This window comes from Callorhinus ursinus, unplaced genomic scaffold (genome assembly GCF_003265705.2).
Source record: "Callorhinus ursinus isolate GAN/ISIS: 27379988/994484 unplaced genomic scaffold, GSC_fseal_2.0 scaffold18, whole genome shotgun sequence".
Taxonomy (NCBI): Eukaryota; Metazoa; Chordata; class Mammalia; order Carnivora; family Otariidae; genus Callorhinus; species Callorhinus ursinus.
Genome location: NW_027397080.1, coordinates 12881325 through 12939281, shown reverse-complemented (window position 1 = coordinate 12939281; position 57957 = coordinate 12881325). Strand labels below are relative to the sequence as shown.

Below are 57957 nucleotides of genomic sequence, written 5' to 3'. Positions count from 1 at the left end.
CACGAATGGTCAAAGGGCAAGTAAAGACCCTGCCCTCACAGAGCCTCCAGTCTGTCATCCTCGATCCATGTTTGTCCAATAAAACAGTGTTTCGCAGTTTTCCATGTGAAGAATAAGAAAGGACTTCTGCCTCTGTCTCTCACTGGTTGTGTGACCTTGGACAGGTCACATATGCTCTCCGAGCCTCGATTTTCTCTTCTGTAAGATGGAAATAATCCCAACCTAGCAGAGCTGCTGGGAGTCACAAGAGATGATAAAAGATGAAGGCCTCCACACAGCACCAGACACAGGGAGGAGTCATCGGCAGGAATGTGGCCCCCTCTTGGGACTTACTGAGGGCTGCAGCTGTTCCAGGTTCTGGGGACATGGAGATGACTCAGAATGGGGCCCTGACCTTGAGGCCTTCCCAGCGCCCCCTCCCTCCCACCCAGGCAGAGAGGAGTTCTTATCTCCTGAGGTCACTGCTGTGAAGGAAACCACCGGAGCGACCAGGACAATGTGAGTGTGTGATCCACTCAGATCACAGAGAAACTGAGTCCGAATCCACTTCTCTGCAGCACCTCCTCTCCTTATTCTCTTCCTTTTCTGTCTTCCCTGTGTAAACACACATGCACACACACGTTGATGCATGTACCAATAAACCCATATCCACACACTTACACAGTCACTGGCCCACAGACATACACGTGCCTGGGAAACGCAGGTGTATAAATAACCACACACACACAAAACCCAGGACACACACCCCCCTCAATTTTTCTGGCCCAGTGGGGACCTGTCTGGCTCATCTATGAGTCCCATCACCTCCTGCTCCAGGCTATTAGACACGACCCCTCCAGGTTGCCAGGACAGCCTAGGCTTTCCTCCTTGGTAAATTCTCCTTAAGGCCTAATTCCACACTCCCCTGCTGCAGGCCTTAAGGACAAGGAGCCCTGGCGAGCACTCTGGACACCCAGAAATGATAGCACGATCCCCTGTACCCACACCCCCAGGCTGGTGGACAGGCAGAGGGTGGAAAGGTGCCTGAGAGGAGCTGCTCCCGGCTTCCTGCCCAGGTGGAAAGGCAAGGGGAATACCTCAAGGAGGGTCTGGGACACTTGGCAGGCATGGGGCACACCGGCAGTGGGGGGCCAGTGTGCTCCCACCAGCAGGGATGCCCCATGTTCTCTCCCTCAGGCTCTATGCCACCTGGATCCAGCTGGACTGGGCTTGTGCCAAGCAGGACACACTGAGCGTAACAGGCAAGGGCAGGGGCAACCCAGAGGTCTAGAGGGACCAGCCCGCCTTGTTGAGCCCCTCTGTGGGCCTGACGCCGTGCCAGCTACTTTTAACTTATTGTCACAACAAACCCTGACACCGGTATGGTCACCCCCATTTCCCAGATGAGGAACATGGCTTAGAGGGAGGCAGAGAGCCCAACCCCCCGTCATTCAGAAAGGCCCTGCCTTAGTTTTGCCTCTGCCTTGCCCCCCCCGCCCCCGTCACCCCCTCCCCGCCGGAGGACAGACCAAGCGCAGGCTGTGGAAAACAATTTATTTCAGGATTACAGCTGATCTTCCAGGGAGAACCAGCTCCCTCAGGATGAGAGATCTGAAGGGGTCTGACTCCCAGGGCCTGTCCCTGTGAGGAAAGGCTGAAGCAGGACTCCTGGATTTGGGGGAGGCAACCGGAGTTGCTGAGGGTGCTGGGAAGGACATCTCACAGGACCACTGACTCATACACACCTCCCTGGCGGGCACAGCCACACTCCTTGCTGACACACCCCAGGAGGACATCCCCTTTGCTAGAACATACATCACCTCAGGCTGGCAGCAAAACCATCACCACTGGATGAGAGGGTGGGCCTTCGATCTCAATGCCAAACCTGACACAACTCTGATCTCTGGGGGTCCCAGGCCTGGGGGCCAGGCCTGTGGATGGGGCAGGGGGTTGGGGGAGAAGGCTCCGAGTGTTGTGGTTGGAGGGGAGAGGCCCCGGGGTGCATCGCCAGCCGGTGTTCTGCATGTCAGAGTGGGAGTGAGTGGGGCTGAGCTCGGGTACACGTGTGGGTGGTTGTGTGCGTCAATGCGTGGGGAGAGTCTGTGTGTGTGTATATGGTGTGCCTGTGCGCAGGTTTTGTATGTGTCTGCCTAGGCCTTGTACGTCAGAAGCCTGGGCCTGGCTCTGGGATCTCTGCTCTGTGTGTGTTTGTGTGTCTTTGTCTTTGTACACAGGGTGTGTGGTGTTTCATGCATAATTTTTCTGTTTGTTTATGTGTATGGCATATAGTGCATACAGGCATGTGATGCCGGGGTCTGTGTATCCGCTCGGTGTCTGGGTGAACGTGGAGTGTGTTGACAGGGCTGGGATTAGTGTTGTTGGCGTTTGTGTGCAACCAGTATGTGGTATTTCTTTGTGTTCCATGCCTGAGCCGTGTGTGTGTGTGTATGTGTGGGGGAAGTGTTTTCAGGCCTGTGTCTGTGCCTTTTGGTGGGGTATGAGTCAGGGCATATGGCATTTTCAGGTCTCTGTGTGTCAGTGTTTGGAAGGCATCCGTGCCAGCCCCGCGGTGTGTCTCCCTGAATGTACTGGGGGGTGTCGGCAGGCCTTCCCGTGGTGTGGGGGGTAGGCATCGTGGATAATACTACTATTTGGTGTGTGACTATGGGTGGTTGTGACCCTGGGTTCCCTCCATATGTGCCTAGATGAGGGGTGTGGATTGGTGTGTACTGTGTGTCTGCAGATCTGTATGGATGACATTGTTATTCTCGTCTTCGGGCACTTTTTACGCGAATGCCTCCCAGGAAGCCTCCTCCTCCCCCAAGGCTGAGATCTCGGGCCATGCTCTCCACTCCCAACCACCTCGGCCAGCTCTGCACTTGCCTTGCGGGGCGAGAGGGGTTGGGCGGGGGGAGGGGGGGGTAAAGGAACCCAGAAACTGCCGGCCACGGGTCAAGGTCGCATGGCAGAAAGCGCAGGGGCTCTTTCTCCTAGGGCGCCCCGCACCCCTCCTCTCTCACAAAGGGCCCTACCGGCGAGGCCGCCCCCGCGCTCCCCTCGCCCTGCCCTGGTCTCCCCTGAAATGAATCTTAATTTCCGCTCGGGGTGGGCGGCCGTCATGAGGCTGGAGCCAGCAGGGCGGCGGCGAGGTGCGGGGCCGCGGGGTCGCCGAGCTGAGGAAGGGAGCGCGGATTTGAATTTCAAAGGCAGCTGGGGCCCAAGTGCGTCTGCGTTGTGCGGTTGTGTGTGCGGCGCTGGTGTGTCGGCCCGGGCGCGCCTGCGTGTGTGGCGTGTGTCTTGGTGAGCGTGTTTTGTGAGTGTGCCTCTGAAAGGCGCGTGCGAGCCCCCGCGTGGGCTGCGAGTGCGAGTGTCGGGGAGCCTGAGCAGCCGGGGGCTCTCTGTCACCGTGTGAACGTCCACAGCGGCGTGTCTGCGTGCTTGCGGGCCGGCGTTGCATCTGCGAGTGTGTATTTTTAGGACGAGTCTGCACCACCGTGTGTGTGTGTGTGTGTGTGTGTGTGTGTGCGCGCGCGCGCTCCAGGACCTGCGTGTGGCTGCGAGCGTGGCCGCGCGTTTGGGCGCTCGGGTCTGTGTCACGGAGTGGACGTCCGCAGGGCTGCGAGGGTGTGTCCGCGTGTCTGTGCCCGCGTGTGGAGGCGCGTTTGCCCCTGTGAGTCCGTGTGGGCGTCTGTCTGTAGGAACGCGTGTCCGTCTGAGCCCGCGTCCCAGCCCCTGCGTGAGGCCGCGAGTGTGTCCGTGCGTCCGCGTGCCGGGGGGTCTGTGTCTCCGTGTGTCTTCCAGCGCTGGCGCCGCCGAGAGCGGGTGTCTGCGCGAGTGTGCGGCGGCCGGGCGCCGGGCAGGGGTGGGGGAGCCGGGGAGTGGGGAGGAGGGTAGGGGAGTAGGGAGGGCGCCCCCCCTCGCCCGCCCCCCCCCCGCCCCTGCAGCGGCCCCGCTCGCCGACCCGCGGGCGCTCAATGGGCTCTCGGGAGGCAGTGGCCGGAGAGGATGGGCCGTTAGCCCGAGGGGCGGAGCGGCGCTCGGTTCAGGCTCTCCTTCCTCCGAGGGCCTGGGGGCAGCTCCTCCGTTGCGGGGCGACCGGCCTGCGCCGCTGAGAGATCGCTGCCGCCCTGTGGCCGCACTGGAGACTCAAGCTAGAGGCTGGGAAGGACCGCCGGGGGCCCCGGGCCGAGCCATCTAACAGGCACTGGCACACACGGACCCCAACTCAGACACACCGGGGCACATTCCCGGGCACACTCAACACACACAGGAGTGTGGGCTAGGCCACCGACACCAACTCAGGGGTCAGACCCACTGGTGCAGAGCCAGGAAGGCACGCATATGGGTGCCCACACACACACACACACACACACACACACACACACATCCAGAGACACAGGCAAGTTCGTGGGCACATCTCGCACTCACTGGAACAAACCCCCCTCCCTGGGTTTTGGACCCTGTTGGGGGTGAAGAAGGGGGAAGCTCAGAAGCCCCTAGGGAAAAGGGGCAGCCTGAGTCACTTCGTGTTCCCTTTACTCTGTCGGGCTCTGGGTTGGGCCCTGACGGGGGTGGCTCACCCAGCATCCTACCTCTCAGAAGCTTGGGGGAGGCACAGGCACAAAGACCCCAAATCCAGTTGTTCCCGGTCATTCCCATAGGGTGCCATCCCACAGCCGGAGGCAGGCAAGAGCCAGTGGCTGCCTTCTCACGGGAGGTCCTCCAGGGTGCTGGCTAGAACAGGCAGGTGCTGTCAGGATGCCCAGAGGACAACAAATTAGGAACTAGGGTTGGGATGATGGTTTCAGGTTCTCCTTCTCTGCAGGATTGGGAGCATTTTGAGAAGGGGTAGGGGCTGACTCCTCCCAGTAAGGCTCAGCAAGGGGCCTGGCACCAAGGGGCTGCTCCAAAAACACTATTAACTAAATTTAAAAAAGAAATAAATGAGTCAGAGAATGTGGAGGACCACTTAAGGGCTGAAAGAGCACCATACAGAGGCAGAAATAGTATATCCAGGCTCTCCTCACGGCTCTGTGTGCGTGTGTGTGAGCACGCACGTGTGTACTTATGTTTGGGGGGAGCACACAGGAAGCTGGAGGTGAGACTGGAAGCACAGCACCGGGGGCCTTGTAAGCTAAACCAGAAGTAGGTTTTATTCTGAAAGCAACAGAGTTCTATGGAGCGTTCTGGATAGGAAAGAATCATAGTCAAGTTTGTGTAAGGAGAAACAGCTGGGCAACTGGAAGGTGGATTTGAGGAATCCAGGATTGGAGAAGAGGAATGGTGAGAGGCTCACTCATTCTTTCAATCATTCATTTATTCATTCAACAAATATGAGAGCTTACTGAAAGTGTCTAGCACTGGGGCGCCTGGCTGGCTCAGTCGGTGAAGCATGTGACTCTTGATCTCTGGGTGGTGAGTTCAAGCCCCACGTTGGGCGTAGAGCTGTCCGGCACAGAAGGGGTAAAATGGATACACTCTAGGTCCTCAAGGAATTTCTAGAACCTGACCACTTAACTGCTGAGCTTATGTGGGGTTCACCTTCTAGTGGGGGAGGGGAGGCAGACACAAAAGCATAAATACATGGAACGTTAGTGTTGATAAGTGCAAAGAAGGGAAATAGCGTTAGATAAGGAGGCAGGGGTGTTAGAGGAGAACAGGGGGCGATTCTAGGCGAGGTGGTCAGGAAAGGTGTCTCTGAGAAGGTACCATCTGAGCAGAGACCTGAAGGAGGTGAGGGATACGTAGAGGAAGAGCAGTCCATACAGGGGCAGTTGTAAGTGCAAAGGTCTTGAGGAGGAGTGTGCCATTCACTCACATGGGGAAAGACTTCCGGGAAGTCGATGATTTCTATTTTGGACAAGCTGCATTGAGGTGCCTTCAGGACATCCAGGGACAGGGCCCAGGAAATAGGAGAGATGCGGGTAAAGATAGAGACGAGGGAGAATGGAAGCCCTGGCACGGCTGCCGCAGGAGAGATTAAGGATAGATGGCAGGCAGGGAGGAGAATGGAGAGCAGCCCACGGTGTGAGGAGTCCATTTTGGGGAGAGTGGCTGCTAGGGATGGGTAGCAGGGATGGGGACCATGTGACCAAAATGGCACCCCCCCCCAGCGGTCCTGGTACTAGCTTCCCCTCCTCCCCATGCCCCTGGGGCCACAGTCTCTCCTCACTTGCCAGTCTACCCTGCTGCGTGGGAGAGAGCCAAGGAAACAGGTGAGGGTGTTGACAGGAGCCCCTCTCCACAAGGAGGTCCCCTGGGCTCCCTCTGCCGCTGTCCTGGCCACCAGAGCCAACCTGTCCACCTTTAGAGCTTATTTCCTCTCACCTAAGGATGAGTCCTCAGGTAACTCAGTCCTGGGGAGCAGGGGAGCCTGGACTGAGAGTCTAGAGGGCCACAGACATCCTAGGTGGCTTCTGAGCCTCCGTTTCCGCCTGTGTTGGGATTTGAAGGGACAATGCCTTAGCAGGACCTTCAGGTCCTACCAGGATCAGAATTTCTGAGGCTCTTTCATCACATTTCAAATGGTTTCGTTGGTGTGTTTTAAATTTTTTTATAGATTTTATTTATTTATTTGAGAGAGAGAGAATGAGATAGAGAGAGAGCACGAGAGGGAAGAGGGTCAGAGGGAGAAGCAGACTCCCTGCTGAGCAGGGAGCCCGATGCGGGACTCGATCCCGGGACTCCAGGATCATGACCTGAGCCGAAGGCAGTCGCTTAACCAACTGAGCCAGCCAGGCGCCCTCGTTGGTGTGTTTTAACTGTTGAACAACTGGCTCTGGGGAGGGACTGGGGAGGCATAGCCTTGATCTGTAGCATTTGCCACTTTCCATGGTGTAAATCCTCCCATGATGGTCAATTTAAACAACTAACGTGAAGTCAACTGGCTGGCAAATTCCAAACCATTTAACAATGGGCTCTCATAAACTGGTATGAGCTGTTTCAGCACCTTTGCCAGACACTTTTCTGAGAGATGGAAGAGAGGCAAAAAGTCTGGGCGGGGCTTGGGGGTATGTGCTAGTGGCAGGAAAAAACTGGGCTTTCTAGCTACGCCCATCTTCCCTCTCAACTCCAGGAAGAGGCCAGAGCCTCTGGTCTGCCCCCATTGCTCCTCTGACTTTAACCATGTGACATCCTTCCTAGGCCTCTACCCATTGCATCTCCTACAAAAGCTGGACTGGTATCCACAGCCCCACCCACTTTCCAGCCTCCCTCTCAGAGGGACCCTCTTTTCTTTTGGAAACCGAGGCCAGACAGCCATGGGCTATGCCGCCCTGACCCACAGCCAGGCCGTGGCTGCGGTCATTATAGACAGGTCACGTGGGTATCTGGCCTGCTCTGACGCCAGCTCCCAGGGCTTGCCCCTCCTGACCTGTCTTCAGTATCTCCATCTGTGAGATAGGCAGCAACCGCAGGCTCTCCAAAGGCCCTTCGAGCTGTGAGATTCTGCCATTTCTATCATTCCTTATCTCAGCCCTGATGGCAACTTGGGGCCTCCTCTCTCAGAACATTTCCCCAGCCTCCTAGACCCTCCCTGCTCCAGCGGCCCCCCACCGCCTCTGGCTCCCCAGGCTCCCCGATAAGGGGCCCAACTAATTACATTAGGATTTCATGCCAATTAGCAAACAATTACACGGGCAAATTGGTGCCTAATTTGGAGCAATAACGACAGTTCCACTGGCCGAGGCAAGACAGCTGTAGACAAGACTGTTCACCCGGCCTGGCCCTGCTGGAGCCCCGGAGGTCAGGAGCTGCGGGCTCTCCGCCCCAGACCTGGGCCAAAGTCTGCAGTTCTCCTTTAAGGATTTTTTTTTTCCCCCTTTAAGGATCTTTAAGCACTGTTTATGTTGATGGCAGGGTCTGCCCAGGCCTTGGCTAAGAGAAGGGTAGAGAGGAGGGGGAGGAAGGGTGGTAGTAGGGAGAGAGGAGCTGAGGCAAACAGGGCCACCTACATTGAGGAGGTGGAGAGGAATGAGGGACGGGAATTCACGGGCTAAAGGCTTGGAAGCTTGAGCGGGTCATATGAGCTCAGGACCAATGGAGAAAGCAGTTAGACGAGAACACAGGCTCCTGCAGGGGGGTGGGAGGGCTGAGGCTGTAGAGGTGGGTAAGGCCAGCCAGGGAAAGCCATTACAGCCCATGAAGCATGCTCCTGGAGGCCTGGGAGCCCCTGGGTGCTCAGGGGAGGAGGAGGAGACTATGCTGAGACTCATGCTGGGTCCCGACCTTGGGCCACCAGCAACCACCCATCCCACCTACAGCCGCCATGGGGTCCCCTCGAGTCTCCACTCTTAACATCACTGGAACCCACTTTTCCTGCCCCTCATCCCCCGTCTGTTTTTGCCCCCAAATGATCACCCTAAGGAAAAAAGCAAATCAGATTCCTCATTTGCTTAAACCCTCAATGGCTCCCCAGGGCTCTCAGGGTAAGTTCAAGCACCCCACTTCACTATTCACTGCCTTTTACCATCCGACCCCTGTGGACCTCCCAGCCTCCCTCCCTTTCTGCCCCCACAGCCGCCTGGTGTCCTGGGAACAAGACCCCCATTTCCTGATTGTGCCAGCCTCTTTCCCACCTCCCAGCCTTTGACTCTGCTGTTCCCTCTGCCTGGATTACTGTCCCAACACCCCTTCTTTGTTACCAAATGCATCCTCCCAGGCCCCCGTCCTCTGCCTCCCAGATTCCTCCAGGAAGCACCAATTCTTCTCTCCTCCGGGCTCCCTTTGTCACCTTCTTCTGTGGCACTGTTCACTCTGCATTGAAGCTGTTGGTATCGGCATCTGCCTGTCAACCGGGCTCGGAGCTGCTCACAGGTAGGGCCTGGAGCTGATTTACTCTGTGTCTCCTTCATCCAGCACAGAAAACAAATGAACAGAGAAGACGAAGGGATGAGATAAAAAAATTTCCCCTGAGGATAGCGGGGAAACTGAGGCAGAGACCCACAGAAATATTCGTGAATCTGGTGGATGCTGCACTTAGAAAGGAAAGCTGAGGCAGCTTTCAGCCCCCTGTTCATTGGAACCAAGCCCTGATCACATCCCTCCAGGTTTTCTTCCTGAACACCCTCCCAAAGCTTGGAGTACCTCCCTTCAACCCATTCTTATCCAGCTGTTTTCACCTCTGCTTTCAACAAATCAGGTAAAGGAAACCCCTACTAAGCTAAGGATAACTCCCAAAATAAAGGCAGCTCTCATGAGCACAATGGCACAGTAAATTGAACTGCAACATGAAGGCCTAGGGGCAGACTCAAGGAGGAACCTACTGACCATCAGCACTCAGCCCCTAAAGTGATCTCTAAAGGAATGAGCAGTGGGGAAGGGGCGGGGCAGGGGGGGTGTCCTTTAAAGGAGACCCAGCAGAGGCCAGGGATGGAATGCAGACCTTCCTGGAGGCAGGGGGATGACCTAGCTGACTTTCCTGAGAAGCTTGGTTCTCACTTGGGGGGCTGCCACTCCATCTCCAGGCCCATCACTCACGTTAATTACCAAGAAAAAGCCGATTTCTCCTCATTTCCAGACTCTAAGTGACGGTATCATTAGGCTTGTAATGTGCAGAGAAATTGTGCGTGTCTGTCTTGGAACATGTCCTGAGGCAGAGTGGGTGAGGGCACCCCCAGCTAGGGTTTGTCTCAAGACGCTCCCTGTGGCAGAGGGCCAATCTCAGGAAGAGCTGCTGTGCCACCAGGGCAAAGGTACTCTCCCTCTCTGTTTAGTGGACATCTGCCAGATGTAAACAAAGCCAGCAGTTCCCTTCTCAGAATTATATAAGGGCACAAACCCCCTTGTCTCAGTCCAACTTGAACTTAGGCCTGTCTGCTATCATGGCCCATCCCAGTCTTGCCCAGACCCTTCGCTCTGAGCTCCCTGCCCACCTCTGGACCACCAGGCATCTGGGTACCATCTCATCTCTGGGAGTGGGGAGTTGACTCTTCCTGAACATTCCTTCCTCCCTCAGCAAAGCCAACATCCATGAGCAGACCTCAAACAACAGCCACTGCTCACAACCCTTTACACACCTTTTCACACTCTTCGTTGTGCTTAATCCTCACTGAAACCCACTTCCCGTAGGAGGAAAGTGAGACCCACCCACACAAGCAAAGTGATTCTCCTGAGTTCACATCTCAGAGCTAAGCTTGACCCCAGCTCTGCCCAATGTCAAAGCTCAGGCTGGAGACAGAGTCTTCAATTCAATCCATCCAGCATTCTGGCAATGCTTCCTCTGTCCCTGCTCCTGATACAGAGAATTGGACCCAAACAGGCTCTGCCCTCAAGAGCTGAAGTTGGTGAGAGAGAGGCAGGATGTAAAAATATAATTATAGCTCAGTGTGTTCTGTGCATGACACAAAAGAGAAAATACAAAAGATTTATCCTCACCAGTAATCAAAGACATGCAAATTAAAACAACAATACGATGCAGTTTTACCTCCTGAAATTAATACAGTTGTGTGTGCATGTGTGTGTTTTTAAAGACAGCACCAGTGTTGATGTGAATTGAAATCTGGGGCACTCTTACATTCTGCTGATGGAGGAGTAAATTAGAACAACTTTTCTTACATTTTTTTAAGTAGGCTCCATGCCCAATGTGGGGCTCAAACTCAAAACCCTGAGATCAAGAGTCACATGCTCTACCAAATGAACCAGCCAACCTCCCCCTAGAACAACTTTTCTGGAAGGCCATGCTGTCAAGAGTTTTAAAAACAGACCTCTTCGGGCACCTGGGTGGCTCAGTCGTTAAGCGTCTGTCTTCAGCTTGGGTCGTGATCCTACAGTCCTGGGATCGAGCCCCACATCAGGCTCTCTGTTCGGTGGGAAGCCTGCTTCTCCCTCTCCCACTCCCCCTGCTTGTATTCTCTCTCTAGCTGTCTCTCTGTCTGTCAAATAAATAAATAAAATCTTAAAAAAAAGAAAAGACATCTTGGTCCTGTTAATCAACTTTTAGGAACTCGATCCAAGAAATAACCAAATATTGAAAAAGAACCATGCATAGGGATACTTATTCCCATTATTTATAACTGTGAAAAATCACAACCAACATAAATGTCTAGCAGTAGAGGGTTGGTTAAATAAATTATGATATATCCACATATAAAAATATTATGCAACCATTAAAAGTCATGTTTTTGAAGAATTTTTAATAACGCAGGAAAATGCTCACTATATAATGATAAGTTAAACAAAGATATACATATAGGATGCTCTTAATTTTATAAAAAATATTTAATTCATTTAAAGAAAGTCTGGAAGGAAATAAGTTAATCTGAGAGGATTGTGGGTAATTTTTTTGTTTCAATCAGTACTTTCTGTTTCTTCTAAATCTCCTCCAAATTTGTGGGGAGAAGTCAAAAATACATGCAACATGGGGGCAGGGGCGCAGGGGCGGGGAGGATGTCATAGGAACATAGAGGCTCCTAACCCCAGTCAGGGAAGGCTTCCTGATGCCCATGCTGACTCTCAGAATGACTAATCCAAAGGAAGGAGGACTGGTTCCAGTCTAGGAAACCACGTGCAAAGGCACAGAGCCAAGAGAGATCCTGATCTCCTCTGGAAACTCTTAGTCGCGTGTGTGGCTGGCTGAAGGGGCGCAGGTAAACCCAGGCAGTGAGCAGAGACCACTGGGGAAGGCCTAGAAGACCAGGCTGAGGAGCTGGTGCTTTGCCCTGAGAACAAAGCCAGTCGATGGTCCCAAGCAGGGGGATCATCGAATCCAAGTTGTGTTTTAGTGGCTGCCAAATGGAGGAGGGGAGACGGGCACGGGAGGGAGGGCGAGGCTCAACCTTGACCGGGAAGGTGGGGAGCGCTGAGAGGAGGCTGCTGAAGTGTCTGGGTGAGGGAGGGGGTTGGCCTGGGCTGTGTGTGGTGGCAGAGAGGAAGAGAGGAGGAGCAAGCTGGGGCAGTGATGATGAGGAGATCTAACAGGACTTGGTGATTAATTGGAGAGGGGAAGCCGGGAGGGGGAGGGCAGGCTTTGCCTCTGACAGTGACTAGGGCACACGCACACACATGCACACCCTCAGAAATTTAGATCACACAGTTTCAGGAGTGACTTTTCCCCCCAAAGCCCCCAAAGGGGCGGATTGGGGCCTTATTTGATCTTTAGCTGCTGACCCTGGAAGAGGCTGACCTTGGTCGGGCCACCACACCTGACCCCTGGCTCACCTGCGCGCCCCTGTGCTCCTGTACTCCCAGCCTGCACCCCTAGAGAGTGGGGGTGGGCAGGGTTAAGGGAAAGCCCACGGGGAGTCCGGGGGGGGGGTGCGATGGGCAGGAGCAGACATAAAAGGCCACCGCTAGAATTTCCCTCAGGATCTAATCCATGCTGTCACACACATGGACCTGGATACACAGAGAGCACAGTCACCCCCGGGGACTCGGAGAGTCAAGTCACAGGCGGAGATGTACACAGAGACCGCCTGTCGCAGGCTGCTCTACACAGGCCTGTCACACACACAGTCACACGCCCACCATCAGACAGCCTCCGACACAGCCCCAGACAGGTCTCACCCTCAGGCCACTGGCGCCCCCAGGTCCTCCGGCTGCTCCTGCCCCCGCAGGAGGGTGGACAGAGGGCTGGCGGAGGGGCCAGCGGAGGGGACTGGCACAGGGACCAGCAGCCAAACGGGGCAGCCAGGAGGGAGGCCTCTGAGAAGGGGTTGCCAAGGCAACAGGCTCCTGCAGAACCAACCAGGAGCTTAGATTCTTGACTCTTATTTTTAGAAGTTGGGCCTGGGCTGGTTGGGCCAGCCAGCCAGCGGGCCCGGCTCCCTTGGGCGGTGCCTGAAGACATAGACACCAGCCTCAGCCCCGCTGGGGGTTCCAGTGGGCACTACCCACACCAGGTTTCTCCCACACGCCCCCAGCCTCCTTCCATAGGTCATGCATGCCCTGAGTAGGATCTTCTACTCCCTTCTGTCTTCACAGAGACCTGGGGTCCTACCGGCAGTACCCTCTAACTTCCAGGCCCCAGGAATGGGGGACACAGCCTACCCTCCCACTGCAGGCTGTTGATGTCTGTGGTTTAATTTACAGTGTGTTGGGGGAAAAGGGGGAGGGTCGACCTTGGCCAGATTTGTGCGGTGATATGTGTGAGGCTTGTGCCTGAATGAGGCATCTTAGGGGTGACTCTCACATCAACTCTCCGTGCATGGTGTGCGCGTGTGTGTGCGTGTGTGAGAATTCTCCCTTCCACAGGGGGAAGACAGAGTTCTCCCTCTCCCCCAGCCCCACTCACCACCCTTACCCCTATCCTCCACCCCTGCCTGGATCTCTTAAAAATGGAGGGAGGGCAGAGATCTCAAGCTGGAAGGTTGGGAGAGAGCCTGGGCCTTGCTGTCCGCCCTTGCCCAGACCCTCCCTGTGTCGGAGCAGACAGCTCCTGAGTGGGGCTGAAGAGTGGTGGCAAGGACAGGGAGGCCCAGACAGACCCGGGTGGACGAGACTGGAAAAGGAGGGGGCTGGGGAAGCGTGCTCCAGTGAGCTGACTTTATGGTGACTCCTCCAGCTGCTGGGGATTTCTCTGTTAATCTGGGACTGCTCTGTTTGCATCTCATTTGCCTATATTTGCATAACAAGGGTCTGGCTGGCACCAGAGATCGAAACTCCTAGCCTGAGTAATTGTGTGAAAAAGCCTCAGGAGATGGAGCGGTAATTTGGGGGCCAGGGAAACAGAGGCAGGGAGCTGGATGCACTGATATTGCTGGTCCCCATTCAATCCCAGGAGCCTCCATTTCTTCCCTAATGCCACTGCAGGAGGGGTGGGGATGTCAGTGGGAATGAGGATGGAGGGGCAATAAGACTGAGAGCCCTGGGCTCCCACATGGAGCCGGGCACAGAGCACTCCCCTTGGTGGAAATGGCCTGAATTTGGTAAGAGCGGGAGCGGGGAAGTAAAACTCGGCTAGTTCTGTGCCGCGCACCACCCCGCCCTCAGCCCCCTGGCATCCTCAGCCCCCACCATCTAGTTAAGAGCTGATCTATCCAGAGCTCCTGGGATGGTCTCCTGGATCTGCCACTTACCACCCCCAATACTCCCAGACCTGGGCAACGGACACCCCCTGCCCTGGGCCCTCTACTTCAGGCGGCCCTCTTCTGCATGGAATAACGAATTTCAAGGTCTGCAGGCCCACAGGTCTGCATAAGAAGCCCCTCACACTGCTGCCTGGAGGCCCCCGGATGAAGAGGAGAGGGATGGGTGGAGGTCTAAGGGTCTCCTGTTGAATTCTTGCCCTAGGCTTTTTAAACATTTGGGTGGCTCTGATAAGCTGTTTGATCTTGGGCGAGTTACTTAACCTCCCTGTGCCCCCAAGTGGGGTTAATAATAGTACCTGCCTCATGCAGTTGTTAGGAGGAAGAACTGACTTAATTCTCGTAAAGCACTTAGTGCGGCGCCCGGCACAGAGTAAGTAAGGGCTTGTAAGCATTCGCTATTATTGTCTATATTATCCTGGGATTTGGCTTTTTCCCCTCCACCTGCAGAAGCACCTTTTCTTTCACTTTGAGAGATGAGGAAGAAGTAGGGAATGGGACATCCCTTCCACTCCTCCCCATCATCCCTCCGAGCCCAGCCTCCCCCCTAATTTCGCTCCCCAGCTCCACCCCCCCAGGCCAGGCTGCCAGAGGCCGGGACAGCCAGGTCACTGGACCGGATAGAATGGTTTGTTTAATGTCCTTACTGGTTGAATGAATGAGTGAACAAATGAATGAATGAAAAACAAAAATTGAATGACTAAAAGTCAAACAGAAGGCCTGATGCACTGACAGAAGGACAGGCCTACAGTGGATGTTTTGGCTTTGGGGGCCCACAGATCTGTTTCCTGTTCGCTTTCATTAGATGGGAAGAGGCAGAGGGGGGTTAGGGGCCAGGCCAGGCTTTCTGCAAAGTCAGCGCTGGCTTTGGTGAATGGCTCATGCCTCGGGAGGGGGGTGGCTGTACCCCCGCAGGGACTAGAGGGGGAGGGGGTGTCTGCCTGCCTCTGGGTCCTCTCGTGTCCTGTGGAAGCCCGAGTGTGTGGGGGTGGCTCTGTATGGATCCATGCATCTCTGTGTCTGTGTGTCCCCGCTCAATAGCTCCTCCCTGCTCAACAGTGAAAGGCCCTGGGGCAGGCCTCGTCCGGGTGTGGGGTGTGGGGTGTGGGGTGTCGAGGGTGTTGATGAGCTTCACTACCTCCTTATTTCCACCACTGCCCCCCTCTGGCAGAGCCAGGCCTCAGTGTGCCCGCCTGTCAGCTAGTGGGTTAGCGGTGACAGAGAGCTCTCCTGGGGCCTGGCAGCCTCCACCATCTGGCCAGGCTGGTGTTGGGGGGATCTGTCGCAGGACACCCCTCTGGGCCCTCAGGCTTGGAGCTGGGCTCATCTCAGAGAGTAACGGGTGTAGGGGCACATGGGAGTGCAGGTGTGTGTAAGCATCACCGCAACTGTGCCCATGGGTGTGTGATTTCGTGTGTGGCAAGACTGCGCGTGGGCTGCTGGGTCTGGGTGTGACCGTGAGTAGAATTTTATGTTTGTATTTGTGACTCTCTGTGTTTGCGCGTCCTCATGGCCGGATCCTTGTGGTCTGGGGTTTCAGTGTGTGACGACCTATGTCATAGACTGTGGGCGAGGTGCTTGGGTCTTGGCTCTGCAGGTTTTCCACGAGAAGCTCCCAGGCACAGGTGGGAGAAGGAAAGGAGCCCATTCTCAGCTTTCAGTCAGGAGAGATTAACCTCCAGGCCCATTTCTTTAGAGACAGTCTCATTTCTCTTCCTCTGCCTGGGTGAGGCCCAGGGGTGCCTCGTCCCCCTAGAGGGGCTGGAAGTCCCTGTGAAGGAAACCACATCGCCCCAGGAGCCCTAGAGCCCTGTTCTCTAGAGCCGGGCCCTGGTACCCCCAGGCTCCTGGGGAGCTCCTACGGGGACTCCCCTCACCTGCCACAACACAGACAGGACACAGGCAAAGCCACTCTGAGCATGAGCACTGGCAGAGGATCACACGTGAACCAGAAACCCACATAGTTGTCACAGCTCCGCTGAACACGAGCACGTGGACACACACCCGTGCATACATCTTGCCCTACCGACATTCATGTGGGCACACAGATGGAAGGCGCGTGCCTATTTCCACACAAGCACATGCCCATGAGTTGTGAGGACACACATGCTTCGAGTTACATGCGTGCAGACATGCTTGCATGTGTGTGTTCTCACACATTCTGTCCCTTCCCACCCTGGTTCCAGTTCTCAGTCTGATGCCCTACTGCAGCTCTTTAGGGGTGACCCTTTGCACGGCGGGCATCAAAGGATGGCAAGTGCCACGTGCATATGGGCCCCCCTGAGGAGACAGCTGTGTCTGTCCATGTCCAAATTTGTACACGTGCCATTGTATGTCTCGTGGGTCTGTGTGGTTCTAGCTCTGTGTTAAACAAGGAAGCATCTCTATGTGACACTGGATATTTTTCTGGATCTATGTGTATTTCTGGTAGGACTTATGTGTGTCTCTATGTACACATTTTTGTGAGTGTGGATGACAGTGGAGGATTTGTATATTGTGTGGCTGGATCTTGTGGACTGTCTGTCCACAAATGTATGTCTGTATATGTTGTGTGTTTGCACATATGTGTATTTCTTGTGTGTATATGGCTCTGGGGTCTGGAGTCCTCAGGCTGGCTGGGCTGGCTCCCCTCCCTGCAGAAGCTGTGGCCTGGGGTGGGGCTGGGCGGGACTGGACTGAATCCCTCAGCCACTGACAGTCATATTTACAGAGCTCCGAGTAGGACGTAATTGCTTCTATTAATCTTTCTCTGGTTGTTAATTGCTCACTTATCGGGTTGTGTATTATGCCGACTGTTGCTCTTAATTCGCCTCCGTAGCTGCAGGTGTTTGCTGCCTTATTAACTGTTAATCGGCACGGCTAGGGATGGAGACTTAATTGGCCCCCAGAGTGGGACACAAGCGGGCCAGCCGGGCACTGCCAGGCTCTCAGCCTGTCCCTTGGAACCCTTACCTGTGGAGCACAGGTGGCTACAAGGGAAGGAGTTGGCCCACTGCCATCCGCAGGCGGGCAACAGTTTTGCATCCAGCGGTCAGAGTGACAACTGTAGGGTATAGGCCCCATGAGCTCCTTCCTCCTCCAGGAAGCCAACCAACCAATCAGAATCCAGCTCCTACCCTCCCTCTCCATCACCAACAAACTTCATCTACCCAGGAGAGGAGCCAACCTCATTTATCTTAATTATCTGAACCTAATTGAGAACGAAGGGACCAACATAGAGTGGAACTGATTCTCCTCCTTTAACACCTCCTCTGCTTCTCCCCTGACCCTAGCAGTCAAGGCTAAGGTTAACGGAGACTCTGCGAAAAAGGAAGGCAAGAGCAGGAAGGGCTGAAGTCAGACCCAAGAAGGACTTTCCAGCTTTTGAAGAGGCTATACAGAACAACTGGAGTCCAAACAAAAGCGAGAAATTCCAAGAGGAGATCTGTTGCTCCCTCCCAGCCGTGCTCCAGTCCTGCTCAGCCTCTGCTTCCATAGCCCCAACAACAGGGAACTCACTACCTCCGTAGCACTCAGTGCAGCACTCCTGCAGCAGTGACACAGTTCTTCACCCTGAGCTGACCTCTGCTTTTTTTTTTTTTGCCCCATGTCTCAGCAGAGGAGCCCCAGTTGTCCACAGTGGGGAGACTGAAGCCCAGAAAGGGTAAGGGAGTGGCCCTAGGGTCCCCCCCCCACCCCCGTCCTCTCTGGTAAAGGCTCAGATGTTTGGTTCTCTGAGCAAAGTTTCTGCCCTCAGCCTCTGGCCAGACCCTGCTCCATCCCAGACACCTCAGTCCTGGGGGGACTTTCTTGGTCGCCACCTCCCTAGCTCTGGTTTTTAAGCCTTTTAAGCTCAGCTGCCACTGCTGCAGAGGTCTTGGCTCCGGAGCCTTTGAGACAGAAATGCAAGGTTTCTGAAAACTGTCGGTCCCTTAGAGGGAAAGGTGTAAGGACGTGCATGAGTGTGTGGTGGTGTGATGGATGGGGGATGGGGGTCCATGCTTCACCAACCTGGCCTCCAGCCTCCAAGGACAAACAGGCAAACCAATAGTCCTCATCCTGTGCCTTGAATCCCGACATCTGGAAGTCCTTCCTGGTGTTTAGTTGTCAAGTCTTGAGCTGCAAAGGAAGTTAATTTGCTTTGGTTGGGTCCTGAGAGGAGCTGGATTCTAAGAAGGGAGGGTAGAAGCCATTACTAAGGGCCTGCTATGTGCCAGAAGCAGCATAAGTGTATGTAAAAGTGACATCTCATCGAATCCTCACATCATCTGATGAATTAGGGATTAGTATCCCTATTTACAAAGAAGGAAACTGAGCCATAGAGAGGGGAACTAAACTTGCCGAAGGCCACCCAGACAAGAAACGGCAGAATTGGGATTCCAACCAGGCCTGGCATTGTGTGGGGCTGCTGGTCAAGGTCTTCGGTCAAGAGTACTTGGACGGATTCATGCTAATGGTTCAATAAGGCGACCGGGGGCCAGAATGGTAGGTCGCTATTACAGTTCACCCACCCACCCCAATTCTGGGAACATTAACAAGCAAAACGCTCACGCATGCGCGGCCCACGTGCCCCTCAGACGGGATGAGAGAGAAGCAAAGGGAACCGTCCAGGGAGAGTTGCCCAAACAAGTTCCGGCCCCGCCTCTATGTTAATGACATGCAGATATATGCAAATTTCAGCACGCTACTGCTCAAACCTTCGGGAGAAATGGGATGACACAGGAGCGGTTGCTATGGAAACCCAAATGCGACCCCCCCCTCCCCCTCTACCGCTCCAGCAAGCGCAGAGACACGTGCACAAAGACCCAGGGTTCCTCGCTCCAGAGCCCAGAGGATCAGAGTCTCGGAGGGTGTGAACCGGAAGGGCCCTCGGAAACTGCGTCCAGCCCGGGGGAAGCTGAGGCCCGGGGAAAGCCGCGGGAGAGCAGCTTCGTGGGGCGCCTTCCACTGAAGCCGAGGGGAGCTAGGTGGCCTCTCCGGTCCCTGGGGACTCCTACTCAGGCCTAGCAACGTGAGCCCCGCCCAGCGTTGCTTAGCAACGTCCCTAGAGCCCAGCAACCGCCGGTCACGCCCCCTAGTAACAGCTCGCCTAATCCTTGCTCCTGGCCTCCTCTGCCGCAAGAAAGGCGAGGAGACAGGCTTGTGGACTAGGGCCAAAACGTGGGTGGAGGTTGTATTGATCAGCCCCCAGCCTCAAAACACGCTGCAGGATTTCGCAGTCCACCTCTAGCCGTCTTTGCGGGGCGAGGTGCTAGAAGGTCGAGTCATCACCCCCATTTGCAAGGTCGGGGGGTGAACTGAACTCCGAAAGGAAGTCCCGGCCGAGAGTACAGAGCTTGTTCTTCCCCGAGTGCCCTGAGAAGGCAGCAAACGCTCTCCTGTCTCCCTAGGAGGAAGCCCAGGCCTGGCGAGAAGGGGTGCGCAGCCGTCTTCCCCTTGACCTGCCCCAACAGCATTAGGAAAATGACCCAAGTTGCCGACTCAGATCAAGCGGCAGGTTGCATAGTAATTTGCGTCATTTACATACAGCACCGAGGCTGGGGCGCTCACCAGCCGGTCGGAGTCGGTCAAGTTACCGAAGGAGCCCCGCCTCCGCCCCTGCTTCACTCGTCCAGTCCCCTCAGTCCCTTCGCCGTGTCCCACTTCTGCCCCCGCACCACACCCCCGGCCCCGCTTCCGGTCCCTCCGGCTACAATTCCGTACCTCTCCCCGCCCCCCGCTCGTCCTCCGGTCGGCTAGCCCCGACCTCCATCCCTAGGCCGAGAGCCCCCTCTGCTGTCGGCCGCGGGTAGGGCAGCAGCAGAGCTCATGGGGCGGAGAAGAGGGGCTCCCCTAAACAACCAAGGCCCTATCCTTCCCAGTACAGCACTGTCCAGAGCGAGGCTAGTGCATGGGTAGACTTCCAGAAGGATGGACGGGGTGCCCCCCTTTAGGACCGGGGAAGGGGGTGAGGAGGAGGGAGGGGTCCCGCCAGAAGTTCTTTCCTCTAAGCCAGGCCCTGCCTCTTCCCACTGGGTTAGGCAGCCAGGGGGCAGCTAGTTTCCAGGTGGGTCCCCGGACTAAGTTCTCCCAAGGTCCATCCCACACTGAAATATTTTACAATTGTAGATGCTGTTAGGAGCTCACTCCTGGCCCCAGGCAAAGCAGCACCATCCAGCCCTAACACCAGCTTCCAACCCTACCCTGAATGCCCACTCCCTCCCAGGCCAAGACCCTTGGCTTTCTCCTGTACCAGTCTCGGGGAGCTCACAAGAGGCGCAGAGAAGAGTCATCCTATACGGCTCTCCCAACTTACTCAACAGAGACCCACACACAGACATGCAATCAGACATCCATACATACAGATGCACACAGACACAGGGAATATGGTGGTACCCAACTAGCCAGATGAAAAAAAATCTTGGTAGCTGAAAAAATTCTTTTTGGTAACTGAAAAATTTAAAAACCACTGCAACTTGCTCTCCTCTTTCTCCCTAACAATCTCTAGATGTCTGTGCCCCTGCCAAAGCCTCATTTCTGTCCCCCCCAACCTAGTTCTGCCCTCTCTACCATCGCTTCTTCCTCCTAGTTCCGAATACTTGCAGAATGCCTCCAGAACCCACCATGGCAACAGCCGTGCCCTGGGGCGCAGTGATGGTTCAGGAGCTCAAGAAGCAACTGGCAAGGCTGCCCCCTCCATCCCCAGCACTTCAGCTCTGCCACATCTGTGCATAGAAACACACACCTACCCTGACCCACACCTGGCCCGCCCCAGCGTCTCTCCTGATCAGCCAGCAGATGCAATCTCACCTTTGCCAAACTCTTTATTGAACCAAAAATCAACACCAAGCAGACTGCAGAACAAGAATCTCAAAACAGCTGGCCCTCCCCTCTTCCTCTGCCCCTCCCTCTGGAACAGCTCAGGATTCCGTCCCGGGGACGGAATCAATGTCTCTCTTCTGGTGGGTAATGAGAGTCAGGTCTCTCCGGGGAAGGTACACTCAGAGCCAGCTCCATCTGTAGGACCCAAAGAGTCAGAAGCCTGGCCAGGGGGCTCTGGAGCTATAGGGGGCTGGCAAAGTAGGCCAAGAATTCCAGGGGCCGCAGGGGGTGCGGCAGGGGTTGGGGGGAAGAGCCCCTGGCCTGGGGATCTCAATGAGGCTTGGAGCTGGTGGCTCATGGACACCAGAGATTCCAGATGCTGGAGCAGGGCCTGGTGGGGACAGGAGGCCCTGTGGAGGTGCTGGCCGGGGCCAGATGATGCTGCTGAATAGGGTTGCCAGGACTGGCATTGGCGTGGTTTGGGGGGCCGCTGCCCTCGCCCAGGACTCTGCCAGGTCTCTGGCTCTCCCCACAGTCTCCCCCTGCCTCTGCGGGGCCTCTGCCAAGCACAGATTCCCCTTGGAGCCAAGCTGCTATCGCCCTGGCTCGGCTGCAGAGCGCCCCTTGGGGGAGGGGAGCCCTTTGGGGCCACGCTGGGACTCCTGTCCTCTGGCTGATAGCATCTTCTCTCTACTTTTCTGTTGAAGGAGACCATCTTTCGAACCTTCCCCCACAAAGGGCCGGACTCCGCTGTGTCTGGAAGCCCTGCCTTGGGGAGCAGCACGGCTAGGACCAGGCTTGAGTGGGCGGCTTCCAGGCCTGGGGAAAGAGGAAGTGGAGAGACCAAAGGCCGGGTAGGAGAGAACACACTGTCCCTAGAAGCTGCATTGTGGCTGCAGCAGGTCTATCGAGGCCCCAGGGAGAGCTCTCCAGCAGTGAGAGGGGGGGCCCACGAGATGCTGGGAACAGTAAGGAGGAGGGTGAGCCTGTCTCGGGCACGGGATCGGACTCACCTGACAGAGGGTAGAGCAATGGATGGTCTGACCTCAAGACTGTATGGATTCAGAGTCTACCACATTGTCCCCAGGACAGGCAGCCCAGAAAGGCCAAGTGCTCTACTTGGAAATGGGCACAGTCCACCCCTTTACCCCCCCCACTCCCACCCCAGGTGCTTTGCTGGAGCCACGCCCTGTGCACCAAGGCCAGCCTCGGCCTAGGACCGCTGTGGTGAAACATCCTCCTTCCTGTCGCTTGTTCGTGGGTCCTGCCTCTGTCCCGCTGTGTCTGCCTCCAGTGTGGCCGCCCCCTGAGTCTGCAGCCGTGCCGCCCAGCTGTGAGGCCTGGCCCGGCTCCTGACTGGCCGTGTGACTCCGGACAAGCCACCTGCTTTCCCCCTACCTCAGTTTCCTCATCTGGGAGAAACCGACAGCAGCATTCTAATGGGGTTATTCTGAGGACTCGAATTAATAGAAGTGAAGCTTTTGGAACACGGCCCAGCACCCAGTGAGCAATATAGAGCTACTCCTGTCAGCCCACATGCCCGCTCCGGCTGGCCCGGCCCGGCATTGGGGCACTCACCAGGGCCTCCCAGAGGGCGCAGTCTGGGGGGCAGGGGCTGGAAGGCCGGCAGGGGCAGCAGGACCACGCCCACGTGCTCCACGGCTGCCAGGCCATGGCGCTGCTTGTTGTTGAGATAGGAGTAGAGCAGCCGGCAGTTCTGGGTGTCCCGAGCCCCGTGTGGGCACAGTCTGGCCACGCAGATGTCCTGCAGTTGTAGGAAGGAGGGTGGCTTTTGGAGCAGCCATCCTTTCCTCCTGCGAACACCCCTGCCCTCATCTAAACCTCTGATGACCCTGTGAGGATGTGTGGCCTCACTTTCCAGAGGAGGAAAGAGAGGGCCTTGCCCAGGGTCACACAGTATCTACGGTTACAGTGGGAACTAGACCCAGACACCCTAAACCAGGCCTCTGCTCCAGAGGTGGAGAGGCGGGGGCACAGGGCTGGGGGGGTCCCCAGCTAGGAGGAGAGGGGGTGCCCAAGGATGGCAGTTTACCTTGGCCTCGGCCGGGCAGATGCTGGCCAAAAGTTCCCAGACAGTATTGGAGGGGATGCAGCCTGCTGAACGGATCACCTCAGGCAGGGTCTGGGGGCAGGCAGGATGCCCAGTCAGCTCCCTAGCTTCCCACCCACTTAGGGCACACTCAACACTGGCCGCCTCGAAGCCACAGCCTTTGGCGACGAGGATGGACGGGCGGTATACCAGAACCCCGGGAAGGTCAGTGGCTGCCCAGGAAGCCCTGACTGCCCCTGGAGGCCTACAGCCTATCTGGGCGAGTCTCCTGCAGCTCCTCAGAAGCCCCTTCCTCGTTCCTTGAACTTTCCACCCCCATCCCAGAGTTCAGCTGATCATTCAATCACTCGACAATCCCTCCTAACACCCTCCCCTGGACCAGGGAGGCACCACACTGCTCTCCTGGGGCCCTCTTGCATTATGCCTTGGGTCACAGGCAGTCCCTGACCCCTGTGCATCTCCGCAGGAGTGGGGCTGCTGACTCATTTGCCCCATGCCCAGCGCAGGGCCAGGCACAGAGAGGGTACCAGTGCCTTGTTTCAGAATGAGGGAGTAAAAGAATGAATGAATGAAAGCCGCGTGAGCAGCTGACCAGCCAGCATGTGAGGGACACAACCCTGGCGAGCAGGGCTGGAGTACCATGAGGAGCCGACAACTGTTTCCAGACACCAGCTGGGCCTTGGCCCTGAACCGCTTGATGGAGAACATGTCCAGAGCTCCCTCCCAGGGTGGCTGGCTGGGCAGGGCCTTTGTGGGCCCAGCATGCATCTGGAGCCTAGAAAGAGGGACAGAGAGACGGGGCCAGACAGAGCAGGTTATCAGGACATCCCTCAGCATCTCCCTACTTTTCAGAGAAAGTCCTGTGTTCCCAGTGTGGGTGCTGGAACACTAGTCTGAGCATGGCCTTGTGAGGCGGGGAACCAGCAGGCAGCGATGACTGGTTCCATTGCACAGATGAGGAAACTGAGACCCACAAAAGAGGCAGGATTTGCCCAAGGCCACAAAGAAAGAAGAGCCCATACTGCATCTGCTGCCCCCCCCAGGTGGCTGCCCCCACCGACCCTCTCCCAGCCCCAGCCCCACACCTGTCCTGGAGCTGTGTGGGACACTTCTCCCTAGTTTGGGGCATCTCTGGAGAGGACGCGAGGGTTGGGCTTGGGGCTCTCTGAAAGACACTGTTCCCTATCCTCCCAGTAGCTTTGAAGGAGCCTGGCAGCTCACCCGAGGGCTTCCAATCTACAAAGAACAGAAGCAGAGACTGGTGGACAGGCAGCTACATGAAGCCAGCCTAGGGCTTTAGAAGCCAGGCTTTAAACGAGGTTCTTTTCGAGGTGACCTGGGACACAGGTATGCCCACCCTGCCACCTTCTCCCCAGGCCATGAATCCCTGTTGCTGCTGAGCCCCCTGCTCAGCCCCAGCCTGCCCACCACCCCTGCACCCAGCCTGTGTCTCCCCCCAACCCGTGCAGATGCGGCAGCTGGGGTCCAGGAAGTGGTGCTCGTGCTGACCCGTGGTGGCCTCGTTCTGCTCCGGGGTGGCCTTCAATGTGGCAGGCAGGGCCAGTGGGCTGCAGTCTATGGACACCATGGGTCCCTAGGAAGCACAGGAGAGAGCAGTGGGCTGGTAAGGTGCTAGGGAAGTCAGCAGCTCTCCATCACTAGGGAGCCTCAGGGATATTTTTTCCAAATAATACATTCTTTTACTATAGAGCTACCGTGAACATGTCAGAGAAAATTTGGAAAATACAGAAAACGTGAAAATTACCAAAAAATCACCCCTTGTCCCAGCACTCAGAGACACTTGTTGGCACCCTGGGTATCCTTGTAGCCGTTTTCCCACACACAGGGTGTGGCGGTCCTTTGACTAAAATAGCTGGGATAAAATAGTCCACCTGTATTCTCATTGCATAACTTTTATCACTGTATTTTTCCTGGGCGGAGGGAGGGGGGGGGGGCCGTCGTGTATGCATCACCTCCACTGCTGGATGGTGGGGGTCGTTCCCAGATTTTCACCATCACAAACAGTACTGAGGACATCCTTATGCAGAGAGTATTTTCCTAAACTTTCAACTCTGTCCCTAGGACAAGTTCTCAGAAGCAGATGACAGAATCAGGGAGAGTGAGCATTTTTAAGCCTTGATGTTCACTGCCAAATCAGCTTTTCCCCTCACAATAGAAACAGCTTTAACCACAAAACAAACATGGCTTTAGGAAGATTTTTTTTAAAAGATTCGGAAACTCGACTCTGGCCTCATAAACCGCCTGCAGAGTAGCACGAAGGCACACGCTTCAAATCACAGCTCCCCCAGGACCAACTAAGTGACCTTGGGCAAAGGGCTTCTGGTTCCTCATGCAGGACACTGGCATCACCTCCCTCGTAGGTCACTGTGAGATCTGAATGAGGCACTGTTTGTCAAAGGGGCGCACAGCAGGTGCTCGATAAGGAGTAAAGATGTTGTCATGTGTTATCCCCCCTCCGCTACTCTGCCACTTCCCCCCTCCCCAGCCCCAGTGAGGACTTCTTTTTGGTCTTCTAGTTCCTCCCTCCACACTTATGTGCAGTTTATTCAGGGAATACAGATTGGTTTCGGCTGGGGACTCCCTTCCATACAGGCAGCGGTTCTGGTGCCTGGCCTGGACCCCGGCTTGGAGCGGGGCGGGGAGGGAGCAGGGATTTTGGTCTGTCATGTTCACTGTCATTTACAGAGCACACATGGCTCAAGGGGTCCATCTGTGCTGTCCATCCCCGACACAGAGCTGATTAGAGGCGGGTGAGCTTCTGACCCACAGAACACCCAAGCCAAGCCAGAACAGCCTCCCGGGAACGACTGAAATAAGCCAAGGGGGAGTTCAGATTGTCGGCGGGAGGCTGAGCCGATGATGAGTTCATTGGTTTGAGGGCTGCGGAGCCGCCATGGCAGGACATGTGCAAGACGGAGGGGCGACAGGGAGGAAGGGGCAGGATGGACGTGAGGACAGAGCAGATCTCCGGCGATGAGAGGGGAGTGCAGCAATGCCCTGGGCTCCGGGTGGTTCTGTGCCCCCAGCACCCCTAAGTCCCACCACCAGAGAGAGTAGGTCTCTGTTCCTCACATCCCAAAACCGTCGCTGATTCAGTGTGGCCCTCCTGCTTCCCAGCCAGAGATCTGGCGGGAATGTCTGGAGCTGGGGAAAACTGCAGTGATAAGACTTATTCCCACTCTTGTGGGGTGCCATGGCGTTAGGCCCGAAGGAGGGGACCAGCACCAAGAAGGTGAGGACAGGCCAGTCCCAGGGGTTCAAGTCCTGCCCCATGTTCACCTGGACCCCTGTGGCAATGACCATCCCCTTGTGCACAGTGAAGACCTTGGCACTCACAGCAATCCGGTGACTTGCTCAAGGCCACCCAGCTGCTGAGGTGAGGAGTGGGACCCTGGGCACAAGGCTTCCCCTCCCCCCACCCCCGGCATCGTCAGGTCAGGCTGCCTCTTACCACCATATCCTCCAAGGTCAGCGTCTGGTCCACGTCCCTCAGGATCTCGACCTCACCCTTGTGGGTCAGTTTGAAGGCTGGGAGGCTGCACGGCTCCTTCTGTTGCTGCTCAATGATCTCCAGGCCCTGGAGGGGCCAAGCAGCCCAAACTCAGCCAGGTCAGGGGCTCCCAGGCCACCACGAGCCCAAGCACTCCCTCTCTTCCCCGGAGGCCCCTCTCCCGCGGTACCCCCTGTGCCAACCCCCCCCCCTCCCTTCACACTTCGGTTTCCACGTTCCTGCACCTAACACGCCCTCCCCCCTCAGCTCTACTGCTCCATAGTCCACTCATTCGCCCTCCAAACTCAAGCCCTGCCTCCTCCAGCAAGCCCTCCTGAACTTCATCTTCTCCCACAAGTCAGTTCTGCCTCTGCCCGTATGCCAGCCCATTCTGGGAAGAATACAGTGTAGCCGAAAGAGTGTGCAGGCTCGGGAGCATCACCTGGGTCATGACTAGAGACCCCCAAGGTAGTGTGGCCTTAGACAAACACTTCACCGCTCTGAGCCTCGGTGTATTTGTTTTCTAGGAATCAAATTAAGGGCATTAAATTAAACATCAAATGTAGAATGCTTGCCTGGAGCCTGGCTCACAGTAAATGCTACCTGTCATTCTTATTGTTGATCAACGTCATCCTATCTGAAACGTTTCCTGGGAGCCTGGAGGAGGTCCCATCCTCCCTGGAGGGCTGGCCTCATGGGTGTGGGCTCCTGTGGTTATACCCCGCATGGCCCTTCACAGGACCCCATGCTTCATGCTGTCGCCATCTTGAAATTCTTAAGAGTTGTTGAGCAAAAGGCCACACATTTTTGTCTGGCACCGCCCCCCACAAGTTATATAACTGGTCCTGCTCCTGGTGCCTCACAGGTACCTGGACAGCAGCTCAGCCTACAGTGGACAGAGTCACCCAGTGGATTCTAGGTCAGTCTAATCAGCCCGGTGTCTTCCAGAACAGGGGCCGCAGAACCCCACCCTGTCCCACCGGCCTACTCCGAGATCAGCCCCCTCTCCTTCAGGGGCCACCAGCAAGCACTCCCCCAAGCCCGCTCAGTGCCCACACCTTCCCTGTCCCTGAGCCGTCCCCAGGAAGGCAGAGACCCATGGACACAGGGTGTATGGGGACGTGACTGTGAAGCATGAGGGCTGTGGGGTCCCTCCCCCAGTCTGGGGCACCAGGAAGACTTTTCTGGGCCTTCTGAGACTGACATGGGAAGAGGGGCCCCCCAGGGTGGATGACATCACTGGTGGATGACAATCCTGGACTCCAGACCCTAGACCATCACACCCAGTACCCCAGCCCCCGCCCGCAGCCTAGCTCCACAGAAAAGCAAGTGGAAGGTGATACTTCTCGAGGGTCACCTCTCTACCAGGTTCTCCATCCCCAGTCCCTTTCATTTTTGCCTCTTTTCCATTTTTTTGTGGAGAGAGTCTCTCTCTCTCCCTGTCTTCCTGCTCTTTCTTTCCATTTCCTCCTTTCTCTGTCTTGTGCTCCCCGAATTTCACTGTCCCCCGCCTCACTCTGCCCTGTCCCTCCTTCTGCACACCCGGGCCCTCCCCTCCCCCATCACCCACCCTGACTTGACCCAACAGCTCACCCTTTTTCCCTCCTGGTCCCGCCAGCGGGCCAGCTCTTGGGGCGCCAGCTGGGTGGAGCTCATCCGCACCAGGTCGTGGGGGGTGACATCTCCCCGAACCACTTTGAGAAACAGGTCCTGCAGGGGCAGGCATGGGGGCTGCACCACACTGCTCCAGAAGCCCCCAAGCCAACATCCTGCCAGGGCTCCAAGCCTCCAAGGGAGGGTCTGGCCTAGCCCCCAAGCCCCGCTCACCGGATTCCGGGGGTCGCGCAGGTTGAACAGCAGGCTGCGGTACTTGGTCTTGTAGCGACAGCTGGTGGCTTGCGTCAGGTCGAAGAGGGCTATCTCAATACCAACAGCAATGCCCTCCACCGCCTCCTCACTCAGCACCAGATTTGGGAGCTCCTGGAGGCTGCGGGGCAACAGTGGAGTCACAGGTCTGAGCCCGCAAGGTGACCTAGGCACCGGCTGGACAGGCAAAGTACGGGGAAGAGTCTGGAGCAACTGCGCTTCTATTCTGGGCATCTTCCTATGTATACATATTCATTCTCTCTCTTTTGTTAAGATTTTATTTATTTATTTGACAGAGAGAGAATGAGAGAGAGAGAGCACGAGAGGGAAGAGGGTCAGAGGGAGAAGCAGACTCCCCGCCGAGCAGGGAGCCCGATGCGGGACTCGATCCCAGGACTCCAGGATCACGACCCGAGCCGAAGGCAGTCGCTTAACCAACTGAGCCCAACTCTGTGAGGAAGCAGTATTCTCATTCTCCATTGTGGATAGGGTGAGCGAGGCTCAGAGAACATAAGGGGCTTGCCCAAGGCCGCACGATGGGTGGCAAAGCAAGATCTGACTGCTCAGCCCATGCTTTGTCCTTGGCCAGTGGAACTGGGATGGAGGAAGCCTGGGGGGGAAGGGGAAGGCATCAGGCAGGCAGGGGACAGAGCCCTGGCCCTGAATGTAACACGGACTCTGCCACCGGCCTGCTGTGTGGCCTTTGCCAAGTCCTACCCTCTCTGGGCCTTGGTCTCACCATTGTAAACGAGAGCTCCGGGCTCAGAGCTCTCAGATGCTCCCAGGAGAGTCTCACTGTGTCTGAAAGCATCTGCTGTGGGTGACGACCACGAGCACATGAGCAGCAGCAGTGGCTTAATGGGAGGGCATGACCTTGAAGCCAGGGAGACTCAGGTTCAAATGTCAGCTCTCCACCAGCTCACTGTGCAGGCAGATGACCTCACAGCTACAAAATGGGGTTAGTCATACATGCAGAAGCCCTGAGGACATGGCAGCATGGGCCTGGGAGGTGAGGACAGCTCTCGGGATGTCACAGATGTCAGAGAAGTGGGAAGCGAGGACTTACCGACTCCACAGCACCTCCTGCATGGCATGGACCACCGTACCCCGTACCCCAATATCCAGGGATAGCTTTTCCTGGTGGGGCTGAAGCTGAGCTGTAGGGAGAGGGAGAGAGAGAGAGAGAGAGAGAGAGAGAGAGAGAGAGAGAGAGAGAGTCACAAACTCCCATGGGATGCCGAGGAGCAAGGGGTGAGAGAGACTCAGTGCTGATGGATTTAGGCAGGCAAGGGGTGGGTCCAACCTCAGGGACTGGAGATGTCTAGGATCCAATCCCAGGTAGCCAGCAGCCCCCTCCCTCTGGGGAAGGACTGAGGCCAGTAGGAGGAGGGGGATCAGAGGTGAGAGAGGAGACTCCTAGCAGGGACTGGGGCCAGAAGCTGGGCATGAGGCCCTGCTAGTCCCCAGCAGCCCCTGGAAGACAAGCAGCTACTGAGGGGGCACCCTCCCTGGCCCCTCACCCGAGTCTTCTCCCCCGTCTTGTTCACCAGCCTCCTCCTCTTCAGCCTCCCCTGGGCCGCACTGCAGGGAAAGGGAGAGGAGATGAGGCCATGACTCTGGGAGCAGACTCCCGGCCCCAGGGGGCACTGGTCCCCCTGTCAGCTCCCCATGCTCCAGCGGGCAGGGGGGAGGAGGCACTCACCCCGGGACACTCAGCACAGGCCTCACGAAGAGGAGCCCCCTCCTGCAAGACAAAGAGGACATGGAGAGGGTGGGCTTCGCTGAGGGGAAAGGAATGACTCCTCGGAAGGCAGAAGAAGTCAGAGGCCACCAGGGGCCCATGCTGTCCCTCCTGAGGACCTTAGGACGGCAGGACATGCTGGTCAGCCAGGAACAAAGGTCAGCGACTGCTCCCTCTCCAAATGCACCAGAGGCTCAGCCCCTCCCTTGCTCCGGTCGAGCTCCTGAATTCAGGAGTGCTGGCACAAAGAGCATACAGACCCCGCGAGGCGGACAAGTGGGGGACTAACCCCATCTCTGGCTATTACGTTCGGTGTGACCATGAGCAAGGCCCAGCTGTGTGGTGGCGGTGACAGCTCTGGGAGGCAGGTGTGAAAGCGTCTCTCTGCAGGGATGATGTCACACTGTCCATGTAAAGAACCTGTTCAGTACCTGGCACCCGGTGGGGCCCTGGGCCCTGGGCCTTTCCTTCCTTCTGGGCCTCTGGACAGGCGATGCTAAGCTGACCTCCATCATGTCCTCCAGAACCTCTAGCTTTGGAGGCTGCCGCTCCCCTGCCTGGCCATGGCGGATGGCCCCCAGGAGGTGGAGCACTGCCCCGGAACCAAGCTGCAGGGGAAGAAAAGCGCTTCAGAACCGAGCGGCCAAGGCCCTTCGGAGCAGCTCTCAGTTCATCTGTATTCGTTCAATGTCTCTCCCCCCCACTGCGCTGTAAGCAACACGCGGACAGAGAGCGTGGATGCCTCGGTCCCTCTCTACTTCCAATGCCTAGAACAGGCCTGACGCAAAGTAGCATTGCAAGACATGTTTGCGGACTGCAAGGCCTCTGTGCCAGGAGAGGAACCGGTCTTCATTCTCATCCTCTCACCTCCAGGCTTTTATAAGCATTTCAAGGTGCAGAGTGGTTTCTGGTTTTTTTCTGAGCTATAGAATCTATCCTGCTGCCCTTTCTCCTCTGGCTGCGGGAAGCTCAGCATTAGCTCGGAGTCCGACAGTTGTACCTTTCCAGGACTGGCAGAGGGTGAGAGCTTGTCACGCCAAGATTTCCCCTTCTCTTCCCCCTTTCCTCTTCCTTTAGGCTTTTATCCCATTTGAAGTATGTTTTTATTCTTTGAGTTTATTGCAAACCACGGGGAACTACTGTGAAAGTAGATGGGTCTGAAATCTAATTTTTGAATGAATTCTCATGAATGGTCAGGCTCCAAAGTTTGGGGAAAACTGGAAGCCTGAGGTTCAGCATCACAGGGGGTGGGGGAGTACTACTGTGCTCTGGAGGAGAGCAGGCCAGGGGGCGGCCGGGATCGCCTCTCCTATGGAGGCCCCCCCCCCAATCCCGCCAGACCTGAGGAGAGGGAGGAAGAAGAGCAGTAAGAAAAAGCAAAAACCTACGTAACACACGTGCTTCACCCCATGGGGCATTTCCACTTCTTCCTTGGGGAGAAAGGATGCGGAGGTTAGGATCCAGAGGACCAGTGACCCCACTGGAGGGAGTTCACAAGAAGACACACAAAGGTGAATGATGTTCAGTGTTCACAGGACTGGCGGAAAAAACCCACAAAAAATAAATGTGTACCCTCCAATGACCATCAAAGGGGGAATGGTTAATAAACCATCACATATCATACTGTGGATTCTAACTGGCCACTAAACAGAGTGAGTCATAATAAAAACTATCATTCATCCGAGGCTTACAAAGTAGCTGCCCCTGAAGGAAACACATCACGTATGATCTTATTATGGTCTCAGATCAACACCATGAGGTATGGGCTATTTCTACGCCCATTTTACAGATGAGGAAAACTGAGGGTCAGAGAGGATCTGAAAAGTCCCACAGCTAATAAGCAGCAGAGCTAGGACTAGAGCCTACTTCTACCTGACTCAAGCCCAGGCGCCGAACCGCGGGCTATGTGGGCAACACTGACAGATGTGGAAAATTCACGGAAAGATGTCAGGGTGTATTATTTGGAGGAAAAAAAAAATAGGTTACAGAGCAGTATCTGTTGCATAAGCCCATTTATGTAAATATATATTTATAGACACATAATGAAGGTTATCTCTGGGGAATGAAATTCCAGAGGGACTTTCAGTTTCTGCTTGTAGACACTTGGGTATTTATGTTAGTCAAAATGAGCATGTATTTCTTTTATAATCAGAAACATATTTTTTAAATTAAAAAACAAGTTTAGAACAATGTGTGTAGTGTGCTACCATTTGCGCTAAAAGAGAAAGAATTTTTAAATTTGTATTCGCTAGAATCTGCATAAAATATCTCTGGAAGTATCCATAAACCTAAAAACAGAGGCTGCCAGGAGGAAAGGGAGCTGGAAAGGAGGCTTTTCACTTTTTTTTAAACCATGGGGATGAATCAGCCTTTCAAAAAAGTAAATTGAGGAAAAGACGGCGGAGGGGGGGAAAACAGGATGACTGGAAAGTAAAGCAGGAAAGATATTAAGAATAGCCCTCTGTGGCTTAAAACTTTCTGACTGGCCCCTGTCTCGGGATCTGTCCATCAGCGTTATGAGGCTCCAAGACAACAGGCAGACAAATCTGACCAGCAAAGACTTTATTTATTTATTTATCTTTAAAGATTGTATTTATTTATTCGACAGAGAGAGAGACAGAGAGAACGAGCAGGGGGAGCAGCAGAGGGAGAGGGAGAAGCAGGCTCTCTGCTGACCAGGGAGCCCAACGTGGGGCCTGAGCCCAAGACAGATGCTCAACCACTAAGCCATACAGGTGCCCCCAGCAAAGTCTTTACATGCTGTATTTATCAGACTAGAATACAAAATATGTGTACTATGTTTAACAAAACAAAAGAAGGAGTCGAACACATGAGTGCAGGGCAAAACAATATTAAACAATAACCGAGCAGATTTGGTTGGAAACCAAACACAACTTCTGGAAATAAAAATATGATAATCATGAAAATGTAAGACTCCATGTCTAGGTTACTGGTAGCCAATTAGACACAGCGGAATAAGTTGGAGAACTAGAAGACACTTTAAATGATCCAGAGTATTCACAACACAGAGGCTGTGAAACAGTGAACAAGACAAAAGGACAGAGTAAAAAGGACTAACTGATTAATCTGACCGAAGTTCCAGAGGAGAGAGGAGAGCCAGACAGAGGCAGTGTTTGAAGATATATGGCTAAGACTTTTCCTGAATTGATAAAAGACAACAATTTACAGATTCGAAAAGCTCAGTGAATCTCAAACAGGATAAGTAAAAGTAAATCCACACCTTGGCACAACGTAGTGAAATTGCCCAACACCAGTGAGGAGGAGATCCTAAGAGCATAAAGAGAAAAAAGAACAGCTAACACTTTAATAGCACTGAAGATGTGCCACCACTCCTGTGAATGTTTTCCATTAGCTCATTTAATCCTCACCAAAACCCTATAGGCTAGGTGCTGCTACTATTATTGTCCCCATTTTACAGAAGAGGAAACTGAGGCACACAGGTTAATCAGCTTGTCCAGTGTCTCACAGCTACCAGACCAAAGAGCTGAGATTTAAATCCAGGCAGTCTGATTCTAGAGGCCACACCTTTAACCATAGGCATAAATGCTTCTCTCCAAGACATTTTTAGCTACAAAGGAATGGCAATTAGACTAACAGCTAACTTCTCAATAGTCACAATGGAAGGCGAAACAGAGTAGAATAATATTTTCCATGTGCTTAAAGCAAATAACTATCAACTGGGGACCCATACAAAATATTTTTTGAGAATGAGGATCCAACAAAGGTATCCTAGAGAAAACCAAGAGAATTATTGTTATCCTTGATAATTTTCTTTTTCTCAAGAAGCAAAATGGTTTTTTTTTTTTTAATTTATTTATTTGAGTGAGAGAGAGCACGGAGGTGGGGAGGGGCGGAGGGGGAGGGACAAGCAGACTCCCCGCTGAGCAGGGAGCCTGACCCGGGGCTCCATCCAGGCGGCCCTGGGATCATGACCTGAGCCAAAGGCAGACACTTAACTGACTGGGCCACCCAGGCGCCCCACAAGAAACAAAATGTTAAAGGATGAACTTGAGGCAGAAGAAAGGAAATAATACCCGAGAGAAAAGCTGAGATGCAAGGAGGAATTTTGAGCAAAGAAAATAACAAATATGTTGTTAAATCTAAACGAACATTGATCATATGAAACTGTAACAGTGTGTAACTGGGGGATTAAAAAATAAGATAGGACCAATTTACTGGATAATAGCACATATATTGGGAAGGTGATTTAAAGCAATTAAATGTAATTAACTGCATTTAATTAAAGCATTCCAGGATCCTTATATCATTTCAGAGGCAAATAACAGTAGTAACTACCTTTAAACTTTGACAAGTTAGGTATTCATTTTAAAATTTCCAAAATTGGGACCCCTGAGTGGCTCAGTTGGTTAGGCGGCTGCCTTTGGCTCAGGTCATGATCCCAGAGTCCTGGGATAGAGCCCTGCATCGGGCTCCTTGCTCAGCGGGGAGCCTGCTTCTCCCTCTGCCTCCGTCTGCTGCCCCCCCCCCCGCTTGTGCTCTCTCTCCCTCTCTCTCTCTGACAAATAAATAAAATCTTTAAAAAAATAAAATAAAATTTCCAAAATCACCACCAAAAGAACATAAACAGGGCATAGAAAATTCCAAACTACTAGAGGGGCAAAAAGGAATAAGAAAAAAAAATAAATCTAAAGGGAGGCAATAAATGGGGGAAAGTATAGAAAAGGCAGGATATATACGCAAAGCACAAAATAAGACACTAGGAATAGACTCAAATAAATTAGTAGATACAACAAATGAAAATGGACTAATCCTTGAGATAAATACAAAAAAATCAGACCTTTAAAAAAAGAAAACCTAATTAAAGGATATTTATAAGACCCACCTCTAAAATACCAAAATGCAAAAAAGAGTATGAGAAAAAAATACAATAATATGTGAACAGGCAAATACCAAGTGAAATAAAGCTTTGTAGCTATATTAATATCTGACAAGACAGACTTCAAGGTAAAAAGCTAGGAGCAAAGACCTCACTACATAAAGACAAGCAGTTTCACCAGGAACCTATCACAACTCTAAATGTATAAGCATCTAATAACATAATCTCAAGAAATATAAAGCAAAAAGTGACAAAACTGCAAGAAAAAAAAAAACAAATCCACCATTATAGCAAGAAATGTTCATGTATCTCCCTAACTGTTGATCAATGTGGCTGACAAAACAGTAAAGATTAAAAAAAGATTTGATAAAAACTATTTATTTTTTAAAATTTTTTTTAAAGATTTTATTTATTTGGGGCACCTGGGTGGCTCAGTCAGTTAAGTGTCTGCCTTCAGCTCAGGTCATGATCCCAGGGTCCTGGGATCAAGCCCCGCATCGGGCTCCCTGCTCAGCGGAGAGCCTGCTTCTCCCTCTCCCTCTACCTGCTGCTCCCCCTGTTTGTGCTCTCTCTCTCCCTCTTTCTCTCAAATAAATAAAATCTTTTTATTATTTATGTGCAAGAGAGCACAAGCAGGGGGAGCGGCACAGTGAGAGGGAGAAACAAACTCCCTGCTGAGCAGGGAGCCCGATGCGGGGCTTGATCCCAGGACCCTGGGATCATGACCTGAGCCGAAGGCAGACACTTAACTGACTGAGCCACCCAGGTGCCCCTGATGAAAACAATTTAAAAAACTTCATCTGTGTACATATATAGAACACTTTTCCTAACAAATAGAAAATACATATTCTTTTCAAGGATATATGTGACAGATAAAATTAAGCCTGGACCATAAAGCAGATCTCAACAAATTTCAAAAGATTAGTACTTTTTACACCAACACTGCCCAACAGAAGTATAAACATGAGCCATGTGTGTACTTCCAAGTTTTCTGGTAGCCACATGAAAAAAAAAAAGTAAAAAGAAACAAGTTAAATTAATTTTAAGGATACCTGGGTAGCTCAGTCAGTTGAGAGTCCAACTCTTGATTTCAGCTCAGGTCATGATCTCAGGGTCAAGAGATCAAGCCCTTTGTCGGACTCCACCCTGGGTGTGAAGCCTGCTTAAGATTCTCTCTCTCTCTCTTCCTCTGCCCCTCCCCCTCAAAAAATTAATTTTATATTGTATTTAACTCAACATATGCAAAATATTACAACTTCAATATGTAATCAGAAATTTATTAGATTTTTACATTTTTTTGGTACTAAGTTTTTGAATTCAACATGTACTTTACACTTACTCAGTTTTGACCAGCCAAATTTCAAATGCTCAACAGATACAAGGGGCTGGTGGCCGCCATATCAGACAACTCAGATAAAAACTGCATTCTCACACCACACTCTGATTAAGCTAGAAAGCAATAACAAAGAGAATCAGAGAAAGAAAAAAAGAAGCCCAGAAGAATGGGAATTAAGAAAAAACACTTCTGAATAACACATAAGTCAAAGACAAATTGTAATAAATATTATGAAATATTAGTAATTGAATAATGAGAAGAAAGACTATGTATTAAAGTCTCTGCATGCAGCTAAGGTGATAATTACAGGTTCCTTTGTAGCTTCAAATGACTTTATTAGAAAGGAAAAAAAAGACAGAAAATTAATAAATTCAACATAACTCTTAAGATTTTTTTAAAATAAGAAAATAAATTGAAAGAAAGATAACACTGAAAACAAACACACAATGGAAAGGATCAACAAAACCAAAAATCAGTTCTTTGAACAGACTCAAAACACAGACAATTCTCTGGCAAGATTAAGGAAAAGAAGGATGATACAACTAGACCGTATCTGGAATGAGTAATCATGAATGCACCGATATTAGAAAGATAAGATGCTCTCATGAAATACGTTATGCCAATTTGCCAGTAAATTTGAAAACTCAGATTAAATGGATACATTTCTAGAAAAATACAACTCGCCAAAATTGACCCAAAGAAAAAACTGAATAAACCTATAACCATAGAATGAATTGAATTAGCAGGGAAGGAGACATCTTCCCTAAAGAAAACACCAGTCCAACCTCTTCGTCACCAGTGAGTCTATCAAAATGTTCAAAGAATAATTCCAATCTTATACAAATTCTTACAGCGAGCAGAAAAGGAGAAAACACTCTGCAAAAAATGCAGAAATCCTATTTGGTCAAACGTACTGTCCATTCAGAATAATGCACAAACCAGCAATAGAAGGGAACTTACTTAACTTGATAAAGGGCATGTATATAAAAATAGAGCAAACAGGGGCGCCTAGGTGGCTCAGTTGGTTAAGTGTCTAACTTCGGCTCAGGTCATGATCTCAGGGTCCGGGGATCGAGCCCCACTTTCAGTGGGGAGTCTGCTTCTCCCTCTTCCTCTGCCCCTCCCCCCACTTGTGCACAGGCTCTCTCTCTCTGTCAGATAAATAAAAATCTTAAAACAAAACAAAACATAGCAAACATACTCTGGTGAAATGATGACCATGTTCCCTGTAAAGTCCAGAATAACACAAGGGTCTCCGTTATCATCACTTCTGTTTGACATTATACTAAAGGTCTTAACTAGCACAGTAAGGGAAGAGGGCAGAGAATATGCAAAAAATGGAAAGGAAAGAAGAAAACTGTCATTATTTGCAGATGACATGATTGTCTACATAGAAAACAAAATTTTAATAGGTAAATTATATGAATAATTAAAAGAATCCAGCAAGATTTCTGCAAAATCATTTGCATTTTTATACACCGACAACAGTTAGAAACTGCAATTTTTATTTTTTATTTTTTAAGATTTTATTTATTTATTTGACAGAGACAGAGACAGTGAGAGAAGGAACACAAGCAGGGGGAGTGGGAGAGGGAGAAGCAGGCTTCCCACTGAGCAGGGAGCCCGATGTGGGACTCAATCCCAGGACTCTGGGATCATGACCTGAGCTGAAGGCAGCCGCTAACGACTGAGCCACCCAGGCGCCCCTAGAAACTGCAATTTTTAAAAGTTACCATTTTATGATAGCATCAAAACATATAAAGTAGTACAATCAGACATGATGTGATTTTGGATCGAAAGACCACACTACCACCTATAAAACAGTCAGGCCAAAAACTGAATCCAAACCTAATCAAAGTTCCAGATTCAACCACCAGTTCACAGGAAATACAGAAGACAGAGAAACAAGTGTCACTAAATGATGGGGATGCAGTAAGCTACAGGACAAACAATCTAGTTTCTTCAAAAATAGATTGCAGGAGGGGTGCCTGGGTGGCTCAGTCAGTTAAGCATCTGCCTTTGGCTCAGGTCATGATCCCAGGTCCTAGGATGGAGCCCCAGTCAGGCTTCCTGCTCAGCAGGGAGTCTGCTTCTCCCTCTCCCTCGCTGCCCTCCCTCCCCCCATTCATGCTCTCTCTCTAATAAATAAATAAAATCTTTTTTAAAAATAGGTTACAGGAAAAACAAGATATGGAGAGAGAGCCTAAAGGCTAGAAGAAACGTAAAGGCATATCAACCAATTGCAATGTATGCATTTTATTTAGGTCTTGACTCTAAAAGACAAAGTATAAAAATAATCATCCTTATGAGACTATTGGAAATTTGGATACTGAGTGAATATTAGGTGATATTATTGGAACTACTGTCAACTTTCAGACAAAATAACAGATGGTTGGTAGAGTTGGGTGATGAGTACAAAAAATTTCACGCTAGGGGTCAGCAATTTTCTTCTCTAAAGAACCAGAGAGAAAATATTTTAGGGTTGCTGGTTATATGGTCTCTATTGCAACCCCTCAACTCTGCCTTTGGGGCATGAAATTAGCCATAGATAATATGTAAACAAATGGTTGTGCCTGTGTTCCAGTTTATTTACAACACCAGGTGAGGTGGCCAACCCCTTCTTACAATTCAGTCTATTTTTACAATTATTTGAAGTTTTCCATAAGAAGTTGTAGACAAATAGAGTATTTAGGAATAAATCTGAAGAAGATACGCAAGATATTTTATGGAGAAAATACAAAACTTTATCAAAAGACAATAAAGATGATCAAAATAGATGGAGGAATATACCATGTTCATGGATTGAACATATTATACAATACTTCACATCTTTACAATATTGTAAAGATGTTGTAAAGATGTTAGTGCTCCTCAAAATGATTTATAGATTCAATATCTTTCCAGTCAAAATTCCAACAGGTTTGTGTGTGTGTGGAAATTGACAAGGTGATTGTAATATTTATATGAAAGAGCAAAGGGATGTAAGAGTAAAGATCCTCCTGAAAACAACAAAGATGGGAGACTTGTCTTGCCAGATATCAAGAGTTATTAACAACAAGCTACTATAAGTAATATTCTATAATATTAGCAAAGGGAAAAATTTTTGGAAAAGATGATTACAGGGAGACCAAAAACTAATCCCACATACATTGAGACTTGACTTGTGAGAGATCTGGCACTGCGTATAAGTGGGGAAGGACAGAATTTTCAGCAAATGGTGTTGGAACAATTGAGTATCTATATAAAAAACATATAGCTCACATCATTCACAACAATTAATTCTAGGCACATTATAGACCTTAGTGTGAAAGGCAAAACAACACAAGGTACAAGAACATCTTCATGACCTTGAGATAGGAAAGGAATTTCTTTAAAAGATTTTTATTTTTTTAAAAGATTTCTTTAAAAAGATTTTATTTATTTATTTTGACAGAGAGAGAGACAGCAAGAGAGGGAACACAAGCAGGGGGAGTGGCAGAGGCTTAATGACTGAGCCACCTAGGTGCCCTTAAAAGATTTTATTTTTAAGTAATCTCTACACCCAACATGGGGCTCAAACTCACAATCCTGAGATCAAGAGTCACATGCTCCACTGACTCAGCCAGCTAGGTGCCTTAAAGATTTTTTAAAATACATAACATAAGTGAAATAATGGATAAATTAGGATACATTAACATTAGGAATTTCTCCAGCAATTCTACCTCTTTTAAATTACACTTTGATTCATTTGCCACTTCTGGGCATAGTAGACACAAAAGAATTGAAAGCACAGACTTGAACAGATATTGGTACACCAATGTTCATAGCAGCATTATTCACAATGGCTATAAGGCAGAAACAAACCAAACGTCCACTGACAGATAAACAGATAAACAAAATGTACTACACGCATACAATGGAATATCATTTGGTCTTAAAAAGGAATGGAATTCTGATACATGCTACAACATGAACCCTGAAGACATTATGCTAAGTAAAATAAGCCAGTCACAAATGGACGCATATTGTACAATTCCAGTTATATGAGGTACCAAGAATAGTGAAATTCATAGAGACAGAAAGAAGAACAGTGGTTATCAGGGGCTGGGGGAAGAAGGGAATGGGGAGTTACTGTCTAATGGATACAGGATTTCAGTTTGGGAAGATGAAAAGATTCTGGATGGTGGTGTTGGCTGCATAACTATGAATGTACTTCATGCCACTGAACTATAACTTAAACAATGTTAAAATGGTAAATTTTATGTTATGCATATTTTACTACAATGAAAATTTTTCTTAAATAATTTCTGCTCATCAACAGACACTATAAGGCAAGCAAAATAAGAGCAACACTTTGGGAGAATATATTTGCAAAACATATAACTGACAAAGGAATAGTATCTAAAATATATAAAGAACTCCTACAGGGGCGCCTGGGTGGCTCAGTTGGTTAAGCATCTGCCTTCAGCTCAGGTGATGATCCCAGAATCCTGGGATCAAGCCCCATGTCAGGCTCCCTGCTCAGAAGGAGAGTCGGCTTCTCCTTCTCCCTCTGACCCCCCCCCCCCACCCAAGCTCTCTCTCCAAAAAAAAAAAAAAAAAAAAAAAAAAAACCTCCTACAGATCAAAAGGGAAAAGTTAAACAACCAAAACAATTTTTTTTGGCAAAAGAGTTAACAGGAACAGCCAAAATGTATCCAAAGACTCTCCTTAGTAATAGGGAAATGAAAATAAAAAGTAGGGATGCCTGGGTGGCTCAGTCAGTTAAGCATCTGCCTTCGGCTCAGGTCATGATCTCGGGGTCCTGGGATTGAGCCCTGTGTTGGGCTCCCTGCTCAGAAGGGAGCCTGCTTCTCCCTCCCCCTGCTCTTACACTCTCTCTCTCTCTCTCTCTCTCTCCCTCTCAAATAAAAAAATCTTTAAAGACAATAAAAAATGAAATTAAAAAACATCTGGCATTGTTTAAGTAAAGCTGAAGATGTGTATACCCTGTAACCTAGCAATTCCACTCCCAGGAATATTCCATGGAGAGACACTTGCTCATATGTACCCAGAAACATATACAAAACTGTTCATCATAGGGGCCCCTGGGTGGCTCAGTCGTTAAGCATCGGCCTTCGGCTCAGGTCATGATCCCAGGGTCCTGGGACCCAGCCCCGCATCGGGCTCCCTGTTCCACGGGAGGCCTGCTTCTCCCTCTCCCACTCCCCCTGCTTGTGTTCCCTCTCTCGCTGTCTTTCTCTGTCAAATAAATAAATAAAATCTTAAAAAAAAAAACTGTTCATCATAGCAGCACCAGATGTAATTGCAAAAAAAATGCAAACCACCCAAATGTCCATATGGAGTCAATAAATAAATAAATTGTAGCACATTCATGCAATGGGACACTTGCCGCCAACATTTAGGATCTGTATAATCTTGGGAGAATTAATCTCTCTGTGCCTTAGTTTTTATTTTATTTTTTATTTATTTTTAAAGATTTTATTTATTTAATTGACAGAGAGAGAGAGAGAGAGCATGAGAGGGAACACAAGCAGGGGGAGTGGGAGAGGGAGAAGCAGGCTTCCAGCTGAGCAGGGAGCCTGATGCGGGGTTCGATCCCAGGACCCCGGGATCATGACCTGAGCCGAAGGCAGTTGCTTAACCAACTGAGCCACCCAGGCGCCCCTCTGTGCCTTAGTTTTTATATCAGTAAAATGGGCATAATACCAGTCTCTACCTCATAGTGTTGATGCAAGGACCATCGTTATTCAAGGTTCTTAGAACAGTGCCTAGAACACAGCACATTCTCTCTGTGAACACTGATGTTAAGCTTCCTGGCTCATGCCCTGAGAGATCCCCTCCTGATACCTGACCACACTTAAGTCTCTCCACTTGATTCAAGCAATGTTGTCCCTGCTGACCTCTCCCACCTGAGTCCTCCCCCTCCAGACCCCATCCCACCTACTGCTCCACTCCTGTAACACTCCAAGCCACCTCCTGCCTCTGTATCTTTGCCCATGCTCTGCTCCCCTCCTAATATGTCCTTCCTATCTTCTCTGCCTGCCGAACACCTACTTCCTCTGCCCTGGCCCAACTCAGACAGCCCCCTCCTCTGCCCTACCCTACCTTAATCTCTCCCACCTACCCCTCCCCAGGGTAGACTCAATTGCCCTAAAGTAAAATTTTAATTTAATTTAATTCTAAGGTCGGCTGGGCCTCAGTCCATACCTCTGGTTACTTGTTTACCTCCTCCCACTGAACCATGAGATCCCTGGAGGAGTCCCCCTGCTTGTTGAACAAATTATAATAAAGTCCCATAAAAATCCAAACCCCTTACCCAGGCCTTTGGCAGCCTGGCTCAGAGCACAGACTCCGGAAGCGTCCAGGCCTGGATTCAAATAGTGGCCCCAGGGGCACCTGGGTGGCTCAGTTACGTAAGTGTCTGACTCTTGATTTTCGGCTTAGGTCATGATCTCAGGGTTGTGAAACCGAGCCCTGTGTCAGGTTCTGCACTCAGCTAGGAATCTGCTTGAGATTCTCTCCCCCACCCTTTGCCCCTCCCACTCCTGCTCATGTACTCTAAATAAATAAATAAATAAATAAATAAATAAATAAATAAATAAATAAAATCTTCAACAACAGCCACAAAAATACCAGCTCCACCACTTTTACTTGCTGCGTGGCCTTGACGGAGTCACTTAACTTCTCTGAATCCCAAACAGGAGTACTAACACTAACTTTTAATGCTATTGTGAGGATTAAATATGAGATGGCGATATCATGTGAAGCTCCTGGTATACAGTAAGCACTCAATAAAAAGAGCTATTCTTAGGCTCCCCATCAGCTAGGAAGACACGCTCCTCTCTCGCACAACTCCTGACACTTTGTAGCTGCCGACAGCGTACCTAAGCCGGGGCACCTGGTTGGGGCCAGAGGAGCTCTGCGCCTCCCCAGTTGTGATGGGCAGAGCGGGGGTGCTGTGGCCAAGCTGCTCTCCCCACATCACCTGCTGTTCCGCCCACAAAGTGGCTCCAGACCTCACTGGCCACGGTGGGGCTCGGGGCAGTTAAAAAATGGCATTTCAACCCACCCTGCCGTGTCCTCCAAAGGTCTGTATCTCAAACCAGAAGAACCCAACACAACCAGCCTCTCATACTGGATTGCCATTTCATAGAGGAGGCAACTACAATTCAGGGAAGAGAACTCTCTCATCTAAAGTTGCCCTGTGGCAAGAAGCAGAGACTAATCTTGAACCCAGCTGTTTGCCCCAGGCATGAACCAGGTTGCCTCCAGGAGAAGGTGCTAGCGCCCTGAAAGGGGCCCAGACCGGCTGGACACTACGGCCACGCTCGCCCACGCCCCACTCAGCCCTGGCCTTGACCACCTGTCCGTCCCTGTCACAGCCCCGGCTCGATTCTTCTCCTGCAGCTGGCACCAGTTGCCATAGCAACGGGCTGTTGGGAAGCTGCGCTGCTGAGCCAAGGATGGGGCCTGGAGGAGGGAGCAGCTGTGGGCTCCTTCAGTCAAGGCAGGTGGGCACCTGGTACCACCACCGAGCTCCAACAAGCCCCTCAAACCGCTGCAGGCCCCCAAATCCCAATTCTGGGCATCTGGCCCAAATAAATCATCAGAAATGGGGAGAAACCAGACGCACAGGGGTGTTCACTCCAGCATTACTTAGAAGAGCACCCAACTGCATGTCAGTAACAGGTAACATTTTTGAGTCTTTATCTTGTACGAGGCACTGTGCTAAATACCAAACACGTGTCCCCTCATTTGCTCCACACGACCCCCGTCAGGTAAGCACCCTCCACAACCCCCAGTTGGCAGATGAGGAAATGATGCTCAGAAAGGCAAAGCCACTTGCCTAGGTCAGTCAGACAGAGGCAAAGCCAGGACTGAAGGCCAGTCTGCCAGCCTCCAGGTTTCGTACTCTTAACTACACGACGGCGGTCAGAAAGGAGAGAAGGAAGTCCCAGCCCATCCTTTGGTCCTGGCAGCGCCTGTGGTCATGACAAATATGTCTGCAGCCTGCTGGGGTACAGGGCTCAGGAAAGGCACGGATTCGGCAGGGCAGTACGTACCTACTTGGAAAGATCTCCAAACACTATAATGCTTGAAAAATAAAGTACAAATCCCAGAACAATGAAGCGTAGTATGAGCTTATTTATATGGACAATACAGAGATCTAGATGTTCAGAACAAGGGGGCTGGAGGGACTCCAACCCTGAACACGGATTATCTCCAGACAAAGGGCAATGGGGCCTGGAAGCATTTAAAGGGACTTCCTCTTTCTGTGTTAACAAATTAATTGTGTCGGGCGCCTGGGTGGCTCAGTTGGTTAAGCGACTGCCTTCGGCTCAGGTCATGATCCTGGAGTCCCGGGATCGAGTCCCACATCGGGCTCCCTGCTCAGCAGGGAGTCTGCTTCTCCCTCTGACCCTCTTCCCTCTCGTGCTCTCTATCTCTCATTCTCTCTCCCTCAAATAAATAAATAAAATCTTAAAAAAAAAAAACAAATTAATTGTGAAAAAAAATTTTTTTAAGTAAACTCTACACCCAACGTGGGGCTTGAACTCACGACCCCAAGATCAGGAGTCACATGCCCTGGGCGACTGGGTGGCTCAGTTGGTTAAGCGTCTGTCTGACTGTCTGACTCTTGATTTTGGCTCAGGCCATGAACTCAGGGTCATGAGATCGAAACCCACGTCAGGCTCCACGCTGGGTGTGGAGCCTGCTTAGGATTCTCTCTCCCCCTCCCTCTGCCCCTCTCCCCAATGCTCACGTGCTCTCTCTCTCTCTCTCTACATACTGAGTCAGCCAGTTGTGAAAATTTTTAAAAATACCATAACCAAGTTATACATTTGACACACATGGTCCTATTTCTAGGTGAAGAAAAGATATGCATGCACAGGAAAGAGATGAGAGGAAGGACATACCAAAAAGTTGGCATTTGGAGTTTTAAAAATTCCTTATTTTCTATGATAAACACATACTCATTTTTTTTATTAAAAATTGGTTTGAATGATGTTTACAAAAGCGATGTAATAGCATTCTCATGCAATTGTAACACCGAATCGTGGTACATCACAGAGCTGCTCATTTGTTCTGATCCCCGTTCTAGGAATTTGCTGTTTGGCCTTGAACTAGTCATTTCACCTCTCTGAGCCTCAGTATCATCAGTAAAATGGGTAGATATCAACAGCCTCTACCTCACCAGGTTGTTAGGAAAACAAAGTGCTTAGTGTAGTGCCCAGCACACGGTAAGCAGGCTAGATGCTCTCATTATGGTGATGCCAACAGGGAAGTGACACAAGCAGGCAGTGCGGTGCGCTCTCAGGACAGACCGCCAGCCTTTATGTACTGGCTCCATCGCTTACCAGATGTGTGACCTTGGGCCAATCACCTTACCTCTCTGGGCTTCATGTGAATATTCAGTCAAAAGTGCCTAGCGCAGAATACGTATTCGATGAATGTGATAAAAATTCCACCATGTGAGAAGGCGCCACCTTCTGCCTTGTGTATAAACATGACAGCTATCGGGGCGCCTCGGTGGCACAGTCCGTTAAGCATCTGACTTGGCTCCCACTCAGGTCATGATCTCAGGGTTTGGGGATCAAGCCCTGCATCGGGCTCCGTGCTCAGCACGGAGTCTACTTGGGATTCTCTCTCTCCCTCTGCCCCTACCCCCGCTCGTGATCGTGCACTCTTTCTTTGTCTCCCTAAAATAAATAAAATAAAATCTTTTAAAACAACATGTTAACTATTATTAATAAAATAGCAATTTAATTAAAGAACAATGGAGAGAGAAGTAGTGAATACAGGAGACATGGCAGGGCATTGACTCTCTCGCTGGGTGAGCTTGGAGGAGTTTGTTAACTTCCCTGAGCCTCAGTTTCCCCATCTGGAAACATGGAGCTAATGCCCATCTTACAGGGCTATTAACACTAAAGGAAACACAAATTTAACATAAATTAAGTAATTTACTTCGTGCATTATGCAGTGCCAGGCACATTATTTTACACCATCATCTCACTTAATCCTTAAAACAACCCCCATTAAATTGGAATTATTATCCTCTTTTTACAAATGAGGAACTTAATTTAAAAAATATTCCAAAGTCACTCAGCTAGGAAGTGGACAGATTTGAGGGCCGCATACTTCCTGTTGTGGCAAGATTTGAACCCAGGATTCACCAACTCCAAAAGCTAATGAACCCTCATAAGATGGTCAGCAAATGAAGTTCATTTTCTCTTTCCTGACATGGTGGGTCTCAGTTTACTCACGTATAAAATGGGTGTGAAGGATAATGCCCACTAAGAGCCTCTCTAGCTTATTAAACTCTACTGCCAAGCCTGGTGTTAAGACCAGCCAAGTTCATCCTATCCCAACTTCTCAGGCTCAACTTACCAGTTTGGGGAAGCTTCCTGGGCGGGATTCCTCTGGCTGGTCCTGGCTGGAGTCGTCTGCACTCCTGTCTGCGCCCTGGTGCTGGGCACGGGGCACTGGGCCTCTCCTTGACCTCTTAGCATACTTGGATCTTCTCTGTCCCATGGATGGGCCTGAGCGAGGCTTGCTGGTTGCAGGCTCCAGGGAGCTGGAGGGGCCGTCAGTGGGAGCAGGGGGTCTTTGTCCCAGCCTCCCCCTGGACTCTGGCTGAGCCTTGACCTCCAGCTCCGCCTGACTGTGTGAGACAGCAGGGCCATCATCACAGCCAGCCCCGACTTGCAGCTCAGCTTCTTGCCACTCTGTGAAGGCCGCTCCCAGGCACAGTGCAGAGCTCTGTGGAGGATCCCAGGCAGCTGGCCTGAGGGACTCTCCTCCATCAGGCAGTGGGACCCCAACAGGGTCACAGGGGCTGCCTGGCTGGGCCCCGTTCCCCGCAGCAGGCAAATATTCGAACTTTTCAGTCCCTGAGACACATCCCACACAGGTTCCACTTGGATCTCCTGACCCAGACTCCTCTCCCTCCTTGAGAGAGAGAGGACCGCAAAGGTCTCCCAAGGACTCCAGGTCAGCACGTGGTGGGCGGCCTCCCTCACACGGAGGGTTGTCCTCACCAGGGCTCTGACCAGGCCACAAGAAGCCACCTGGCCCCTTCTCACCCTTTGAGCAGGCCGCATACTTCCTGTTGTTCTTTCTTGCCACCACAGGGGCTGGGCCTGGTGAGGATGGAAGGCTCCTTTTGGGGGGCTCCTCTTTGCTGAGGGGGGGGCCTCCTTCATCACTCCTACCTCCTCTGGCCTCTCCTGGCCCGGGGCAGCTTGTCGTCCCCACCCCGGCCAACCTCTCCCCGCCAACCAAAGCTCTCTCCGGGAGACCCAGAGGAACGCTACACGGGTTCCCGGACCAACTTTCAGCGAAGATGTCGTGCAGAGAAACCTGGAGCCTCTTGAAGGTCCGAGCCTTCCCCTGAGCAGGCACCATGGGCTGCTGGAAGTGGAGCTGGGGGCCAGGCACCAAATCCTGGCTTTGTCCCACGGCTTGCAGCTCCAGGGCCATAGAGTGGGCCTCAGCCTCCAGGCGGGCCCCAGGCACACCCCCAGCCTGGGAGCAGGTACCTTGATGGGTCTCTTCCCTCAGGACCCTCTTCCTGCTGCCAGCCCGAACTCGGGCCCCAGGGCTCACCCCCGGCACCTGTGGTGTCAGGCCTGACACAGAGCTGGCTTCTTCCACATCCTCCTGGAAAAGCCCAATGCCGCCGCAGGGACTGAGGGCAGGGTCCTCTGTGCTGGAGCCCTCTGCGGCCCCCTCCTGAGACATGTCTGTCTGCCTACAGGGGCCAGAAGCAGGACACAGCCCCTGTGAGGAGACAGACAGGAGACTGCATCATGCGGCATCTGGCTGCCAGCCCATTCAGGACACCAGGCCAGAAAGCTGTCTCCCTGCCAGGCGGTAGGCCTGGAGGCCACAGGGAGACAGGACCCAGTCATGTAAGCACCCCAGCGGGGCCTGGGGCCCCAGGGGAGGCAGGGGAGGCCTGCCACCAAACAAGGTTGAGCTACAGCAACCCTTGAAGTCTTCTCATCTGTGAGGGGCCCCACTTTTGTTTAAACGGGATGTAATAATAACAGTTGCCATTTCTTAACTACCTACTATGTGCATTATTTCATTTCATGCCGGCAGCCACAGGTGAGGAAACTGAGCCACAGGGATGTTTAGTGAGTCACCAAAGGACACACAGGAGTGGAGGAGCGGGGATTCTCTCCCCCACCGAAAGCCCAGCTCCTAACCACTGGGCGGGGAGCAGGCCTCGAGCGGGGTAATTCCCCTCACACGGATCCCGCTCCCGTTGATACCCCCACCAGGTTCCCAGGCCTAACCGCGACAGTCCCCTACCGCCCAAGCCGTCCAGAAGTTCTCACCTGGGCTCCCAGGGCTCCCCCGCCCAGGCTTCCACCCCCGAGCTGGGAGGGAGCTGGGGTCACGTGAGGGGGGAAGCGGGGGAGGGGGTTGAGGGACGGGGGCGGGGCCTCGGAAGAGGCGAGGAGGACGGCACCCCAGGCGTGCTGGCGTCCTGGCACCGGCAGAGGGCGCGCGCGCTCTCCCGAGGGCTTCCCGGCGGAGGTGCCAATCCCTTGGGCTTCCGGGCAGGGGTAGGTGGGCGCCTGAACCAGAGGGCGGAAGCATTGAGGGGTCTTGAATCTGTGTGACAGTTTAAACTTGGTCCTAGGGCCATGGGGAGTTACTGAAAGTGCCAGAACTCCGAGGGGGAAAAGAATCACACTTTTGCCTAGTTACTTATTATTTTCATTGTCTCAAATATAAAAATATAATTCATATGGAGGAAAATGCAAGTCCAACTGAAAGGTTAGAAATAAAAAGCTTACTTTTTACCTCTCACTTCCGGACTTTTGGGAGCAACCTTTCTTCCTTTCACCATGTTTGTTGTCGTTTTAGTTTTTTATTCATGCTGCTTTCATAACTGTAAATGATCTCATACTCTATTACTAAGTAATAATATTAATAATAGTCTCATACTCTATTACTTGACTTATTCACAGGAATAGCCTCTATTGACTCCCTGCTCTGGTGATTGCGTTAACCACCTGTCCTCCTTTCTCTTCCCAGTTTTTCTCTTTCATATTTATATTGCTTTAAATGGACATTAAAATGTCCATTTCTTCCTTAGATTGCCTCTCTCCTTTGTGTGAAATGAACGGTTTCCCCTCCCCGCTGCTGCCCTTCCTCCAGCCACGCACCTTTTGGCTTTGTCAAGGTTTGTGGCACGCACATCCTGTCCTGTGAAGATAATTCAGTTTGCCATACTTTGCCTGTAGATTGATTCTTAACATTAAAACCAGATGACATTGATGACATTACGGCTATGTAAATATTTTCACTGCGGAACTAGGAATCTGATAGACATCACTGAGAAGGAAATGGAATTCGCTGGCAGTAAACCCGCACCACGTGAGGCCAGGAGCAGCTTTCAGGTTGTTGTAATAGTCCACGGCCGTCAGAGCCAAGGCACTAGATCTGTAGATCAACATGGCTGTATCTCAGAGACATAATGTTGAATTTAAAAATCAAGATAATGTCGGGGCGCCTGGGTGGTGCAGTCTGTGAAGCCTCTTTCTGACTCTTGCTTTCCACTCAGGTTCTGATCTCAGGGTGGGGAGATGGAACCTGGCATCCAACCCCGCCTTGGTCTCTGCACTCAACGGCTAGTCTGCTGGAGATTCTCTCTCTTCCTCTGCCTCTGCCCTTGCTTGCACATGCTCACTCTCTCTCTCAAATAAATAAGTAAATCTTTGAAAATCAAGATAATGTTAACAGTAAGGGAAACGGAGTGCCAGGTATATGGGAACTCTCTGTACTAATCTTCCATTTTTTTCTGTAAATCTAAAACTCATAAAAAATGAGGTTTGCTACAAAAAAAGAGAGAGAAAGAGAGAGAGAAGGTGTTGTGTGATCCATATCGTAAGCTGTCAGTCTCGATCTGGCTGTCAGAGTCACAAATGAGGTACAAGTTGAGACTGGATGCTACTAAACATCCAATACTGCTCTAAAGAAATGATTTTTTAAGTGAAAAGACCTCCCACTATGGAATGTTCCAGTCGTGATGGCAGAGACTTGATCAGGTCTCCTGAGACCAGGGGAACTGTTATTCTGGTCCATTTCGATAATGGAAGTCTCCCACCATTAGCAAAGAAAGGGGAATGGTGGTGTTATTAGCACCACGGGGTACTGAGGATAAAAAGACAGTGATCGCTAATACGTGTAATGCTACTTTGAGCCAGAGACTGATCTACATGTTTTACCTATATTTATCTATGTTAATTTGCCCAAGTCTCTCAGCTTTTAAATCATGTTTTTCAAATCCACAGTGATCTATAGTAACTTGAAACTGTAGAAATCAGTGTTCAGGGCAGACAACAGAAACCACCCCAGCATCACCAGGGGTTGGGTGTTTACCAGGTCTCTGGAAGGGCCACAAGAGTGCAGGCCAGGCTGGGCTTGGGGACACCGCCCTGAGCGCTGTCTACAAATACAGCATGGTGATAGCCAGCCAAGATCGGGACCCAGCATGGCCACTGCTGCCAGTGTCCCAACAGTCACAAAACTGGAGGCCAGACGCGGACACAGAGAACCCCAGCGCCTCTCCCACTGAGCCTGTAAGCGGGAACGGCCCAAGGAAAATGACAGTGGCCTCCGCCTCTCATCCGCCTTCCAGATCTCTCAGTGGCACCCAGGGCCGGAAACGAGTCCGCATTTGGAACACTAGCTGTAAGGGACTCTGGGAAACCGTTTTCGGCTTTCCATCCGCTGCAAGATAAGAAGGCACGCTAGCACGTGGGAACAGATGTGGAGTGAATCAGTCTGCGTTAACCTCTATCATATTTTACATTATTTTTTATCTACTTGATCTATCCATTTCTAAGAGGTGTGTATTTTTTGTTTTTTTTAAAAGATTTTATTTTTATTTATTTATTTATTTGAGAGAGAAGGTAGGAGCGAGAGAGCACAAGTGGGGAGCAGCAGAGGGAGAGGGAGAAGCAGAGTACCCCCCTGAGCAGGGAGCCCGATGTGGGGCTCGATCCCAGGACCCTGGGATCATGACCTGAGCCGAGGGCAGATGGTTAACTGACTGAGCCACCCGGGTGCCCCAAGAACTGTGTTTTTTAAATCTCATGTTATTATTGTGGACTTGTCAACTACTCCTTTACTTCGCTGAGTTCTGCTTTATATATCTCAAACACCTTTTAAGGTGTATGCAAATTCATTTATTTTTACCTCTTTTTGGTAGATTATAACTTTCATCAGTGCCAAATGTTCTTCTTCCTATCAATGTTCTTTTAATTCATTTATTAGTTCATTCATTTATTGTTAATAATAAATTATTTGTTATAATAATTAGTTATTCATTTATTATTTGCTTGAATTTATTAGTATCCTGCTTGCTTGTGGTCAGTGTTGACCTGGTATAATTTTTCTATCCTTTTATTTTTAACCTTTATGTGCAGTTCTACTTTTTACCACACCTCTTGTACATGACGTAGAGCTAGACTTTAGGATTTCAATCAGAGCATCTTTGTCTTTCATCGATGTGTTTAACCTAGTCATATGCTTGGGACTACTGATATACTTGGGTCTTATTTCTACCGTTGCTCTTTATGCTTTCTTGCTACAAATTGCCTGCTTCCTTTGTGTTCCTTCTTGCCTTCTTTCAGATTTATCAAATCACACCACCTTTATTTTCCTCAAAAGATTGGAAATTAGATTTTCCTATTTCTTTTTTTTAAAGATTTTATTTATTTATTTGTCAGAGAGAGAAAGAGAGCACAAGCAAGGGGACCTGCAGGCAGAGGGAGAAGCAGGCTCCCCGCTGAGCAAGGAGCCCGATGCAGGGCTTGATCGCAGGACCCCGGGACCATGACCTGAGCCGAAGGCATGTGCTTAGCCGACTGAGCCACCCAGGCATCCCTAGATTTTCCTATTTCTAATCTTCAGTAGTTACCTTTAAACTTATAACGTGTGTACTTTAATTTCTCCCTGTCAAGTGGGCGAGGCCTCTGTCAGAGCCCTCCAGGGACACCCCTGGATGTGGCTGCCCCTCTAAGTCCTGGTTACAGCAGAAGCGACTAGATTTCCCATGCCCCTGAGCTCCCAGCAGCTTAGGCAATGGTCAGGTCCTCCAGGGCTCCTCATTCCCATCCCGCAGGGTCGTGGACAGCCAGTCGGGGGTGAACTGGAGCTGGGGCTACTGCAGGTGGGTATGCTTGTGTTTATGAAAAGTGGACATTTTCCAAGGCTGCCAGGGCCTGATGGCACCCTGACCAAGGCTGCTGATGGACGCACATCACATCGCTAGGACTTATCCCCATTGATGTTGACCTTGATCACCTGGCTGGGGCCTGTTCGCCAGGTTTCTCCTCTAAAAAGCTTACTCTGCCCCCAACTGTACTCTTAGGGAGGAAGTCACTGCATGCGGCCCACACTTAAGCAGCTGGGAGCTATGTACCACCTCCTTGGAATATCTGCATAAATTATCTGGAATTCCACATGGGAGATTTGTCTCTTTTCAATCATTTATTTATATCATTTATCCAATCATTTATTTATATCAGTATGGACTCATGGATATTTGTTTCAGACTTTGGATTGTAACCCAACGCTGCCTCATTTATTTTGTTGCTCAAACTATTCCAGCTTTGGCCACTGGGAGCTCTTCTAGTTGGCTCCTGTGTCTCTTTACATTTTGATGTATCCCCAGTTTGGGGGAAGACGGGGAGGGGGTCGGTATATTTCCTACCTCCTTGGAGACTTTTTTTTTTTTAAGATTTTACTTATTTATTTGACAGAGAGAGACACATCGAGAGAGGGAACACAAGCAGGGGGAGTGGGAGAGGGAGAAGCAGGCCTCCCGCGGAGCAGGGAGCCCGATGCGGGGCTCGATCCCAGGACCCTGGAATCATGACCTGAGCCGAGGGCAGACGCTTAACGACTGAGCCACCCAGGTGCCCCCCTCCTTGGAGACTCTTGACCCTAATGATATCAGATGTCAGATGCCTCTGGGACCCAGCCCGACCCCTCCTTCCCTCACCCCTGCCACTTGTTACTGGCCTCCGAACCCCAAGCCCTGGCTTCACCTCTGATCAGGGGAGACCCCAGAGCTGCTGGACACACCGAACTCGAGACCCTGCCCTCTCCTCCCTCCCCTAGCCGCCGCCCTGAAGAAACAATGCCCTCTCCCCTGGCTGAGTCTTTCTGCCCGTTGCAGGCCCCAAAAGCGCTTTGTAGCCTTAGTAACATAATTGCTATCCTCAGTGTGAGAATAAACTTATTTAAAGGACAAAACAAAAAAAAAAACTTCGTCTCTGTTATCTTTGAAAACTTACCTTATCGTCTCCATTCCTGAGACTTCAGATAAATGTCCTCTCGCTGGAGACTGTTTATTGTTACACATGCTTGGATCTGGTCAGCAAGGCACCAAGGTCTCCAGAGATTCCCGTCTAGGGGCCCGGGTGGTCACTTGACCTCACAAAGCCTCTGTTTCCTTGTCTGTAAAGGGGGGGATCATGAAAAGCCCTCACAGAGCTGCCGCTGATGGAGCATCTGCTACATATGTTAGGGGATCACTTACGAAAAGCGCCTAATAGGAGGGCAGCCACACACAGCAGGTGTTCAGCAAACGGAAGCTGTTACCACTGTTCTTAGTGGGAGTAGCCTTTAGTCTTGCCCTCCCCGGCCTCTTTCTCAAATGCCCCACCCTGCTCTGAAGCTCAGACCTCACACTGCCACTCTACCACCCCCAGTCCTTCCAGGATCCAGAAGACCGCAACTCCCTGCCTGAAGGGCTTCCGGTATCTTGCCCTGCACCCTGCCCCTGGCCTCCTCTTCCCTCCCTGCCCAAGTCCTGCCAGACTATTCACGGCGCCCTGAACAGGCCTCACTTCATTGCCTTTGCCTGTGCCCTTCCTTCTGCCCCCAATGCTCTTCCAGCCTTTCTCCATCTGGGGACGCCCAGGCCTGGGTTTCTGTTCTCAGTGACAGAAACCAACCAATCAGCTGGGGCTTGTGGCTCCTGCCCGCCACGCAGCACCTCCCCACTCCCCGGTGACTGCTACCCGGCTGCCCTGCTCCTGCCCCCCCCTCCCCCACCAGGCTGCCCCAGGCTCAGGGGCCCTTTCCTTGGAGCAGTGAGCGAGTGAGCAGTAAGGAGGAAAGCGCATGGACTCAGGGTCCCACAAACCCGAATGTGACTTGCATTTGGATCCTGGCTCTGCAGTTGATCAGCTGTGTGGTCTCAGGCAAGTGCCCTAATGTCTTTGAGCCTCATTTTCCTTATTTATAAAATGACAATAATAGTAGTTGTTTCATAAGAATGTTGTAAAGTGGCTAATCCATGTGAAGCACTTTGCATAATGCCCAGCACACAGAAAGCGCTTAATAAACCGTCCGGGTCTCTCTTCTCATTAATACCAGGCAGCCAGGAGTTGCCTGCTCTGCCAGACTCCGTTTTTTGATGGATTCAAGGCTAAAAATAGAGCTGCAGCTTTGGGGACTAGGTCCTTCCAGAGCCAGGAAGTGATGCCCTTGCTACTGTGGATGGGGAAGGAGTCTGCTTCCCCCTCCGGGGGCTCTCAGAGGAACACACATCTTGACGCCTTTCTCTGTGGATTCCAGGGCAGGCATGCTGGGGCCAGACCAGCCCAGGCTGAGGAGCTCTCCTAGCAGGGGGTTCTGTGGTCCTACCAGGTGGGTTTCTAACTCCAGCCCTGCCATTCACTGGCTCTGTGACCTTGAGCAAGCAACATTCCCTCTCTGAGGGTCATGATTACTCGCTAGCCCGGGGAATCAACAACGGTAATAACACAACTTGTGACAACAAACAGCTTACATGCACCGAGGCCTGAGGCCAAGGATAAACTCTGGGACTCTGGGTCAGGACGTCCCCTTCCTGAGCCTCGGTTTTCCTATCTCTGAAATAGGCACAGTAGCCCTCACCTTGGAAGGCTGTTGTGAGGACCCAGAGAGGTCCTGGACAACAGCTGCTGACAGCAGCAACATCTGATGGGAACCTAAGTTATCCGGGGGGCCCTGGTCTCCCTGTCAGAGCAAAGACAAATTAATCTTAACTGTTTGTAGCTATTGATCCACCAGCCTTGGAGAATGCAAAGAAAGGCATCCAACAGAAAAACACCTCTCACCCTGTGCTGCTAACAAGCTGGCCCTGTCAGTGGGGAAACCACTTCTGGGCAAACGACTGCCTGGCCGTCAGTTCAGTGCTCGTGGTGAGTTGTTTTGTCTCCCTGGACAAGACCTGATTCAATTAAAGCAGAGCCTGAATTGAGGGCAGGAGCCTCCACTTCCCTTTCTGTAGCTAGTCTTAACAGTGACATCAAAGGGCATAAATCTGGCTTCCAGGAACATTGAGCCAGACTTCTTCCCATAGACATGCAAGGCCTGGATGGCCCAGAATCCCAAGGCCACACACCCTGGATTGTTTCTCTCCTTCTTCCCTTCCTGGGACAGGTCTAAGTAGGCTCTGGCCCCTTGCTTCTTTCTGACCATAAGATGGATACATAATTGTATGACAATACCATTAATAAAAATATACAATCTGGGGTGCCTGGCTGGCTCAGTTGGTAGAGCATGCAACTCTTGATCTCGGGGTTATGAGTTCGAGCCCCATATTGGGTGTAGCGATTACCTAGAAATAAAATCTTTTAAAAAATGAAAAATAAATTAAAAAAAATACACAATCCCATCCCAATATATATCACCTTGCAGTCCTCAAGGAGGAAGACAGAACGGTACTCCCTGCGAGAGATCAAGAGCCTTTGGTCAGAGCACCAGGTGCAAAGGCTCTCCTCCCAGCCATCTGCAATCCGTGCACCTGACAAGGGGGCGGGCGGGGGGGAGGGCAGGGAGACAGTCGTGTTCTTCTGCCCAGGCCGAGCATGGAAGAAGGAAGACTGGATAATCCTGTGAGGGTGCCAGCAAGCCCTATAGCACTGATCCCACCAGGTGGGGTGTCACTCCAGCAGCACCTAGGATGGGAGGTCAGGGTCTGGATTCTCCCTCCTGGGTTTGGATCCCAGCACTACCCCTGGGGAACCGTGGGCCAGTCTCTTAGCCTCTCGACTACTTAGTTTCCTCAGTATGTATATTTATTTGTTTGCGTAGTCTCAGTATTCTTGCTTGCAGACAACAGAATCCAATCCGGCCAGTTGAAGTAGAAAGGGAATTTACTTAGGGATGTTAGGCCCTTTGGATGATGGAGAAACAGGCTCTCGATGCAGCTTTCAGGAGCATCTCCAAGAAGCACACTACTAGATCAGGTTGACGGGGGAGCTGCTGCTGCTGTCCTTGACCGCAGAACAATACTGCCTTGGCCACCACCCAGCCCAGCCAAAGGTGTGCCCCACGCGCACCCGTTTCCTCACTGCGTTTACCTCCTGGTTGGTATCTCAGATGCGTGAGTGGAACTGGAGGAAAGGAGGTCACATGCCTGCACCCTAGCTTCAAGGGAGGCAGGCTTCTCTGCTTTGGGAAGAAGGAACTCAAGATATGAGGAATAATCAAAATGTAGAAAGGAATTTTTAAGATTGTTGGGCAAGGGCAAACATTCAGTACATTTTCTCTCTTGTCTGTTTCCCCCACCTTGAATATAAACTCCACGGGGCAGGTGTCTTGAGTGTCTTCTTTACCTCTGTGTCCCCGGCACCTAACATGGAGCCTGTGGGGAAATGAAAGAACCACCTGTACTTTGAGGCTATTGACCAACTTGCAGTCTCTCAGGGGGCTGGAGCTCCCTGCCAGGGTTGAGGGTGGGGACATCTGCTCCTCCTTAAATCAAACAATACATTTGACTCAGCAGACCACAATGGGATGCCCATTCCTCCACAGCCCCTCACCTGATGGTGAAATTGTCTTCATCCTTTATTTCTCAGTTCTGACTCACCTCCTCCTGGAGGCTTTCCTTGATTTGTAACTCCATCACTACCATCATCACCACCATCACCACCTTGCCCCGGGGAGCTGGTTTGGTATGGTGGTTAAGAAGGCAAGCTCTAGGGGTACCTGGTGGCTCAGTCGGTTAAGCATCTGCCATCAGCTCAGGTCATGATCCTGGAGCCCCGAGATCGAGCCCCGCGTCAGGCTCCCTGCTCAGCGGAGAGCCTGCTTCTCCCTCTGCCCCTCACCCTGCTTGTGCTCTGTCTCTCTCTCTCTTTCAAATAAATAAATAAAATCTTAAAATAAAAAAAGGCAAGCTCTACAGTCTAACTGGCTGACCTCAAATACTGGCTTCAGCTCTTACTAACTGTTGGAGCGTGGATAAGTCATGGTAGCATTCTGAGGATCATTCTCCCCCATCTGTAATGATTTTAAAGATCATTCTCCTCATCTAAGTCACAGAGCTGTTGTGAGGTTTAAATGAGATACTGTGTGCGAGTTCTTCGAAAGGGGCTGGGTGCAGAGAGCTGGCTCAATTGGCCATTGCTGTAGCCGCCTTTGTAGTCCTCACAGTTCTAGCATGTACCGAGACAACACTGATTGTTTTCATGGCTGCATCCCCAACTTAACTGGAAATCAGGAACCGGGGTGTCCTTTACTCCCCCTCTCCATACCACTCTATGCGCCTGTCATATGGATCGGGTGTTCACACAGTGTTTGTTGGATAACCAATTAACTAAGTCAAAGAAATCTACCAATGCAAAGACTGATAGATAAAACACCAAAAGTTTGTATATTAGAAAAGTAACTAAAATGTAAATGTCACCCAGGAGTGGGGAAAATGACAAGTGGTTAATGTCTATATTATGTAAGGATTTCATATACACCAATGAAAAATAGGTTGCTAAGAGATATCTGGACAAAGGTCA

General features: G+C 51.5%; 1 protein-coding gene across 6 annotated transcripts; it reads right to left on the bottom strand.

Annotated features, from left to right (window-relative positions):
• Positions 1-20764: 20764 nt before the first annotated feature.
• On the bottom strand, positions 20765-49032 carry SPOCD1 (SPOC domain containing 1). Of its 6 annotated transcripts, none has more exons than XM_073903016.1 (16): positions 48955-49032; positions 46535-47897; positions 31358-31399; positions 30401-30577; positions 29931-29972; positions 29749-29809; positions 29295-29385; positions 28190-28349; positions 27956-28072; positions 26324-26449; positions 24313-24445; positions 23937-24087; positions 23491-23626; positions 22834-22923; positions 22359-22545; positions 20765-21599 (listed from the first exon to the last, which is right to left on the bottom strand). In XM_073903016.1, exons 1-16 carry the CDS (start codon positions 49005-49007, stop codon positions 20935-20937), a joined length of 3594 nt encoding a protein of 1197 aa, XP_073759117.1. In that variant the 5' UTR covers positions 49008-49032; the 3' UTR covers positions 20765-20934. The 6 variants fall into 6 exon arrangements, with proteins under 6 accessions (XP_073759117.1, XP_073759118.1, XP_025712605.1 ...); XM_073903017.1 differs by having other exon boundaries at positions 24361-24445; positions 48955-49031; XM_025856820.1 differs by lacking the exon at positions 48955-49032 and adding an exon at positions 48490-48539.
• Positions 49033-57957: the final 8925 nt, after the last annotated feature.

Bases quoted from the DNA above. Each gene is read 5' to 3' on its own strand.
- SPOCD1 (XM_073903016.1), bottom strand. From the start codon at position 49,007: ATGGTGAAAGGAAGAAAGGTTGCTCCCAAAAGTCCGGAAGTGAGAGGT. The intron at 22,546-22,833 runs GTAAACTGCCAT...CTACAACTGCAG, and splicing joins TCTGCCCGGCCGAGGCCAAG to GACATCTGCGTGGCCAGACT. The intron at 21,600-22,358 runs GTGAGTGCCCCA...CTCTTTCCCCAG, and splicing joins GCGCCCTCTGGGAGGCCCTG to GCCTGGAAGCCGCCCACTCA.